At 40.1% G+C, this 72,089-nt stretch overlaps 1 protein-coding gene across 1 annotated transcript; it reads right to left on the reverse strand.

The window, feature by feature from the left end:
* Window positions 1-455: 455 nt before the first annotated feature.
* Window positions 456-44,440, reverse strand: EGFL6 (EGF like domain multiple 6). The gene is made up of 12 exons (XM_037378564.1): window positions 44,366-44,440; window positions 37,908-38,020; window positions 35,687-35,779; window positions 32,683-32,802; window positions 28,854-28,973; window positions 26,347-26,481; window positions 24,493-24,615; window positions 15,039-15,368; window positions 5,962-6,042; window positions 3,916-4,002; window positions 2,286-2,551; window positions 456-1,128 (listed from the first exon to the last, which is right to left on the reverse strand). The coding sequence occupies exons 1-12, from the start codon at window positions 44,431-44,433 to the stop codon at window positions 1,033-1,035; spliced, it is 1,632 nt and encodes a 543-aa protein (XP_037234461.1). The 5' UTR covers window positions 44,434-44,440; the 3' UTR covers window positions 456-1,032.
* Between the last annotated feature and the right edge of the window lie 27,649 nt (window positions 44,441-72,089).

Genomic DNA, 72,089 nt, shown 5'->3' on the forward strand with positions numbered 1-72,089 from the left:
TGTCTGTGCGTGTGTACATATATGTGTGTGTGTGCATGGGCAAGTGTGGTGGGGATGGCAGCTCCTAGTTTGTGGGAGAAGGTTCTGATCACTTCCTGCTCCTGTGGATGGTGGAGTCTCCATCTCTTTTGCTGAAGTTTGAAGGGAGATGAAGGAACTTATGACAAAGATGTTTTTCCAGTTGTGTAAGAAGAAGCCTTATTGTGTGGTCACTAGGTTGTACTGTCTACTGGAAAATGAAAACCATTCTTTCACACCCCTGTGGGGTAAGGTAGGCCTGCAATCCAGCAGGAACCAATTTGTTCCTGGAAGTCACTACATAATGTGAAGCTTCTTAAGTACTAATAATGGGGCATTCTTTTTGTTCTTTTTTTCAGTGCCAGTTAATGGTGAACATTAAATGCTTATAAAGCTATAAAGGGATCATTTCTAAACAGTGATTTGTGTAACTCAAAGATACTGATGACAAACAAGGTATTTCACATACTTTATTAGTAATGAAAATATCCCTCAAACACATGACTTCACTTACAATTTGCTTAGCTTCGTCAAGAAGGAAATAAAGCTCCCCTTTCTTCTTACTTGTTGAACAGATTGAATATCTACACACTAAGTAAGAAGTTAAAATGACGTCACCAGAAGTAGTAACATTCTCTTGAATACTGCTTTATGCTCTTGTGGAGTACAAGATAGGAAATAGAAGACTTAAGAACAGCTGTGAAAATAACTTCAAGGAATAAAAGCATGTAGAAATTGTAAAAAAGCTAGACAAATAATACTTTAGAAACCCTGACCTTGAATTATAAAATACAGTAGTGCTACACTCAAAGCATGTATTAGAATTAGAATAACTCATTAAAAAGTGTACTCTGCATCTTGCATGTCAGTTTTTCTGTTTGCATTGCTGCATTAATTTCAAGGCACAGTTTTTATGGTTTTGTTCTTTTTATAAAGAAAATCATATAAAAATACACTACTAGTAAGGCAAATATTAAAACCAGGATTAAATCTAGTATACTCAAATATCCATTATCAGGTATCTTCTGGACACAGACCAGAAATTAGTATAACGTTGTCCACTCCAATTTCTCCAGTTTTGCCTTTCCCACGTTCCGATTCGAAAGTGACCTGGCATAAGAAAAGAGATGTATTAACAGTGAAGATGTAGTTTATCCAACCATTTAGCAACCCTTAATTAGTTATAATGCTATATGTGAAGAATGTTTTATCACAATACAGGATTTAATGACTTAAATCCTTGTGATTTTTAGAGTTTCTGTGTATTATTTGAAATAAACTTATAATCCTCTGCACAGATTTAAAATACCAAATGGATTCCTTTAATAAGATTACTTATTTTCATTGTACAAAAAAAAATGCAAATTGAGTGAAATCCTATTACAAGAATGTAGTTTCATCACAGTATGTGATGTTAGTGCACTTCTGTTCAATCTATTTGGATCCTTAGGTTTTGGGTGGATATAATATGTATCTATTTACTCTCTGTTTTATATAGTATGTATATATACAGTATAGTATGTATACTATATAGAGAGAGTAGGTTCATTTTTATGAATAGGATGCCTGGCTTTTTATAATCTGATTCTCACTTACGTAAGGGCTTTTCTACATCATTCCAGCAGTGCAAAGAACCTTGAAAAGGGCTTGCATTTCATCTATACTCAGAGCGTTCAGCAGAAGCCTTTACATAGCACTGAAAATGTTCAGTCACATAAATGTAAGTCAGAATTTCATGGGGAAACTTGATGAAGTCCTGATTGGGGCAGTTTCCAGGCATACATCAGTGTAGTGTTCCCTGTTGGCTAGTATGTCCTGCTCCTAAGGTGATTGCCCGCGGTTGATTATACATGACATTTCCTTTTGCTCTCATGGTCTGGTTTAGTGTGGTTTGAGAGCATGCTCTTCTATGAAACAGAAAATTTCCATTTTTCCAGGCATGTATATATGCTTCTGTTGCATGAGATATTTATTAAGGAGAGATTTTGACTGCTTGTGTTGATTTATGATCTGATGCAGTTTTTTACATAATGACAAGATTACTGTCATCAGTGTCCTAACCAACTGGGACAACTCAGTTCTGAAATTACAGCTAGATAGTAACTTTTCTGCCTCCTAAAGTGTGTGTTCCTGTTGCCCATTTCAGATATGCCTTTCAGTTGCCAGTAAGTGATGCCTCTAAAACAGCTGGTGGAACACTTAAGGATTAGGAAATTAAGCTGTTGTGATGGTTATGGTAGTTGGCTTATAAATTGAATTATACTTACACTGTTGGTTGTTTCAGCCCCCTGAAATATCTCTATTTTTCCAGTTCTCCACCTTTCATCTTTTCCTTTGTTCTGCTCCCAGACAGGAGCATGCTTTTTGCCTGTCAGAAACACTCGGAGTTTCCCCACTCTCTCACCAGCAAGCCGATAACTGAAAATCAAGCAGTAGCTGCTCTTTGGCTTGAGGTCAGTGAGGAGAAGTTTTAGACGCCCCGTATCCTTCTTGTGCCCCACAAAAGCTGGAACTGCCATGTAGTACCCATCACCTCGTAACAAAAAAAAAGGAAAATGCATTTGTAATCGACGTGTGGTATATATTAGCAAACTGAATACATATTTGCAAAGAAAATACATGGAAGCTGTGTTACTTGAGAAATTTAAAAGACTGGAGAAAAGCAGCAGGGAGTGTACTTTGCAAGGAAAAAGCTTGTACTGTTGGAAGTCAGATCAGTTTACAGAGGACAGGAGTTCATATTTCACTAGCAATCACAGTCATTCTTCCTTGCACTGTCTTTCAAAGGCAAAACCATCTTGGTTTTTCAAATGCAACAGCCTGAAACATGCTGCTGTGCCTCTGTGATCAGACCATTTCCAGTACTTGAGCTAACTCAATACTCTCTCCAATGTCCTCTGCAGTGGTGACAAACTCATAAAGGAACTGATAGCTTATTCCCCAAATCCTGAAGAGCCAATGAAATGACATAGACAGACAAAGTGATAAAGGGATAAAACATCTGGGCCTATAAATGAAGTCATAATCAGCAGGTGTAAGTTTGGGGAGATGGGGTAAAGTCAGGGTAAGTTCTTCCTGGAAGTGACAGCACAGAGAAGGGACTTGGGGATTTGGAGCAGGAGAGGAAGGATTAGTGAAGAAAGACTGAGATGGAAAGACTGTGAGGGAAGAGGGAGAGAATGTGTGTGTAGGAATTGGTGCAAGTGGCCTGTAGGATCCGCAGGATCCACTGGTCCCTACTGCAGCAACTTCTGCAACATTTCCTGTCTCACAGGGAAGAGATACCGTGTCAAACAAGTTTCTTCAGCAACACTTTTTTATGTACACCTGCACAGAGGCTGCACATTGCAGTTGTGGAGCTCTTTCTCGTGTTTTAGGAGGCCTGCTATTGGTACCAGGTCAGGTATTGGTTGTCCTTGAATAGCCCCTGCCTTTGGCTCATTCTGAGGAATGCTGTCACTAGTTTGGTGTTGCAGAGCTTGAGATTTCTGACCAGTTATGACAGCGCTGTCTAAGCCATTTTCAGTGACTGCACTGCCACATCCATCTAAATGGCAGATGTGTGGTTAAATGCTCCAGCAGTCTTGCAGAGACACAATGTGTAACTAATAAAGCTTCCATTGCTTTGTACCTTGCAGTTCTGAACAGTTATATTCTAATAATTTTTCTCATCTTTTGATTTGTGTGTGTTGAAATACGTTCTTGATTACCAGTTGCCACTGGGTATTTCAAAGAAACAATTTCCACTCCCAGCATTCTTTACCTCCTTTTTTCTTTTATAAAGATAACCGACTAATAGGAAAGCTATCTTGATTCTGGTTTTCCCTCCATCCCTCTTTTTTTTGCAGGGGGTGAGCCATCAAATCAAAGCATAGCAGAGGACAGATATTTAAATACCTCTATCTCGATCAGCAGGATTCCAGTCAAAGTCATCATCAGTGTCTTGTTTCCAGTCGCAAACCCCTCGACTGAAGCTGCAATCAACTGGAAAAAAAAATGGCAATGGAGACTCAGAGATAAAAGGAGCACTGTATTATAAGTACTGATAAAAATAATTTGCTCTTTATTCACCCAGTTATTAATGTATAGGCCATTCTAAAATTACCTACAATCTAAGTTCAGATAGTATTGACCTAGATTAAATTGCAAAAAACGAAAACATCAGAATTTATGTAGCAATTCTTTCTTTTAACTCACAGAAAAATCTGTTGTGTCTTTTTACTGCTAATCTCCTATCTGCACATGAGTTTATATGCTGTGACTTCTGTATAGTGAGCATGTGCTGACTGCCAGGTATAGTTGGAGGCATTAGTTTTGAACTCTACCATCATAAATCATTTGAGATCTGCCAGCTTTAGAGCTTTCCTCTCTCCATTTGTTACACTGCTGTAGTTGTAATCAGCTGAGATGCGCAAGCTCCAGCTCTATCCATCGAAACTGAGAAGATGGCCTTCCATGACAGGACTCCTTTGCATCAGTAGTTGATACTCATAATAGCCCAAACCAGTTGACATTTAGAGCACATGAAAAAGGGTGTCACCCAGAGCACACCACAGCCTTCCTGACTGTGCAGATTAAAAGCATTATGTACACAAAGAAAAAAACACTGTGCAATGCAAGCATTACAGATCAGATTAAGAATAATACATCAGCCATCTGAATTTCCGCAGAAAGAAGCATCCTTAATATTTTCATGTATTATATCATGAGACAGAGAAGTGCAGTACATGGCATTTAGAGAGCTTTACTGTATAAATCCATTGTTTCCGAGACTACTGCTTCCTGAATTGGAAAAACTCCAGTATCTTATCCTTAACATCAGACAGCACATCTGTCTATTCTGTTTTCTTTAAGTTTTGGAAGCATTTGTGGATTGGTTTTGGGTGAAACCTACCTTGTTCTAAAAATAATCTCAGCTACAGACAATCCCAGCATTTCAGCCCTTGCCTACTTGGCTGGTAACTCCCCAGGAGGATGCTGCTGCCCTGTAAATGCATCAGCTCAGTATGATCCCTCAGTCCCCTCCTTTTGATTTCTGCTTTTTTCTGTGGTTCTCATAAGCAGGTCCTTATAGTCAGCTTCATGATTCTGCCCATCACAGGCAAACTGTTTCTCACCAGGAGAGAGGGAGTGCTCTTTGACCTGCCTTTATATTCTGCTTTGATGAGAGCCACCCTACAGCCTGTTACAGTTCCAAACAGGCAGTGAAGTTTTCTGTTTGAAAGTGTGTGAAGCAGTTTCCTAAGGCACGGCAGAAGCTTAAGTTGTGTACATAAATGGACAAGTCTTGGACCTTATACGCTCTCCTGACTGATTTTGTAACAATTCTTTAACATGAGAAAGAGCAGATTTATCTTACTCTGATATCCACAGGACTTACTGGTATGAATTGGGAACCATAATAAATTCACAGCCAGGCTATTTAAGATTCAGGGTAAATACTTCAGTCTTGTTCAGGGGAGATTCCTATTGACTTCTGACAGAGGACCAGGAGAAAAACCAAGAGAATATCGCTGAAGGACATTGGCATATTGTTACATACTATGCAACACTCTTCTAATCATGGTTTCATTTTATAGACAACAGAAATTATTTTTTCATGACTGTGAAATAAATCAAGTGAAATTCAATTGCAAGTCAATTTTCAATGTGGTGGAACTTTCTATACATTGTTATAAACTTGTATTTAATTTTTAATTAAATTAATTAAATTTTAATTGATTTTTTTTAATGTTTTGAATGTATGTTCTGAATAGGACATAAGACTGGCTTCTTACATTGGAACTGGCAGAATGGTTTGGCCAGATACTGTCTCTAACACGCTCATCAAACCTTTGTTTTATGTTAAAGGCTTTTAAACTGGTTCTGCCTTAGCTAATATAGGTTGTCATGAAAACACATAATACACAGGAAAATGAATACTGTGGAATAAAAATAATCTACCTTCTTGCTCTGGTCTTGACACTGGAACCTTCCTCTGTGCCAAAAGAGGGCTGAAAGCAGCTGCTTCTTTCACCTTGGGAACTAGGGAAAACAACTTGTCAAGTTGCTGAGTCATCACAGGAACAGAAAATGGAACTTTATCCCTTTATACCAAGGAAGTATCATAATTTGCCATCGTTTATTTAAATAACTCAACGTATGTGTTTTCCACCCCACCACCAAATTCGCATTCCTAACCCCAGTTAGATACTAACTCTGAATTTTAAAACTTTATTTAAACTGCTGTTTTGCACAGCACTGTGCCTTCTAAGCTGTGGGCAATGGAGTTACAAGATTCACAAGGTCATAAAATGTGGAACATGATCTTTCTTTGGCGTGGTGATCTACTTTCTTGCTACAAAACTTCAACTAATGATCAAAGTACTTGAACTCTACCAGACAGTGAAGTCAACAACTCAGTGGCTTGGCAGCACTTTGCCAACAGCAGCCTCAAAAATTGGGTAATGTCAGAGACTTTGTAAATGTCATAAACATTGGGGGATCAAAGGCCTGCAGCTCTGTATTCAGGTGAGTGATACCTGGTGCTACTGTAACAGAATTCCCAGGAAATTATTTTTCTGAAGCTGTACTCTGCTGGGGTACATGCTGTCCTGCAAACCTGGTAAACTCTGATGCCTGTTGGGAAGGAAGGGCACAGTGACTGCTCTACCTCTTCCTCACCCTCCCTGCAACAGCTGGCAAGCACAGCCTGATGTTTTGATAACCAGTCCTGGTGGAAACCCCTGAATAAGTTCCTTTGTAAAAAACTGGTTGATGTGTCTTGTGCCAAACTGGAAGAGTCAGTGTAGCAGTACAGTCAATGTGCATTCTCTACGATACTGACCTAAAGGAGTTACTCAAGAAGCACTATTTTTCAGCAGCAGATGCAAGAGACCAAGGCAAAACCTCCCTTGTCTGATAAGCTACGAAGATACAGAAGCTTGCAAACTCTTACTTACTCTAAAATACTCTAAGTATTTTAAAAATTCTATGACTGAGCTTCTTTTGTACTATTTTAAGTGATTAATAGAGAAGTGCACTCGATAATCTCGACTTCTTTGTGCAGAGCCTGTGTAGGTAACTAATCCCACATGAGATAAAGGGAAAGGCTGCTTTCACTGGCAGAGGATTCTATCCTTTGCAAACACATATGCAGATGATACCTATGATATATGCATACAAACCTATGAAAACAGCTTAAATGTGCCATTTTACAGGAGGAGTGAGGGAGGATCCTTTGGATTACTGCTTACAAAAGGTGTTAGTGGAAGGCCTGGCAGACTGAAGTTCACTTTTCAGCCACATCATGTGGGCAGCAGTGCTAAGGAAAGCTCAGGCTTCCTCAGCACTGCCAGATGATTGGAATAGTGCCAGCTATGGAAACAGAAATTACTTTTCCCTACTCCGCACTGTATCAACATACATGCTATCAGAAAGTCACAAATGCCAAATATTTTAAAGTCATTACTTTCACGTGCACGCACATTTATTTGTTCAGAGGGGAGTTTGCTCCCATGAGTTCCACTGAGCTAGGGCTTTCCACTGAAATGCTCCAGCATATTCGCAGTCATAAACACATACTCAATTTTAAGAATATACTTAAAACCCACTACAATCCAGAGCCTCCTAGCACTATAAAAACTATGCCATCTACTTAACCTTTCCTCTTCTTCAAAACTGTCAAAAATTGCTGTGTGTACACCAGAGAAAACATACTAATGAAGAGGCCCTGGAGGCACTTCCTGAGGTGCTGAATTAAGCTGAGAAAGGAGACTCATGCAATCTTACGAGCTTTCTGATGAATTGCCAGGAGCGTGTCCCCTCTTGTTGCCCTTGCAGCCTTCCCCTCACCCAGACCATTGCTTAGATCACCTGGATAATATTCTTACTTAAGGCAAGGACTGATGTATCTTTCTCCAAATTAATATATGTCTACATACACACATTTAGGAACAGGCACATAGAGATTAGGTGTTAAGTTTACTGTCATGCCATAAACTTGGCCTCACGCTTAGTGAAAGAGGCTGAGGCTGTGAAAACTCTTGCCAAAACGAAGAGAGCTATTAAAATATGATCAGTTCTGGAAAGAGTGGAGTGATTTAACAGAACACAGCAGCTGCCAGAATGATTTATTTATTGAGTTATTGAATTACACTTGAATTCTTTTGAGGGATATACATGCAGGTGTAGCTGAGTGCTGCAGATGCTTCAAGTGAAGAACTGTCATGCACATAAAAAGAGCCAAATTTTGTATCCAAATCTATTTTTGTTTTCAGTGTTAGGCATTACACTCAGGTTCTCCACTTACTGGAAGATACCAGCTGTGTATTATAAGAAACCGTAAGCTACAGCTTACAGAAAGGTTTCCAAGAAACCTTACTTCTTGGAATGTGCCTGCCTTTTACATCAGACCATCACTGGACATAGCCAGGATCCAGAGTCTACCCCCTCCTAAGTACTAGGCAGGAGGCAGGATTTCTCTTTTCAGCTCTTCTGCTGTCAAGTGGTACTTGCAGAAAGGCAGGCCTTGTCTTACATTCCCTAAGAACATACTCGAAGAAAAACAAAAGCTCACATAACATCCTACTTTAGGCACAGCTGAGTCTATCCTTCCTCCTGGACTGCTGGTGCCCACCCATGTACTTATCTGCAGCACTATCTACTATATAATCTCTGCATATAAAACTCTTCATATCATGGTGCCATACATTTTTAACTGTTGATGTCACCATGATACTCTTATATGGTAAGATGGGTTGATATTAAGAGCAGGAATTAGTGGCAGAGAGAACTAATGCCCTGGTCTTCAGAGTTACCTTCAGAGGTAACTAACTACCACCGATTTCCATACGAGTTGTGTCTATGAATGTCTGCGATGAGCTGGCCATAAATAAATTGGTGATGTTCTGGTCCTGAGAACAGCCACCTTACTGCTGACACAGGTTCTTACATCTGCAAGAAATTCAGTGTTGCTACCTGCAACATGTATCTAAGTATTTCCCCTGTTCTGAGGAGTAAGAACCTCTGAGACATGTTAGATGTGGTTTGTCAGTTGTATTATATTATCAAGAACTGCCGCAAGGAAAGAGACCTTCTGCAAAACAGAACAGCCCCAGCCAGCTCTATCTGGCTGGAAGTACTTCCCTAAAAAATAACAGGACTCATAAAGCAACTCTGAAACTACTGGGGATGTATGCAATCGTGGAAATGCTTCTTAACAATAACCTCAGAAAATGAGAAAGTAGTGCTGAAAAGAAGCATTGAGACACTGTTCTAGTATAAATGTGCCTAAATAAAGTGCCACGAAGGGGATCTAGAAACAAATTTATACATGAAACTAGAATTCCACTTTAAAAACACCAGGCTTACAAGGAGTGCTGCGCATAATGACATAGATGAGATTTGAGAGCCCCTTGTCTGGGGACCTTTAGATAGCGAAGTAAAGGAGGATAGTGGACTGCTACTACAAGATATAGCAAAACAGTTAGTTAGGTTCAAGCATATCCTTTCATACAGTGCACAGCAGTGTCCTCCTAGAAATGCAGGCAGACACCAGTTCACTCTGCCTGCCAAACAGGTTTGTTAGCACTGGTCTGCCAGTTGCACCAACTCTTGACTATGTAACTTCTTGTTTGGAGCTGGCTTGCACCTGGCTTGCTTGGAGCACAACTGGAGCAAGCTTAGGTCCGCCTGAAAAGTACCAGGCAGACAGACCCTCAACTTGGTCTGTAAGTCAAAATAAGGGCCAATGAGCTCGTGAAAGCAATAGGAAGCTTCAGGAGCACATCTGGAAAAGTGCTGTTTGGACTAAACTGCAACATTAAAAGGTTCAAAGTAAAAAAAGCAAAAAAACCCAGCTAAACCCCCAAACCTAACAAGCAGAAGCTCAGTAGAATAGGTCTGTGGAACACTGTTTTATGGGCACCCTTCAGAAAGAGTACAAAAGCACTGGTAAGCAACTGCTAAGTGGCTGTGGTGCTAATGGAGCTTACTGAAACACTGATAAATTCTCCTTTATATGCACTTGGTTTCACCTCTCTGCTTTCCCAACAGCTGTATATAAAATTATTTATACTGCATTTGGAAATGACATTTTTGTCTGAAAAACATGGCTTGGTTTATAGCTTGGAAGTAACCTTCTATTTATCTGCAGTAATGCATGTGCTATCCTTAAAGCTTTAATTCCTTTTTTTTCCCTGTTAGTGGGACTGTGTTTCTAATAAATCATCTATGGCATCACATTGAGCTCTTGCTGAGGCAGCTATATTGGAGGAACAGTTATATAGCAGAATACAAGCACGTATGTATTTAAGTGTGTTAGTTGTGGGCAACAGAATTTCTGAAGTGCCTGAAACTGCAGCATGTGGGGACTCTCACAAAAATGGTACTCACTGTCTTTCTAACACTGCTCTCTGATGTTCAAAGCCCATAAAAAAACCCCAGAAAACCAGAGTGGGCACTGTAAAAAAATCAAGCAGAATATAAGAGGTAGTAAAATGAAGACTAGCTTCTCATATATGCAGTATATCACTATGTCAGACTCAAAGGAATATGCCACATCTGTGCTACCACATCCTCCTCTGAAAGAATTACATTTGCCAGATGTCTGACATCTTTTGAGACTTTTATCTATAGCTGTGGACTGAGCTGTCTGAACATTATTTACTCACACAGTGGTCTAATTATCAGAAAAGAATAAGATTAAGAGCAAATATCCTCATTATCTGAGAGAGTGCTCTTGTTCAGAATTAAGAGCCTAGAACCTGTAAGGGAAACAGTCCACTTTTACTACTGCCAAATAATAATCCAAAACCTTTTTCTCATTCTTGGTGCTATCAAAGGAAGAGGCTCTGTAATGAACACAGCTGGCTACATGATACTATAGGAGTGTTTTAAGCACGATATGAGTTTCATAAACTGATAAGAGTACAGAATATGGAATTTAGTTCCAGTTAGCAATACCATTCTGGATTACAAATGGTACATGAAAAGCACTGAAATGTTAGAAAATGACAGGGTTCACCTCTAGCTTGAGTCTGGAGACATCTGTACAGTCACTGCCTATATAACCAAGCACTTTGTTCCACCTCTCTGTGTCTCCTTCCCTGTATAGAAAGGACATTTCTCACACAGTAAGCAGCTTTCCAATACTTTGGTTTACTCTTATTTTCTATACATCTGCAATTTTTGCCATCAATAGGACACAGAGTCCTACTTTTTAAACTGCACCTTTCACAGCAGGACAGGTCCTTCCTTCACACTGAACAAGGTAGGGATCCCATGGAAAACAGTCATTTAAAGTCATTACAGGCAGTATCATAAGGTATAACAATATAAGAAGAAAAATATGTTTTCACAGATTAATTTTTGACATTTCTTAAATGCTGGGGGCTTCACTGTCTTTAATATTCTGTTTTTAAAAAACCCTGTGAGTAATAGTTTTCACAAAGGTCCTTTATTTTGATAGTTGGTCTATTTTAATAAATTCCCTTTCCATATAATAATTCCCTTTTTCTCTACAGTATTTTTCTGTGGCTCCTTATGTATTTATTATGTAGTAAAACTACTATGATAAAATAATACATGAATTTAAAAATACTAATTAACATCTCTAAAAAGTGTGATCTACCCATTTTCCTAATTAAGTACTCTCCCTGGAAGAAAAACAATATCAATATTAATAACAAAACACAGATACTATGTGAACTGAGAGGATTATATGGAGGAACTTAATGGGTTAGTAACGGAATCACTGCTGAATAGACGTCAGCAGAGGGGGCAAAAAGCCAATGTGTAAATTTACAAGCTGTACGTCTGAGTTAAAGATGTACTCCAAAAGATCACTCAGTATCATTAAAAATTAAAGTGTTTTTAAAGCCAAATGTTCAAGCAATTAAGTGCCTCAATCGTGACTGAATTTTTATAATAACAAGGATCAAGTATAGCATATGAAAATTTTAAAGGAAAGGAAACACAATTAATATATGCAACCTATCCTGAAAGAAAAATGTGAATGACACAATGCCTTAAGTCCTCTACATAGTTGGTATCAAACAAGAACGCCATAAATAATACAGAATTCACATACTTAATGAAAGTACATCTGGGGCATACTGGTATCCCTGTATCACGAAGCACACCAACCTTCTGCCAGTATCCCCTGGCAAAATAAAATCTCTCTAGCATGTTCATCATATAAATCCCTTATACCAATAATGGAAAATTCAGACAAATGTGACTGGAACAATGACAGTGCAGGCAAAAATATAGATAAAACACAGTGCTTTAGTATTTTCAAGCAATAATATTAATTGTCACTGCTGTCAGTTGCAGTGGAAATTTTGTAAAGACAAGAATAGAAATGTGTGTGAAACAGAATTCTCTAATCGTTAAAGTATGAGCCTGGCCATCAGAAGACCTGGATTTTATTGCTTCTTGTGAGAGAACTGTGGCAAGTCACTTAATGCTTTGGTCTGAGACTCTCAAATGCATTTGGCAGTACCAGCATGGTAATGCTGAACTGCAAGGGTAGCTTGCCATCCAGTGAAAACTTCAACCCTAATTTGGCTTCAGCTTTTGCACCTGCTACTTCTTTTAGGTAAGAGATATATGAAAGGATCCTTAGAAGATGGCAGGAAGTGTCATAAGCTTGTCAGGAGTGAAAGGCTGAGTAAAGAGATAGGCTGAGGTAATGAATTCAGTGTGGCTGGCCAGAGGGAGAGTAGCATCCTGAGCACAGGATCCTCAACTTTGGAGGCATGGCACCGTTAGCCAGAAACTTTTCACCACTTGGTCCAGTTAAAAGCTGACCTGCAGAAGTATATTTTTGCATGTGGCTAGGTGGCAGCTGTTTTGACATTTTGGAAATGTCACCGATTCCTGAATTGTGAGCTTACATGCTTATGGTACCAAAGAGGCATCTAAGTGTCTTCCAGGATGCAGGTCTACACACACTGGATACCACCACTTTCTAAACTGCTTTGAAATGCTCAGCTGAAATTGTAGAATGAATCACAGAATCATGTGGGTTGGAAGGGACATCTGTAGGTCATTAGTATGATCAAGAGGTTGCTCAAAGCCCAGCTCAGTCATATTATGAATATCTCCAAAGATGGATATTTCACAACCTCTCCGCATACCTGTACAAATTTTTGTCCACTTTCATGTTAAAATATTATTTTCACAATATCTAATCAGAATTTTTTTGGTTCCAACTTATATTCATTACTTCTTGTCCTATTACTGTATATTTTCAAGAAGAATCTGTGTCTCCCTATAACCTTCCATTAGATAGCTGAAGACAGCTATAAAATCTCCCCTTAGCTTCTCTTAAGGCTAAATAAAAGTTTTACTCTCAGCCTCTCCTCATACACTGTGTTCTCCAGGCCCCTGACCTTGGTAGAGCACTGCTAGACTCATGCCAGTATGTCCTCATCTGTCTTGTAATGGAGAGCCCCAAAATGGACACGGCACCTCAGATGTGGTCTCACAAGTGCCAAATGGAGGGGAAGGATCACTTCCCTTTTTCCACAAAGCTTCTTCCTAAGCAGTCATCCCATGTCTGTAATGTTGCACAAGGCTTTTCTCTCCCTTTGCATTTGGTTTTGTTGAACTGGATAACGTTCCTGTCAGCTCGTTTCCACAGCCTGGCCAGGTCCCTCCTAATAGCAGCGCTGCCCTTCAGCCTATGGGTCGCTCTCCCTAGTTTGGTATTGTCAGCAAACTCGAAGTATGCCATAAGCACTCACTGTTAATATTTGCAGGGAAAGAGGAGGCTGGTGAACAAAGACCTGACTTCACTCTGTTTATCAGCTTGCTAGCATAATTTGGGGAAGCAATGTTAATATACATCCTTAGCCTGAACTGAAACAGGCCAATTACCACTGAAAACTGAAAAAAAAAATACTTTTAGGATAAGCATACCTTTGGCAAAGAAGCTTGTATTCTCAAATGTATTTAGGTGAATAATCACATTTTTTCTTGGCTTTCTTACAGTAGTAATATTACAGATAATTTTTTCCAGATGACTTTAAAACTATCTTTCCTTTTAAAAAATTATGTGTCTTCAAATCAAATAGAAATGATTTGAATTCTAACTTATTTTGTGTTCATTTTTATCATTATGAAATATGGTGCAGAATTGCAGTTACTGTTTTCATTATTTTTCTATACATTGGAAAAGAGAAAGTATAATGAATGAGTATAATAAATCAGGGTGTATTTTTCATATTACGTGGTTTTGCCTCTACCTTGAAGAGGGTTTGAACCAGATGTACTAAAAACCAATTAAAGTGCATCTGAAAACTTTAAAAAGCACAGCAAGGAATTGCATGGCATACAAGATAATAGTTGGAAGGAAACACCTGAAAGCAGACTATGTCATTCTTCCTGATAAACGACTAATGTCAGATATTAAGCAAGACTCCAGCTCAAATACCATCAAATACTTTAAATTTGAGTGTGTCCATTCAGATAAACTCTCACATTTAAAAAAACCCAAACACTCTGTGATTCATGTAGTTATTTTTCTGTTGGGAACGACATGAACAAAATATGGTTGATATGATTTGAAACACAAGGACACCACAGTCTATGTTTTTCCTCTGAACCATGCACACTACTTACGATGACCAGTATCCCTGCCACAAGTCAAAGCTAATTATTCTTACTTGTAATGAAGCAGCACAGTATCCTGTTTTGCTAGGGCTTCTGTGAAGAAAATGGGGATAAACTATGTGCTATGCCTAAGCTGCTCTGAAAGCACAGCCTGCAGAGCGCCCGTCAGGATGATGCACTCCCTCTCTGCTCATATTGACAACAGACAGATTCCCCTAACAGGGACATTCCGTGCCTTTAGTCTCACCAGTCAGTATGTTAGGTTAATCTTCTGTAAATAAATAAATAAATAATGTAAATCAATTCTGATTAAAATGGCTATAATGTTTTGTGATTATTTTGTTAGTGTTTATATATATTTTTATATATACGCTTATATATTTTACATTGAATCCAGATTTTTTAAAAATTAAGAAACTTACAAAAGACATCTCCTCTAAGGCTTTGCTCATGGTCAATTTGATTCTCAAAATCTTCCTTCTCTTCTTCATCTGACTCTTCTGCCTCCTCTTCTGCAGTAGCTTCACCTTCTTTCTCTTCCTCCCTGTAGCTCTTACCAAGATCAATACCACCTTCATAGTCCAGTAACTGCAAGTGGGTCTTAGAAGATGGTGTCACAGCTGCTTCTGGGATCGCATTCTTAATTGTTTCATGCTTTTTCACGCTGTTTTTATGTGTGAGAAGTTTCTTAATTGTGTCCTTAGTTGTCCCAGGGATTCTTGCAATTTCCTTCACTGACTTTTCAGGGATAACTAGAACCAAGAAGAAAGTATTAAATATTCATCTAAGGAATCATTCAGCAATGACATTTATAAATGGGAGCCAAATGCTCTACCGTAAGTTCAGTCCGCACAGAACCGAATACGCATGCACATGTTTAGCTCTGTTGTATAGCCACCCCCCTGTTTGAGTTACAGTGAAAAGACCAAAGCGACCCTCCGTCATAACCTCATTTGGATTCCTGTGTAACTTCTCTGGTCTAACTTTCCTTGCATGACAGGCTGAAAGCCACTGAAATGGAGTGTATTTTGAGAGAAGATACATCAAGCTGCTCCGTCATATTTCATTTAGCTCTAAGGGATATTCAATTCTAAGGTGTAAACCGCACAAATTCAGAGGCATCCGAGAATGCCAAATGATTAGATTTTTACTATTTTATTACTCCTCTTGGATACAAAATACTAAAAAGATAACCAGTTTTGTAGGATCTTGCAACTTTGGATTCTGCTCAGAAACACAAAGGCTGCCAGAAGATAAAAACTTAATAGTGGGGTAAAAATCAATTGAGATTGTTCAAATCTGTAAAACAAAAGAAAAAAACTCTAAATTTGGGGGTTTCCCTTCTATGAGGTATAATGAAGTCAAATACCCTCTACAGCCAGGCAAAAACTTCAAAACGTTCATTGGTAAGAGGACATTTTTACATTTACATATCAACCTGGATTTTCAAGTCATGTTTTCCTTGTCAGTGTATTAAGTTCCAAGACACAAGCTTTTTATTTCTTTTAAAACTCAGTTTTTCTCTCTCTACAATCATCAGATTGTGTTTGGATGCTTGAACGAGGGACATTTGTCACAGGAAACCATTTGAAGATGCATTTCTAGGGATGTGGGGAGGCAGGATTGGTTGTCCACCAGTGGCGGGACCCAGTAGCAGCACAAAGTGCTCCTTTGAGACAGTATGTTGGCCAGGTGTTCTCCATGTTCTCTTAAGATGGGAAAATTATCAGTTTACATGAAATGAGGAGAGATTTTAGTTACATATTATGAAAAACTTACTACTCTTGCTATAGGGTAGTAAAACACAGGAGCAAGCCACTTAGATTATTTGATTATTAGATTATATCACTAGAAGTTTTAAAAAATAGTTAGGCTACAATCTGTCATTAATATACTGGATATGATCTGCCTCAGATTAAAAAACCAGGCTAACTGATCTTTTTTAGTCCCTTCCAGATGTACTCTTCTGTCATCTGACAAAGACTGATGGTTCTTTGTGCTGATGGCCAAATCATAACTGAGGGTCAAAGCCAGGACTACTTGGGATCAGTTTGCTCAAGGTATGTGTACAAAGCAAATTCAAAGGAGAAATTACAGCAATACTGCTGGTGTTGCTTTTTATCAGCAACACGAGTTGCTGCTGAACGTCAGTCAAGGAAAACCACTGTGCCAAAACTAGGTCTGGAAGGGTTTGTGTAACAAATACGCATGTTTTAGGGAAGACATAAATCTGAGGAGTTCTAGTTTATGAGGTGATCAGATCCCACCATAAGGATTCCACTAGAATTCTCCAAGTCCCTACCTGTCATAGTACCAGAGCTACTGAGGAAAGGAGCGTCTTTGGGGTTTAAAATCCATGGCAATGGACTTTGAGGCTTGAGGCAATGAGGCTTTTGAATCAACTCAGGATTTCATGACTGTTATGATGTGACTGGTCAGTATACAATTATGTACTCAGTCCTCTCGTGCTGGCCACAGCCTGAATCTTTGTGGGTGGGGAAGAAGGACTGGCAGGTAGGATAGCACAACCATGTTATAAGCTGCCGACAGCGACATACCTAGGAAATAACGAGGGCTGAGCAGTTCCAGTGTGCTGTACAAAAGCTCTTCTGTAGATGGAGACTATTTCCACCAGTGGGTCAGAATAGCCTTGTATATTGCTTCCTATTTTTGAGTCTTGATCAGTATTGATGCCACAGTGCCTACAGACTTTTTAGACTGCAAATGGTGAAATCAGCAATTTTTATTTCCCTCTGTTTTCTGTCTAGTGATTGCATTATCAGGGCAAGAATATGTTCCTATTTTGCTCCTCACTTTGCAATAATATAAATTTTATAGTAGTACTTTGGGACAGATGGACTGGACTTGTAACCTGGTAGTGCTTCTTTCTGGGTGTTTCTTTTCACAGTAATATAGCAGAAGAAAAAACATTGGTTAATAAAACAGAACCATAGTCTAGTAGGAAAAGGGGAAATTTCCCTGAATTTATATTCACTCCTGGAAAATACGATCTTGTCACTGTCAATCTGTCACATTTTATTTATGGCAAATGCAACTACATGCTACTTAGTATCCCAGGAGCAGAATCAGACTGTCTTGGTGTGCTCACTGGAGCATTCAGGGTTTTTGAGGCTGCAGTTGGAATAGTAAAGTAAACAGATGCCAATTAAAAAATTAAATCAAAATTGAAGATACTGATTTTCTTTTCCTTTGCATAAAACAAGCCTTGCTTGTCAGATACTTGCAAGTAAACTCTTCATTAATAGTCCCCTAAGTGAGCCTTTCCTCTGGAGGGTGATACCATGAAAGATGTAAGGTTCTCTGTGTCTAAACTCAGAATGCAGCAATAAAATTTAACAGGAAAGTGTCATTCCAATTTCCCTCTTGACAATCAGTAACAAGAAACTTCAGGCTGCTAATAAAGAGGCTGTGGAGATTTTCAAGCCAGGACTGACTGCTCAGCAAACCTGAACATCTGCTTGTAGTTTCTGCTTTGAAGTCTTCCTAGTGAAATGAAAAATTCTTAGAGCTCAACATAATAACCTCTGTGGTGTTAAAATACCAATCTCCTTGTACGTGCAGAGGTAAGCTGAAAATCAACTGACAGAAGTGACAAAAAATAGGGGGGTGAAAGTGTATAAATCCTCAAGTGCTTGCAGACTCCAGTTTGCTGCTGCAATATGAAAATCTGCATGCTCATGGGTTCACAGAGGGACTAGACACCAAGCGTATTTTAGAATATACCACTAGTATCCTTCTAATCTGCATTCAGCTTTAGAATAGCTGGAGGTGTACATTTGAGGCTTTTTATGTCTACCCATAAATTGCAGGAGGAATAAACCAGCACAAGGACAGACCACCTTAAACTCTGTTCTGTTGAATCCACTGCCTGTGGACTTGCCTGAATGAACAGCTCCCCTTCTCTGGCAACATGGGGTGCTACAGCTGAGGCAGTGATTTTTCAGGACCCTTTGCCCCAAGACATGCATATAAATGCACAGGTGTTGCTCACAAACATTTGTGCATTTATCTGTCCACGCGACTACATAGAGAATTTTGGAAAGTGAAATGTAGTGCATTTCATCCCAGCTCTTCTTTACATACCTTCCATCAGAAAACAGATTAATTCCTCCTGCTCTTCTACAGCTTGTGTTTATTGCCCTATTATGAAAATAACTTTGCTTTGAATTAGAGAGAATTAAAGCATGAGTTGGAAAAACAAAGGCAGGTGAGGGCTAGAAGTAAGTCTTTTCTGTCATCAGTTGCTGTACAAGATTGTAAGATCACAGAAACAACTTGGTGTAGGATGTCTAATGACCAAACTGTGAAAGTTGAGTTAGAAAAAACAGAGAGTGCAGATGCCAACCCCCTGTCTTGTGCTGCATTGTGTAAAGGCAAATACTCAGGGGATGATACAGGACAGGGACAGACAGTGATCCGTTCTCCTCCCACACATCCTGGACTGCAGCCAGTGCCGGCTGGGGCTCTGAACATAAGTGGGTTGCAGTAGGAGATAGCTTGCTCTGCACTCCAGCAGGCACTGTGCTGCTTCCACCTTCACACCTAGCAATACATTTAAAAACCTGGTGAGAGACAAGCCTAGGAGACTGGCTTTAAAATCCTTTTGTAGCTCTTTGTACCTTCTGTCTATAAAAGCTGGGGAGGAGATGAGGGATACAGACAACCATTTATCACATTTAGGGGGAGTCTGCAGATGTGAGTAAAAATAGATAAGCAGGAAATAGTTTAAAAAAATCATTCTGTAAGTTATCAACCTCTTTTAGATAGTCTTAAGAGAGTCTGAAAGCTTTCATAGATAGGTTAAAACACAGGTTCTACCTATTATTCTCTTCTAAGCACCACTGAATATCACCTACCAATGATGTTTGGTAGATGTCCCAGCCTGTTTCATTTCTAAAATTCTTACCATCTTACACAGGGAAGGATGTTTTGAGAAATCTGTGCAAGTTCATTATGCCAGACTGTGCTTAATACATGACTACACCAGCCAGCAATGCTTCCAGTAGGAAATGTGAGCTGACCAAAGCCTAAGTGCTGTTCGTTAAAGGATGACAACAGTATTTGGCTCCATACTGATTTGAATTGTAAGAATCTCACCAGTGATATGACCAGAATCACTTCTTAAGCTTTGAAATTTTATTATGTCAAACCCAACTTTTCTCAGGACTGGCAAGTTAAAAAGAAAGCAAAATTATATATGCGTCTTAGGGGTTCCTCTTTGAGCAAAAAAGGAACATGAATAATACAAGAGGCACAGAGAGAGTTGGCATGACTTTGCATTGCCATTTCGATATTCAGCAAAGCATAAAGAAGAATTGTAACCTCTGCCTCCAGCCAGGCAATAACAAAAGTGTCATTGTTGAGTTCCTTAGTGACACCTGAAGGTTGTAGGCTTTAAGTTAGTACTGATTTTTCCTGATATTTTGTAGTTTCCTAACAAAAAAGTGAATCAAAAATAGGTTAATTTTCCCCACAGGAATCTTAATTGCTTATGGAACCTTGTGAGACTCTATTCTTAAATAAAAGCTGAAATATGCATAAGAAACATGTGGTGAGGGAAATGTGGTTTTTCAATGCACAATAGGAAATCAGGAAACACATGAACCTGAGAACAGCAACAGATTGCAGCAAGACAGAGGCCAGATGTGGAAATGGCTAGGACCCTTTTAGGGAGCATTTGAAAGATTACATCTCTATGAATTCTCAAATGAAATGTGTGCTAGAGACAGTTTAGGAACAGCCTCCAATGTTTCATAGAATCATTTAGGTTGGAAAAGATCTTTGAGATCATCAAGTCCAACCGTTAACCCAGGACTGCCAAGTCCACCACTAAACTATGTCGCCAAGCACATGGTGACTTTTTTAAATACCTCCAGGGATGTTGACTCAATCACTTCCCTGGGAAGCCTGTTCCAATGCTTCACCATCCTCTCAGTGAAAAACATTTCCCTAACATTCAATCTAAACCTCCCCTGGTATAGCCTAAAGCCATTTCCTCTTGTCCTGTCGCTAATTATCTGGGAGAAGAGACCTACTCCCACCTGCCTGAAACCTCCTCTCAGGTAGTTGTAGAGAGTGAGATCCCCCCTGAACCTCCTCTTCTCCAGACTAAACAACCCCAGTTCCCTCAGCTGCTCCTCACAGGACTTGTTCTCTAGACCCTCCACCAGGTTTGTTGCTCTTCACTGGACACGCTCCAGCAACCTCCACATCCCTCTTGCAGTGAGGGGCCCAAAACTGAATACAGTGTTTGAGGTGCGGCCTCACCAGTGCCAAGTACAGGAGGGCAACCCCTTCCCTAGTCCTGCTGGCCATACTGTTTGTGGTACAAGCCAGGATGCTGTTGGCCATCTTGGCCACCTGGGCACACTGCTGGCTCATGTTCAGCCGGCGTCAGCCAGCACCCCCAGGGCCTTTCCCACCAGGCACTTCCCCGCCGCTCTGCCCCAGGCCTGTAGCGTTGTGTGGGGCTGGTGTGACCCAAGTGCAGGACCCAGCACTGAGCCTTGTTGAACCTCACACAACTGGCCTATGCCCCTCAGTCCATCCTGTCCAGATCCCTCTGCAGAGATTTCCTACCCTCAAGCAGATCAACACTCCCCTGCAACTTTGTGTCATCTGCAAACTTCTGAGGGTGCACTCGATCCCCTCATCCAGATCGTTGATAAAGACATTAAACAGAACTGGCCCCAGTATTGAGCCCTGGGGAACATCACTTGTGGCCAGTTGCCTGCTGGATGTAACTCCATTTGCCACCACTCTTTGGGCTCAGCTCTCCAGCCAGCTTTTAACACAGCGAAGAGTACACCTGTCCAAGCCATGAGCAGCCAGTTTCTCCAGGGGAATGCTGTAGGAGATGGTGTCAAAGGCTTTACTAAGGTCTAGGTAGACAACATCCACAGACTTTCCCTCATCCACTAGGTCATCTTGTTGTAGAAGGAGATTAGGTTTGTCGAGCAGGACCTGCCTTTCATAATCCCCTGCTGGCTGGGCCTAATCCCCCAGTTGTCCTGCACGTGCCATGTGATGGCACTGAGGATGACCTGCTCTGTAACCTTCCCTGGCATCGAGGTCAGGCTGACAGCCCTGTAGTTTCATGCATATAGGAGTGTTAAATGGCCAAAGGCTGAACAATCACAGGTCATACGCATACAAGCAGCACTGTTTGCAGCCTGATGCTCCAGCAGCTTTCTCCTAAGTTAGTATATTGACATACAAATTAAATTAAAGTATTTCCCCCACCTTCTGTGCAAAGGTGAATTTTACATTATTTCACTTATTAGGTTATTTGGCAGCATGAGGAGATGTAGCCATAGAAGTTTCATCGTAAACAATGTGCTTAGTTACTTGCATTTCATACTCTGAAACCAAAGCTATCTATTACAACGTTTTCCATTTATTATAAAAAGCTAATACTGCTGCCATGGTAGCCAGTTTGTTATGTACTAGAGACAATTGCTATAAAGAAATAATGCTTCCCTGTGAAAATGGAATTCCCACCCTATGGGAATAATTATCTGGAGTACTGAGAACATACTTAAGAAGCATTTAGTTTAGCTGCAGCCTAACCCCAGGCCCATCTGCTGGGAGCTGAGATGGGCTGTAGGAGCTGCAGCTGCTGCCGCCAAAAGAAATGTGTAGCCACAGCCTCCAGCACCCAAATCCCCAGGATAGTGTTCCCATCATATTAAAACCAATAGCAAAACTTCCTTTGGCACAGCCTCCAGCACCCAAATTCCCAGGATAGCGTTCCCATCATATTACACCCAATAGCAAAACTTCCTTTGGCTTCAGTAAAGCCAAAGTTTTTCCACAATTTCCATATGACACAGAGAATACTTAGCGTTTCAGTTTAGGTTTGTATATGTAATCAGTGTTTGTGTTGCTGTCTGAAAAAACATTTGCCCCAATAGCAAAATGCATGTCCTGCCCACATCAGTTACATTGGTCAGACTTTTTTGAGGACTGCAGTAAAAATCAACTATTGAAACATTCAAGGTTGAAAGAACCTCCATCTGTTCCCTTTAAAAAAAAGATGTATGTGTGGGAATTACCACCAGAGACACCAGTCTCTTTTTAGCACCAGCACTTTTCAAGTTTTACCTACCACCTACTTGGCTCCCCCCACGCCCCCCTCCCCTTGCTGTATACACCTTTCTAGCTAGACCCTTGCCTTTTGACCTGCCTATGGCTCTGATTTCTCTCATTACTGTGTGTTATTCCTCTACCCTCTGTTGTATTAAATCTCTTTAATTTAGTGTGTTCTATTAAGTTTACGCATGCACAGGTCCTTCCTCTTCTAAACAAATAGTGGACTTTGGTAATTGGAAACATGACATGAGGAAATATGCATAAAGAGAGCAAAAAATTCAATAGAAACACCAGTGAGAAGATAGAAATCACCAGTCTTCAGCAATGAGTTTTTTACAGGACTAGGCATTAAAAATGTGTCATAGTCTCTCCACAACCTAAAATATTTCCTCTGTTCATATTCAAACAAACATTCCTGTTGAATTGTTTCTGCTTGAAGAAACAACATTTTATACACACATGTGGTCAAAAGATTTTCCTTTGAAATTTTCAGCTTCTCATTACAAATAAAAAAACAACAACAAAAAACCCAGATCTTTTTGTTTAGAGATGTATTTGTTTAACATTTCAGCTGTGGTACGTGTTGTTTTAACAGAACCATATCAAGATGTGCCATGTCAGTTTGCTTTGATATTCAGTCAGGTCTCAAACCCCACCACACCCTTCTAGTGCAGTAAGCTGCAGTGACGTATCACCAGGGATGTGGCCTAGCAAGGAAACTGGTTCATAATATTGAATCTGAGCATGAAGAACTTTCTAAACATCTCTGCCATGGCAGTCTGTGTCCAAATCAAACCTTTCTGTACCAGTCAGGTTTTTGTGTGTTTAGCTTTTATTGTCAAAAGTCAACATTTTTTACTGTAAGTATAAGCTTAATGAGGGTTTTAACTTACCAGTGTGATATTGGAGGTTTCAATTACTATTATAATGGGAGTAGAAACATGAAGACTTGGAACATCTGTGACCATGAGGTATAATCATAATACATATCTGATCAAGGGATACTTGAAAAAGACCCAGGAAAAAAAGGCTTATATATTATGTAGACTTCATCTGCTATAGACAAGGACTTTTAAAATGTTTTCACAATGTCTTTTACTCAAAAACTTTGAGCAGGAGCTCAGATGTCCTCCTGAGGAAAACATTTCTAATGACGTTGCAGGAGAAACCTCTGCTAGGTTTAATAAATGTATTAAATAAAAAGGTTAATTTCAAACATAAAGACAAGAACTGCCTTTCTTTCTTTCTTCTAGGAGGGTCACATTCAGTTAGAGCCAGGCAATGATATCTTTATAGGAGGTCTTCAGTATTCAATAGACAAACGATGGCAAAATGTAAATGAAAATATTTTAGCACAGAAGTCATGGCTTTCCTCCCACCTCTCACTTTTTGCTGTTATCTTGACACTCTTCTGACAGGGACTGCACAGCCCTCCAAGAGGCTAGCTGTAGGAGTTCAAGGAAAAGTTGACTTTTTAAAGCTATTTTCTCTGTTTCTTCAGGACAAATTCTCTTCTCTTTTCTGCTTGCGATACCTAGTGCTACTATGAGACTTAGGGACTCATAGGCAAAATGAATTTGAACAAATAATACCTGTATTAACTATACAATGACTCGTACAAGGAATACATTACTTTGTGGACAGGTCTTGCTTGGTTGGTATTGCAGTACTGTTCAGCGTAACATTTCCTAGAAAATGCCTTATAAGCACCAATTATGACAGAAAAAGAACATAGCACTATTCCTGTCATCCAGTGATACTCACCAGCACAATCAAATCCACTTCCTCGGTAGCCCTGCTTACATTTGCACTTGAATGATCCTTCCGTGTTGAGACATTGTGCATGGAGGTTACACCTGTGTGTATTTGTCACACATTCATTTACATCTAGAGAAAAATATAAATGCTTCAGTGAAAACTGTGTTGAAACTCAAGTTTCATGACAGCCTGTTTGTGCCAGCCGTCTGTTTCCAGGTATTGTAAGCACTAGTGTTAGACCAAGACGGTCCAGAGTCCATCGGAGGCAGAAGAATTCACACTAACAGAGAATGTTTAACATCAGCTCCAACTGCACAACTACTGGCATATGCATCCATGGAAAATGTAGAGCATCCCAGTAAAGGTAAAGTGAACACAGTGATTTTGTGACTAACAGGATTCAAACTGTAGGCTGTACACACTTTTCTATTAACAAAACGCAAAAGGCACCAAAAGAGTGTGTGACGTCAATTAAAAAAAAATATGCACTACATCTTTCTCATTCTTTTCTTTGTTCTACAACAAATGCAATGGAAAGTAACCCTGAGCATGCCAAGATATTGAGATTTTCTATTTAACATTCCAGCATACACGTGATACTGTACGAAAAAAGTATAATCAGGAAAAATTTGGTACAAAATACTATGTTCAACTGACAGCAAAATGAACAAGCATCAAGACTAGCTGATTTTGTTTTCCTTTCCCCACGTTTTGCCACATCACAAAGATGTTTCTGATTTCTCCCACATGAGGGAGCCAAGCTGGTGCACAAATTATTGCACCACTTGCATTTTACCCAGATTGCTTCTTTTTTAGCAGCTGACAGGTCCTCTCATGATGTAAGTCAGCTAGGAGACAAGTAGCAGGAAGACTGACTCGAAAATAGGGTGTCTGAGACTGAGATTCAGGTTTGAAGATAAAATTCTGACTACTGAGACCTCCCCAGTCTTTACCCACATATTGTATGAAAAATTATTTTTTCCACTTTAAGACTCTCAGGATTTGCATACAACAGGAAATGCAAACTTGAGTTTCCAATACCTGCCTTATACTCTCCCTCCCACCCCTAACTCCCAAGACCAAGCAAATATAAACAAATCCCATAAATTCTGTTTTGCATGCACTTCTTGTAGTAGTTCCAATCCTTCCAGGCCCTCATGTAGTCAACTGCTTGAATAATACTGCTGCAGTGCTTGCAGTAACTTACACTTTTCTGTATTTCCACCATTCAGCTAATGGATTGAAACAGGACTAAAGGTGTTTTGACATTTGTTTTAGCACCTGGGCATGCCAAGATAACTTTCTGCCTGTATTTATTTTTGTTTGTGAGAAACTTAGGCATGCAAGAGAGGTCTGAAAAGTAATTAAAACCTATTATTTTCATACTTTTTTGTTCTGTACTGTCCGGCCAAACAACTATTTTTACATTCATGAAGGCACTTGATTGGCATTCCTCATTAACGACACAACCCCCCCCACCCCAAAAAAAATAATTGTGGGACTACTTGTTCATTACAGGTTGAAAGCCAAGAGGACTAAACATGGCTCTTTAACTAAACCCAAAGTAGCACTTCTTTGTAGTCAGCTGTTGCTAATTTACTACAAGCCCTTGCACATCTTGTCTTGGTACGAGGCAATTTAATTTGCAAGTGCCAGTGATCAGGTTTTTCATAAGGTCACAGGGAAAACCCATAGAAAAATTCAAAGTGCTATCAAGAATATTCTTAGCGTGACATCTTTTATCCATTTCTGAGGCAGTATCCCAAGGCTAGGTCAACATGCTTCAGGCAATGACAGGAAAGATGCACAGTGTGGGAATGAAAAAGAATGAAGAAGGAAAATTCATGGGCTAAATCTTACCTACACAGTCATAACGGCCAGTGACGTATTTCAGTTCATAACCAAGCTGGCATTTGCAGTAGTAGCTTCCAAATGTGTTGACACATCTGCGGTTATAAGGGCAGGCAACTTTACCAGTGGAGCATTCATCAATGTCTAGAGCAGGAGAAGGGATGCTGGTCAGATCCACGAGAAAGTAAAATGGGAAAGCAAAAACTAGTTTGGATTTGCATGGGAATGGTTTGGTCTTGGTTATCACAAGGTGTTTAATAAATAAGTCCTATAATTTCCCACTGGGGGTGACTTTTGCATGTGCTTATATAAATGAAGCAGCAAATTGTGAACTTTATGGAAGATTTTGAGTCCTGGCATGGTAAAAGCTAGGGTAGACAGCAGTGGGGATTCTCCCCACTGGGGAAAATGATATGCCCTAAGGTCATGGAGCAGGGTCAGGAGGAACTCCACAAATTCCATGGTTTCCCTGAGAAAGGAAGTGTCGGAGAATACTTTTAAGAGAAAGCCGCAGAAACAGGAAACCACGGTTCTACTGAATCTCTGCACCTCTCCCTTGCTGGACTAAATCAAGATGTAGAGGAGAGGAAGTTTCCAGGCTGTGAGAGGTCTGCCCGGCAAGGTAGTGATGGGGTCAGACACCTTGCAGAGAGAAGGAGGAAGATTGGTATGGGAGGAGCCTAAGAACATTATTCTTAGGAGGATTAAACTAACAGCCAGGTAATGCTTACCTGTTTTTACTGATTCTATAACTAATACCAGAGTATTAGAGTATCTTACAATATATTAAGCACTTATGCTATACAGCAGGAAGATGCTATCTCATTTTAGAGATGGAGAACTGATGATATATGACAGGTCATGCAGAAAGAAGGGATCTGATTATTTCCAACCTCTGAAGTACCTTTTTGTCTATTTTACCTTCTATCATATGTATCAGCACTCTTCCAAATCCATTTGAGCAGGCAAGGTAAATAAGAATAAACTCAATCCAAAAGAATAAAAACAGTTGCCTGAATAATTCAGCAAGAGATTTAAGAGAACCACTCATCTATTGTATTTAAATACGTATGTCTACAATGTTCACACAGCTCTTAAATAATTTAAACAAATTTTAACTCTGACTAGCGGTAGTCCAAGAGCCTTGCTGATTACTCAAAGCAAGACAGTTCCAATTACGAAGTAATTTCATTTGAAAGAAGTAAGTATTGTTCTCATGTTGGAGTCTTTATAGTTTGGAAGTTGAACCAAGTATCCACATGGATTTATTCCATAGCCTCTAAAGGTGATACAGTAGTCCCAGGCCATACAACCTTTAGATGTGACTCGATAGTACAGTTGTGTGATAAAGAGAACAATTCATATAGTAACTGTCCTTCTACACAGCAGTGTCTCTTGGTTAATGCATTTATTTAATCTTGTGTTTGAAATGTTAAGTATAATATTGTTTTGTCCACTGAAGCTAAAATTAGTTTTTTAATGTTTGAACGTTAAACTTCCCAACATCTAAAACATTCTCTAAGCTGTAGAAATCATTCAACTAGTATGTATTGGTTCAGCAGCATCTGAAATGGCTTGGCTACTGTTATTCATTGCATGTAAGGTATCATGTCCAAGCTGCCCTTTATGATCAAAGGACTTGCACCATTGTGACAGAAAGAATGTAGAATATGTGAAATCATCAGTATTGTACGTATGTTACTAAAAACATTTTAGTAGACAGCACTTATTGCAAAAAGTTTTTTCACAGAATCACAGAATGGTTGAGATTGGAAGGGGCCTCTCGAGGTCATCTGGTCCAAACTCCCTGCTCAAGCAGGGACACCTACAGACAGTTGCCCTGCTCCTGCTACTCCCTGACATGCACTTCACTGTCCCTCCTTCTCTAGTTGTTGGAGTAGTCCCTGCTTTGGAAGCTTTGTTTCATGTCTGTTGGGTTTTGAAAGGAGCTCATTTAGCTTCACTATTAAAATGGGTATGATTTCAGCATTGGATTACAATGCTGTAGCACTGCTTTGTCAGATGACAATGTAAAATGGTATCACAGAACAGTGCCAAGTATTATAAGCAATGCTTTCTTCATCCCAGGAAACTCCCAGGTAAACTGATGTCAAGGCTTCCGGAGAAAAATATAGAAGTTTGCACCATGGGTCATCACAGTAAAAGAAAACCCTATCCAAACATAACTCTCAAATCCTATAATGCATTATGTCAGCGGGACAGCAGGCAGAGCATTGTATTTAATGGCCTCAAAGCAATAGGGAGAAACTAAATCTGTAAATGACTCCAAATCATGTCAAAATATTCAGTTATTTATTGGGGATGGGACTTGCCCAAAGAATTACACGGCCAGTATTACAAAAGCAGTTAAAAAACCCATGCAAACTTTACATCACACTGAGTAACAAGCAGCATTATTCAAGCCAGTGAGGAGAGCTAACGACTTCTTAACCTTTCCCCAGAATCTTTTTTGGATCCTATAGAAAAGCAGCTGAGAGTGAGCTTTCTAACCATACCAATGCATGTCCTTCCGTCTGGTCCCAATTGAAGGCCACCTGATGGACAAAGACATTGCACCTCCCCTTTGACTTCATCACATCCATACTGGCAATTCACCACGGCACATGACCTAGAACCTGAAAACAGTATTTAAAATAACAAGGGCAAAATTCTAGGCTGGGATCACACACTTAAAATGAAGTTTGATCTGGATAAAGGCAGAAAATTAATCAGAACAACAAAATTCCATTCATCATAAATCAAGCTGTTTATACATTAACACATTAACAATTCAGGTGTCCGTGAGATAGATCTGACACTCTCCTTCACTTTGTTCTTTTCTTACCTGCCCTTATTCCTCCTTCCAGCTCTGTGATTCTTAGTATTACCTTTTAGATTCAGACAGAACTGCTGAAAGTACAAAAAGGGTGTTTTTTACATTTTCCATTGAAAAAGATTTACCTTAAAGAAAACTGGTATTCAGTAGTGAATTGTTTTTATTGCTTACCATTAAATATGCTTCTAGTATAGAATTTGATTTTACAAACTATTTAGCCTGATGGACTTAGAAACCACCCTTTATTTTGACCCTTTACGGAACAGATATCTAACAAGGCACTAGCCAGAACACAAGTCTTGGTCGCCATAGGTTGGTTAGGAGTCTGAATTATTGGAGATTATTTTGATTAGTGTCTAAATAGAAATGTAGGGGTCTAGATTCTGTCTGACAGACCTATGCAAGACTAGAAAAGTAGGAAAAATGTATTAAGTATGCAGGGAGATTATTTCTAAAATCCCGACAAAATCCCAGAAGCATTAGTGCTATGATGCCAGAGAAAGAAGTAGCATTTGGAAGCGTTTACTGGAACAGTGTGTGCAAAGAAAGTATTTCCATTTACTTCACTGTGGTTGTGTTCAGAGAAACAGAATTGTATATAGGTTCTCTGTAAGTGGAAAACCTGGAACAGCTGTCAATTTATTAGACACACAAAGAAACTGAAAGAACTTTAAACTGTCTCACTGCTTAGGCAGGAAAAAAATATGAATTTTATTTTAAAAGTACCAGCACTTTCAGAATGGTAGATAATAACAGAGTGTATAGAAAATACAATGATATGGTCAGGTGCATATATAGCTACAGCCACACGATTTGTGATTTTAATATAAAATATAATGCGTATTAGTTCTGTGTGTTATGAAAATGAATCTGTTCAATCTGTGGTAAAATTATTTTTCTTAGGCTGGTTTGTTTAGAATCTGTGGCTAAGTGATGAACATTCAATGCCAAGAATTTACTGTATTTCCAAAAAGCATTTTACTTTTCTATGAATGAGAACATACAGGAGGTAAGAGTTAAAAGAAGACAGACTGTAAATCATAATACTTTGACACATTATCTATTTTCTAAGTGGGAATAAAGAAATTTACTAAACATTATTCTTCCCTAATTGATTATTTTCTCTTTTGTTTGAAGCTCCTATTCCTGGCTTTGGTTAGCTATAACATTGGCTTAGACAAACCACTAATCAGATCTAGTAGAATAATTCCTGCAGAGTTTGGATGATTTTATGTTAGTTACTAACCTACTATTTCAAGCAATGGTTCTCTGTGGCCCAAAGCCACATTCTTCTTCTGATACCCTTCTTCCAGCTCCATGGTCCGTTGGTGTGGCTGCAGACAAGCCTGACTGCTCAGACTAGGAGGAATCCATCTTGCTAAGGAGACTTACATCATGCTGAATTTGATTCAAAGGAGCAATAATATGCTCAAAATGCTTGTCTGAATAAAATGATGAGAATTATATAATTGGCTAAACAACCTAGAGTTTTATCTGAGCACAAGCTTTACGGCAGCATCAAGTGAAATGGGAGGCTACTAAACTTAACCAAGAGTAATTTCTATTCGAGCAAATAATTTACTGCCTCATTATATAATTGTAGTTTCTGCTTAAGAAAATCAAGGCCCTTCAGAACTGGAAGGTGGTAGATGGGTTGGGTTAATGAGGCACAAACTGGATGAACATTATTTTTCCTCCTTAACTAGAGCTGTGAAGAATGAAGACTTCCCTTCTATGGGAAACCTGGCTTTCCTCTTGAAATTCGGTTTGATTCTGTGTCAGGGTTTGTCAGGGTTCCGCTGAGAAATAATGTTTCCTGTCAAAGTCAAACACGAGCTTCAGGGCTCACAGTGGCTCAGGCAATTTTTTCATACATACTTGACATTGGCCACCATTGCCACTGAGAAATTCAGCATTTTGTATTGGCTTAAGCAAAGGATAGTGCAATTGCATATTTGGTACAAATGCAGAGTTTCTTAAATCAGGAAACAAATCCTGAACTAAGACCGGCTTAAAAGTAATGCAGCAGAAATCTTAAGTTACAGTCTGGATCTGGCTTTCTGACTTGGTTCAAAAGCGTGGCTGCAGCAAGCATTTGTGCTCAGGGGAGCAGGACTGAGGGATGGATGGGACAAATCTGCTGCTGGGCTCAAATGATTGTTTCTTTTGACTGTAGTCCTGCCTTCTGCCAACTTCAGCTGTCCGTAAGACAGTGGCCTTACTGAAAACTGCTCAGCATATGATGTCAGCAAATACACAAATTATCTTGTCTAATGGATGAAATGGAAGGAATATCTATCCATTTCTCAGGCATCTCACAGCCCTGCAGCTGTTGTCTGCTGGTGATACAGACCATGCTTAATAATACAGAAGCACAACCCTGAGCTGTGATGCAGGGAAGGGAAACCCTCCAAAAGCTCTGGCCCCAGGCACCTTTCGTGGCAATTTCAGTCTCCCTGCCATAAGAGAAAATAAAAGCTCTGGCCTTCCTACTTGCCCCACATCTGCAGATCCTACACTCCTGCAAGTGTTTGCCAAGCCTGGGTGTTTTTCCAATTATCCCAAGACTAACAGCAAACTTGCCACATGGGTGTTCTACCTGGTGAATGGTTGTCTTCAGGGTTTGGAGATCAAAGCCTTTCAGGGTTTATGGTCTTCTGTCATATCCATGGGAAAGATTGTGCTGCACACCACAGAGCTAGGTCCACTGGTTTAGGATAGATCTCTAAGCAGATTGTTCCACTGCTCAGACCAACCTCCTTGTCCAACTGATGCATCTGCTCCAGTCCAGTGGACTACATAAAGGGCTGCCACCATGCTACATAGGGTTTTGTGAAATTCCAAGCCAAAATACCCATATGGAACAACTCAGGTGAAGAAAAAAAAGTATTTTCTGCACACAAAAGTATCATTGGAAAATAAGAAGCTTCCTCAGGTCTGAAAAATCAGGTTGGCTAAGAAAGCAGAATGCTTTGCATTACATGCTGACTTAAAGACAAAATAGGTAGAAATACAGTTTAGATAAGCTTTAGTTCAATGAACAAATGTTTACAAAAAGCTGGCAGCAACTGTGAGAAACGTAAAATAAATTAGTCAAGGAGCATAGAAAGGTAAAGCAAGGAATAATGGCATGAAATTCACCACAGCAAAAAGTAGTCTATATTGGTGCTTTGCTTGGATAGATTCATTAATCCTTATTCAACAGATGAACTGGCAGGACTATGCACCAAGGTTATACTAGCTAGCCTTCATCTGAAATAATGCTATCAAAGATTTTTACTTCTAGCAGGACAAAAATTCCTCTGAACACCAAAACACAAGTATGACCTAGTTTACTTTGTCCAAGTACTGCCAAACAGAAAGCCTCTTTCAGCTGCTGACAGTACCAGCGTGCTAAGGCAAAGACCCTATCCTGAATAAGCTACAACCCATCACAAGAAAAAAATCTGCTGGGATGAAATGCGATTAGATGATTTTGGTATGCCTGTCCTATCAGCTCTATTACTTACTTGCACATGTGCCATCTGGCATAAGCATGTACCCGTTGAGACAATAGCACTTGTAGCTGCCATGTGTATTCATACATCTGTGTTCACAGGGACGTGGTTTCAGTCCACATTCATTCAGATCTGCAGAAGTCATTGGAATGAAGTAAGTGCTGGGTTTGTATACATATATTCATACATATAGGTGGATAACATTGCCTAATGCCTTGAATTCCCCACAGTAAAATCCCCTGGATTGAAAATGAGCCAGCCCCTTGCAAGATGGGAGTTTAGCAGACCATCTGCCTGAAAAGACTGCTAGCAAAACTAACATACACAGTCTTGACACCTGGAAAACTAATGCAAGCTCTGGACACATCTGGCAGCTAGTGAGGAAGTGGTGAAGGGGTAGGGAGAAAATTGCATAGTCTTTTCCGGGAGTTATTTTTCCAGATTTCTCTGGTTCTAGCTGGAGATTCTAGCCCTCCAGTTGACCTCTGTATTAGAAAGGCAAAAGCATGAGACTAAGAACAGCAAATCAGCTTGAGATAAAGCAAAACAGATATTTTTTTTTTCTAAACTACACATTGGCACCAAGGTTATCAGTAGCGGAAATGAAATGCGATATATGACACGAATTATTTGATTTCAAGAATAGAAGGACAAATCTCAAAAATCTCAAAATCCCAAGAATAAAAGCATCCTAAATCCTTCTCAAAATCCAGGATTTAAAGGCTTTTCTGAAACTAAATTAATTTCAAATTCCCAATAGATATCCTTCACAGGGAGAAAACTAGAATTCTAAAGTTTTATTTGTGTGATATAGGCAGAGAAGTGTTGACATTGGTATTGGTCCTACGACAAGGGGACAGTATCTGTGCTTGTGACTTCTGTGAACTGACACCTCTACTTCTAGTAATTTGAAATCTGATTAGTACGCAGACAGAACCCATTAACAGAATACACAGGCATATGCAGCCTGTTCAACATGTGTTTAAAGGCACATATGACCAGTAATATAGTTTCAGTAAAGATGCAACTCTCCAAGCAAACACTGAGCTTGTGCAGCTCCACTTCTAATGGGAGAAGCATCTGTTCTCATGTCTATGTGCCCTGTGGACCACAGAAAAAATTCCAGACCATTCAAAGCGTAACCTTTGGGGGGGTTATACATGTGCAGAAGTGCTTGTTACAGCTCAGCCCAGGGAAGAAAAAGAGGGTTTCATTCTATTATTAAACTTAGGGCCTGTTTGAAAAAGGACAACCTATCAGGCTGCAAATCACACGGGATTTTTGTGCTACTGTGGCTCCACTAAATAACCAAGACTCTCTTAACAAAGAAACTAGAGAGCAAACTAGGGAACAAGAGTTATTCCACTTAGACCATACATTTTCAAAAGTGCTTAGCTGCACATATCTTACACAATGCACAGTAATGCACAGATAGCATACACAGCTCTAAAAGAGAACCTATGAAGATAAGGCTAATTTAGCTCAGACTTGGTGGCAGACTAATACAGTCCCCTTATCTCTGTTATTTTAGTTAGCTCATGGTTGAGCTTGCTCAGCAGGGCATTCTGCTGTAAGGACAAACCAAGGCTATATCTGCCAGTAAGTTAAAAGTGGCTCTGAGCATTCCTGGCTGCTGGAACATGACCACCTATATGGCTATACTATTGAAATAGCTCTGGGACATTTGTGGCCTGTGCCAGCTACCACTTTGCTAAAAAATTCCTGGCCATGCTTCAGAAGGTAGAACAGCCCAGGGACCTAACAGGCAATTTGCATATGTAGGTTTGCCCGGTGCTTCCCCCAAGCCTCAGATGCTGAATCTATTGCATGTGCACAGAACTGATCTGCTTGCCTACAGAAGGCATATTGAATGCAGCTGCAGTTATTGCAAAGGAAACACCCAAAAGCTGGGGGCTTCTCTGTTGCCTTTTGGTAACTTTTAAGCTGCCAAATAATTTTTGAGCTTAAACTTCCAGGTTTAAAGGCTGGAGTTGTAAGTGATTCCTTCATATCTATTACACACAACCACGGCTGCTGTTTCACTTTCCTGTCTAGTCGTACTGAGGAATTGACTTCTTCCCCTGTGAGCAACATCAGAAGCGCGAAAGATAGTGTCCCAAAATACATAACACTATAGATTTATAGTACAGTCTGAAAGATATTGTATAACAAGTGGATTGTTTTGACTCTGAAAAATGTGTCTTTAGTATGTCGATGCAATGTTTTCAAGCAAAGGCTGCAGGTGCTTAGGAAGGTAGCAAGGATAGACTCATCCATTTGCATGGCCTTTATGTCATGCTTCCCTCACAGCACCTGCAGCTCACTCATCTGCACTGCAGTAGGATGGTCTCTCCACACACTGTGAACTGCTCCTTTCATCTGATCCAACACAGGGGTCTCATATATTGGAACAGGGGAAAAAAAAAAAGCTGAGTTGTCACCACTGTGTTAGCTGAAATATTTTCATATCTAATTGCAGTTTATGGAGGGAAAGTGGTGCATTCAAGGTTTCTGAATATGCAGTTCTAAAGATTCCCATGTCTGGTTCCCAGAATTACCAATCAGCATGTGCAAACAGATGGCATTGGCCCAGACAATTGAGAAATTACACATCTAGCACGTAACTGCATGTCCTTCTGATGTGAAGGTTAGTTAAGAAAGTAACATGGGCTGCTAGTTAGGAAAATAACATGGGTTCTGGATTTGACTTCCCTCTTTTCTAATAATTTCCTATATAATCTGTCGATGCCTTAATCCTCTGATTATAAACGTGTCAGTTTGCCCTTGTCATCAGCCCACAGGAGATGTTATACGTTCAAACTTCTGTATGCTGAAGAAGGCTTCGAGCTTGCCGGGGATGTTAGAGATCCAAAAGCCTTAAACTCTAACCTCTTCTATGTAAACGAGAAAATATTTTGGTTTACTATTTTGGAAGATGACACAATCCATAGTACAAGATAAGGAGACAGAATATCAACAGTCTGCTTTCTGGAGTAATATCCCCATGTGCACAAACCTTGATTACAGGTTTTCCCTGTAAATCCAGGGAAACATTTGCATTTGTTTGGTCCCACGCACTCGCCATACTTGCAGCCATGTCCACAGATTGCTGGCGGAGTCAGGCAGAGAAAGCAGAGAGAAAAAGAAAAAGTTAGAAATACTATAATTGAGAACTTTCGTCCTGCTTACTTGCCTAAAAACTTGTTGCACAAGTTCCACATTCTCTGTACCTCTCCCTCTAGTTTGGGAATGGTACCTACTGCTAAACACTTTAGTTCTGCTTAAAAAATGTGACACTAGCACAGATTACACGAGTGCGTGCTTTTCCAGGTTTGTAAAGACCTGAAAAAGAAGAGACTCCTTTTAGCTCTCTTCCTCATGTTTTTCTGCCACGCTTATGATTACATTTAGTTTCGTACTCTTGCCTTTTTCCTATTTTGAAGAAGCCTATGTGAGAAGCAGCTAACCAGAGCTTAACTTGCTATGCTTGGCATCTGGAGTAGGAAAGAGGCAACAGCACTCCTGCAGCCAAAGGAGACACACTACCATAGTTTTCCAGTCTTTATCTTCTCAGCTACAGCTGAGGAATGTGTCCATCTCATGGTGGAACATTCAGAGCACATCTGTCAAATGATCAGGCAACCTTCCTTCCCACATATCCCACTAGTATAATTACATCAGGTTTACAATGATTTGGGAGGGCTATACTTAGCATGGAGACATATTCTAACTCTCATCCCTCTGGATTATTAGTCAGAAATTAAATGCTGACTTTTATAAGGCTTACAGCTCCTAAAGTCAGTGTGATTGTCAACATGAGGGTTATTCAGGAAAGCAGATCAAACATGCATTTAGACCAGGACTAGCTGTGGAAAAACAGTGAAAGAGTATGCGCCAGGATGCGCATCTTGCTACCTTGTGTAATTAAAGCTGCTATGCAAACTACAGGAAATAGAAGTGTCACAGTGTTAGTAACTATATAGTAAAATTCAAAATTAAAATTCATACTTCTAAATTCAAGTATCTTCCATACATATAAAGATTGATTCAGATGAACTGATTCACCAGCTTTGCAGATTAAGGCATTTTTCAACACTACCTCTATCCCTGAATGCAGCGTGACATACTACAAGACCAGCTGAGTATTAGCACTGAAATAGGGAACACCACTGCATCTGAATTTACAGTGCAGAATTACATTATAGTTGGCTTAAAAAAATCTGCTAAAGATGAAACGTAGAAGTTAATGAAAACTGTACTTTAGTACAAAAGCAACCTATTGCTTTAAAACAAGACAACCTATTCCACTGGCTGATCAAAGTTACATATACCAGTTGTCCCTCCAGGCACTCATTTGCATCAAAAATAAGGTGCTATTAAGCAATGCGGAAATATTAATAAAGGCATTAATCACTTTTCCTTTTTTAAACTGATATGCTATATATACAGAACAGAGACATTTTGGCATCTTTCCCTTTTAGATACAAGTAGGTTGATTTTCAGCAATTAATAACCCTAATCCTCTACTCAAATTCACTGGATATACAATGCCAAACTCTCTGGGACAACAGGTGCAACATCTGAAAAAGATTCCTAGAACATCCATTTTATGATTTTGTTGTGTTTTGCCCAAGTACAGCTACAGAGAGATTCCACATCACCTTCTCCTTGGGATCTGTAGAGCTTTTGTAAATTCGAAGTGTCTTAAGAGGCATCGACTTTTCACTAAGCCAACCATCCACAGACCAGAATGCTGGCCAGCTACCTGAGCTCGTCAGGAGCACTTATTGCTTAAGTTTTATTTATATTTTTAGAAAGTTAAAACCTCCTGGTTCTCAGAGGCTGTGTACTCTGAAGATAAAGGATACCAACTGATAGAAAACCATTTTAGAGGTCCGTATGTAGCATTAGAAAACACTGCATTTTTGGCACTTACTTGACAGCTGTAACAATACAGGCACTGACCAGGGCTGTGCAGGAGGTTAGAACAGATGGTCCCTTCTGGACCTAAGAATTTTTGAATGTGTTTTTTATGGCTTGGTGTTATTTACCCAAAGGTCTGCTTTTTTGAGGAGATGGTCTCTCAAACATGTTTTAGTCACTCTCTCACAGAGTTAAGAGATTTCACTCCTCAGAAAGTTTATTTCTGTAACTTCTGGCAGACATATATGAAATCCCTTTATTAGTACCAAGTACACCGCCATGGAGAGGAAACAAGCATAAAGTGTTAATGTTACCTTCACAGTGGCCCTTGTTGTTCTTTTTCCAGCCATAACAGCAATCCAACCTAGAACCATAGCGACACACCCCAGGCTGTCTCACAGCCACCAGCTGCCCAGGAGCTCTTGAGCTGTGTAAGGAAGGATAAATACTAGCTCCAACAGGCAAACGCACTTTGCTTCGTATACTCCTTTGTACATTTCCCTTATGTTTTATCCACCGTCAGGCATTTTCCTTTCACTGAACCTAGGGAAGTGTTCCTAGACAGGGATGCAAAGTTGCATGTGGTTGGAGAAACAGGGAAGATGGGAAAGTTTCAGCTGCAATAAATTAACTGTGCAACATAAATCCTTTCTAATGAGAAACATGGCAAAGGCAAAAAATACAGCCAAGTCCCCTACTACAATGACTCATTTTTAGTATCAGTTAAGTCAATGGGGCTGCTCCAGCTTGTGTCACTTGAAGAATCTGGATGGAATATATGATGCCATACCTGACAGAAGTACTGCTTTGGATGATGAAATACCGATTCTACAGAAAAGCAGCTTTCTGAACACCAGTCAGCCCCATAAAAGCTAGTGACTTACACAATCAATTTGCATGTATGAGCCTGCAAGTCCTACGCATTCTGGTTGTACTGGTCTCCCTGACCATACAAATTAACATTAAGTCTGCCAATAAGCCCAGGGGGTTCAAAGTCACTGTGCAGATCAGTAGCTGCAAGAGTTGGAAAACCTGAAATGTTAGTTGCCAAAACTATAAATATGATGGAAATCCACAACTGTGTAAGTCTTCTAGACCTACTCTATGCTGCAACGGGTGCTGTGACTCTAGTTCTCTTCTCCCTCTGTTTGCTGTTACTTAAAATCTTCATTACCACATGTCTGTCCCCTTTATGAAATTCTCTTCTTTATCAAAAATCCTCTGTCCTCACTGCTTTTCCAGGCCATAATTTAAAATACACTTTCTTCAAAGAGTCAAAAGTGGTGTTTCTGACACAGAAAATACCTTATCTGTGAGAGCTCTGTAGTGAGTGATTCGGGGTATTGAGGAGGGCAATAAGCAACAACAAACATCCCCCTGGTGGCGGGAAAAAAAAAAATGGAAAAAATGTCAACAGCCCAGGCACTTTCACATTTTTTAGTCTGATGCACAATAAAGGCATTGCTTTATCACCTTACAGCAGTGCTTCACACATATGCTCCCATGCTTATCTGTAAGGGTTGCACTCATACTGGAACAGTTACCGCAAACATCACTAAGGCAAAGTAGTAAAATAAGTATGCGCATACACTTCAAAGATACAAGATGTTCCTTCAGAGTTTTCTTCAGTAGCAGAACCATTGGAAAGAGAAGAGAGTTCACAAGGAACACATAAGCTCATCTATCTGAGATACCCTGAACGAAGAGATGGTTCTTATGTCACCTGGCAAGTAAAAAAGACTTCAGTGTTGAAATAAATTTTTCTGAAGTCACTCAGCCTTTCTCATTTACCCAGTGATGCAGTTTACAGAAGTACAAATACCCTGTCTTCAGGCAGCAGAAAAAGCGTATTGAACAGCTATGATTTCTGTATGTGCGTCTATTAGAAATCAGCATCCTCCCTCTGGGTTTATACACAGTAAAACAACCTTTTTCTGTTTTGTTCATTCAAATGCTCTTGGTTTCCATCACCTGCAAGTATACAAATTAAAGAACATGTTCTGCTTGCATGCTAGGAAGTGCCCTTGAATTCACCTTGATAGTAAATGTATATTCTGCTTACATCCCAGAAAGTCCCCTTGAACACAGCTGGATAGTGCTATGACTCCCCTTGAAGGTTAAAATGCCTAAAGCTTGGAGGAAGCAGGATCTCATTACTTTCCAGAAGGTGCTCAATTTCACAGGAAGACAAACTCATTCAGTGATGTTTTATTTAATAATTCACTTCAAAATCAAATGAAAATGTCTTTACAAATTATATAATATCTCACAAGATTTCAGTACAAACATCTTAAAACATTATTGAAATGTTCCATAAAACTGCAAATAAAATGAACATAGCTGAACTTTTTAGATATTGTTCTGACTTCCACAACAAGCACCAAGTGAAAGTCTGTCTTCGGCAGTGGGAAAGCTCAACTAGGTCATTGAGAGTCCTCCTTGATCCCAAAATCTGGGAGGAAAACCAGTTTTACCAGGCTAGTCCCTCCGAACCATGAAGAACCACCAGCCACCAGCTCAGTTATTGCTGTCAGGAGTTCAGCATTTTGTGCAAAAGAAAGAACTTTAGAAAAAGATCCTTTCAGGCAGATTCTTTCTGGGTGAATGTCACAAGGACCCTCTTGGACACTGGGGGAGAAGTAATGCAGACCAGAGGCACAGGATGCTTTTGATCTCTCCCTATATGATATTCATGTAGGATTTCACAGCAAGTACCTAGAGGCCTAAGTGAGATTGCTGTGCTTGTGACTGCCTGCTCAGAGTGCAAAAAATTCCTGGCCTTGAAGGACCTGCAGCCTAAATATGTGACTGAAGAAGAAAGGCAAGAGAAGATAGACTGTGCAGGTCAGTGGCAAAAGTGGTCTCTACATTTCTAGTGAAGAACTCTGTCCTCTGAGGGTCAGCAGCTTACAGCACTGCTGCCAAAGGCACCAAGTGGCAGACTGAGCCATCCAGGGTGCACAGGCAGGAGAGAAATAACCAACTTCATGTGGCTGTGACATTGCTAACACCAGCAGGATGGCATTTAGCAAAAAACATTGAAGACGTTCTTTGATGAAGACGAAGAACAAGAACTTCTACAGTAAGCTGAGGCTGCCTTACTTGATGAAACAGAATGAAAGAGCTGGCTGTATTGGCTGTCACAACACCACTGTGAGCCACTAACACCATTATAAAGTAAGTGGGACTCCCGGGTGTTTCAGGTAAAATTCCAGGAAAGCTGTATTGCTGCTTTATCAGGCTGTATTGTGTACAGTTCTTAACGTCCATGGCAAAGAAATATGAAATATGTATTGTATCTATGATGATAAAACATATGAAGAATGACCTGTTTTGCAGAGGATGAGAAGAACTTGGCTTCACTTGAACAAACCAAAAGCTGAGAGGGGATCTGATTGCTTCCTACTGCACGTCAGGCAACTCCAAAAGAGAGAAAGAAGAACTTGTTAAAAGAAAGGCCAATTTATATCCATTTGCTCTTGCACTACTTACTGTCCATTAATAGTCTGAGGGGGATACGAGAGTATGAACGCAGTAAGAGGTCTTGAAGAGCATTGAAGAACCAGAAGAACAACTCCTACCTAATTTTAAGATACACTGTCTCTTTTGCAAGTTGAGAAGGATCTAATGTTTCCTGCAATGATAGAAACATAGGCATTAATGAAGTTATGTCCCATTTATTCACCTGCTGCTGAAAAAACTTGTTCCTCTCTGGAGTAACATGAATTATGAATTCTATCCCAAAAGAAGTTGGACCATTTCACAGCAAAACATTCAGATACTGGCCAGGACCAGGTACGTATATGACTGTACCTACACTGGCATAAGCAGCAGACAAAATAAATTGGGAGTGTCATGTGAGGACAGACTTGAACTACTACATGCAGTACCTTTGACTTCTTGCAGTTTGATATCTTAAAAGAAAGCATGTATTTACAGTAAAACATTTAGAAAGTTCACCTGCTCCACTGACCAACTGACTAGGTAGACTTCAGCGAAGCGAGGTTGACTGATAGGGTAGGACTGATATCCCCAATAGCTTAAATACACAAAAAACGGCAAAGGAAAATATTACAAGTATAGTATAACAGGTGATAGAGGGGGAATAAAGCACACCTGAATGTTGGAACTTGCTTGTCCAGGAGAATCTCCCTGCCACCCCCTACCCCTCCTTCTTCTTGTTTCATTCTATAAAATAAGGAAACAGGTTTACATTGCATAATTTTCTCAAAATTAGTTCATGACATAGGCCAAATCCAACTACTAAAAATATCTGTATACCAATGGGCAGTCAAAAATTTTGAATATAGTAACTGAGCTGATAGCTGTGCTGGACTGTAATCCTCACTAGCAGCCATTTTACCAATAATGGTTAAAATAAAAGAAGGAAGAATCCCAGAGGTGAAAAAAGTTACTTGTCATGTTCTAATCAGTGAGCACGAGCAGCATAAGCCCTGCTTGAACTGAGTTATGTGACAGCAGCAGCTGCAGAGGATGACTAAGAAAGTCTTCAAAAGCCTGATTTAACCAGGTAGATAACAAAGTCAGGTATGGTTTGAGTTAATACATCTGTTTATTTTCAGATCCCATTAATATTCTGTATTTTACCAAGGTTTTCTTTGGGAAGGAACATTTATGAGCTTTTACTTTTTTTTTTTCCTTCAGGATACAGCTGCTAAATAGATTTGGTGCACTGTTTCCACAAGATCTCTACAGGACACTTTTGGTCTGCTCTTGCACATACAATAGCTGCCTGCTCTTGGGGGTGGGACAGAGGGGGGAAGATCTGTTATATTATTAGCAGCTTCCAGTTAACTTCAAAGGCAGGATATTATCTTTCTTTAATTTCCCTCTAAAAATTTTCTGGACATTGCTACTAGCAAAAACCAGCTAGCACCAAACCTAAAATTTTGATCAACTGGTATATTCAGAAGGACAAAAAGCTGGTTTCTCACAACTTAGCAATTTGAAAGAAATACAGTAAAATTTTTTTTTAATGTGTCATGCAGGGATCCGTTTACCACTTTGCCAAACGAAAGCAAGGGTTTTTGTTGGTGGTGGTGGTTGGTGTTTTTGGTTTTGTTTGGTTTTACAGAAGTTTATTTGAAGAGTGACTTCTTTCTACAGGAAAGTTCACCTATAGTCATATTAAATAAAACCAGAAATGTGTCACCTGTTATCTTTTAATAACTTTGCCTTAGCTATCCCTTCAGCCAGTTTCAGGCAACAGGCAACGTAACAACAGCCCTGCTCCACCCTCTCTCAATCCTCCCAAAACACCAAATGACGTTTAGCTTGGACTTGCAAAAGTTCCTCTGTAAGGCTTCATGTGCCCACCAGACTCCTTAAAGGAAGTGCTCAGAGCAGAAAGGTTACATGTCTAGGTATGAAAGCTACACTTCTAAGAGATAAAGTTAACCATAATTAATTCAGTCTTTCAAAACTGATTCCAATTTTTACTATTTCCTGTTCCTTCTCCCCGGCTAATTAGAGCAGATAGTATTTCTTTGTCCTCTTTGAGTCCCTTGCCATCTAACACTTCCAACACGATGTTTGAAAATCTCTTCTTTCCCCATCCTCCCAACGGACAAGGCAGAGTAACGATCTTGGTAGAAAAGAGGGATACCACCACCGTCATCCAACACCACCTTGGACAAGCTAGGCTGCAGAGCAATCAGACTTAGGTATGCTGTAGGTTTCCCATCGCTTTCCCGACTTCCTGGGAAATGTCATTTTTACTGAACACGCCACTCTCAGCTTCAGCTAACTCCAGGCTGTACTTTCTTCTGGAGAGAGATAACGCTCTTATTTTGTGGCTTTACACCTTTCAAAGTCTTTGAAGGGCAAATACACAACATCAAGAAAACTAACATCAGCATTCAAGCAGAGCTCTGCTTTAAGAGCAGATGTATTTTCTGCAGGAGCAGGTCTGGAGTCCATTAACTCCTCCCGAGGACCTGTCCGCTGGCCAGCCCGCGTGCACGGGCACAGCACGCCGCCGCTTGCTGGGGATACAAACATTCCCGTTCACAAATCTGCTACTAAACAAATAAGCCACACGCCACCTTGAAGGCTTCATCCCCAGTTGCTGCAAAGTCTCCTGCCAGCTACTCCCTCGCCGCAGCGCTGGCGGCGTTCCGTTTGCTTCTGGAGAACTGGGAAGGGGAAGGCTGGGGTGCCTTGGTCCGGAGCAAGTGGCTTTATTTACCCTCTCTCGAAATCTCGTTCCGTTTCTGGGGCGAACCTGTCTCTGCAGAACCGCGCAGGCACGGCGGGCTGACGACAAAGCCTCTGTCTATACAAACAAGGCAGAGACAGCGCAGCTCACGCCGTTCCGTACGCGGCGCGGCTGTTCTCACCGCCGGGATCGGCCCCGCTGCGCTGAGGGGACCGCTGCTCCCCGAGTAAGGCAGCCCCGCAGCTTCCGCGTGCCTACGTGAGGGGAAGCGGCGGGCGAGCCCCCGGCGAGCGGCGCTCGGCACGGCGGGGCCGGGCGCCCGCAGCCGCCTCACACGGCGCTGCGCCGAGCGGCACCGGGGCCCCGCCGCCGCCGCCGCCGGGGCGAGCTCAGCGGAGGGACTCGCCGACACCCGCACCTGCGGGCGAGCACGGCAGCCCCCGGCACGGCGGGGAGCGCACGCCGCTGCCCGGCCCGGCCACCCGCGGAGCCGCCGGCCGAGGATCGGGACCCAGCCCCGGCCCCGGCCGGACCCCGCGCCGCAGCGGGGCTGCGGTCCCCGGGCACCCTCCCCGCCCCGCCGTCCCCGCTCACCTGCCCGCGGCGGCCAGCGCGGCGGCGAGGAGGGCGGCGAGGAGGGCGGCCCCGGACGCCGGCACCATCGCCCGGCCGCGGGGAGGGGGGCCCGGCCCGGCCCCGCGGCGGTGAGGCGACGGCTGGCGGGCCCGCGGCGGCGGGCGGGCGGTGCGTAGGGCGGGCGGGCGGCGGGACGGGGCCGTATAACCGGGAGGGGTGGGGCAGGGAGGGGTGGGGCAGGGCGGGGCGGGGCGGGGCGGGTCCGCCTCCAGCCGCGCGCGCTGTGCGCGTCCCGCGCTCTGGGGACGGGACGGGGCGGGCAGCGACCCCCGGCGGGGCAGGCGGCTTCGCGGGACGGGGCGGCGGAGGGGAAGGGGCGCCCCGCGGATGCGGGCATGGAGCCTCGGCGGTGCCCCCCGGGGAAAGCCATCCCGGCGAGCGGTGCGGCCCCCCAGCCCCTCCCCAGAGCAGGCGCGGCCGCTGCTTTCGGCTTATTCCCTGCATCTGCCGGTGCCGCCCCGCGGGCTCTGCCTCCGCCAGCACCCGCACCCCCACCCGCACCCGCCGTGGCACCTCTGCGGTGGGTTCCATCACGGGGAAATAACGCCTGCACTGGAAGATGTTCAGGTTTTGCCGTTCAGCTGCAGGACCTTCCGTGGCCGCGGTTTGTTTAAGCTGCTGCCCGGGTGCCAGGGTTTTGAGCTGCTGATGCTCCTCGGTAACGTTATCGCTTCCCGGCGAGGCCTTCGGCTCTGCTGTTGCTGCCACAGTCTGTGAGCTGCCTCACCCCCTGGCGCGTCCTCCTAGGATAGTGCTTGCACTTCGGGAGTGCTGGGGTTTGTATAGGATTTTGGCGGGTTTTTTTCCAAGATTAAGAACGCTGTCTTTTTGCAGTGATGGAGAAATTTGATTAAGGTTTGACTGTTGTTTGCCAGCGAATGAAAAACTTTGCAGTGCAATACTATTAAGCTATGTTCAGCCTCTGTTGTATCCCTCGCCTTCCTCATACGATAAAAGCACCCAGTGAGAGAAGGATATGTCTTCTTTTTTTTTATGCCAATGCTCATACTAGCCTACTTGCTAAACATTTTTTGGCAATAAAGGATATCGTGTGAAAAAGCACTAACTCTGTTCCCAATTTCCAGATCCTACTATGAACAATTTTCACAGTCCCAAGCTCTGGAATGCTGCTGTATTGAGTATATGGAGAAGGCACCCAGAATCAGCAAAGAGAGCATAGCACCTGTAAAAAGCAGGGGCTATTTATTCAGATTTAGTGTTCTTATCAAAATATCTCAACACTGGAGTCTAAGCCCATTGATAGCTGGACACATCCATAGTTAGACCAGGGAGTGCAAAGAGCAGCTGTTACAAAGGCCGACGTGATGGAAGGTTACAAGTAATCACAAGGAAGTAGTAATTCATACTTAAAAATCCCAAGTGCTGACAATATACATTCAATGTAATATTCAAAGTCAAGGAGTTGATTCAGAAAGCAGAAATATTTATAAAAGTAGTGTTGAAACAAATTTGGATATTCAAGTTGAGAGAATTCTGACCTACAACAATAATTCTGGAGTAAAACAACCAACATTGTCTGCTGGGTAAATTTCTTAAGAAATACCTACAATAGCTCTGATTGCAGTGATAAGATATCTAACACAAAATAAAATAGGGAAAGCTTTTATCACTCTTGACTGTTTGTATTTGATTCACGCCACCCACTCAGTCATCTCACAGACCCTTGTGAGCATGGTGTCAGTCCTGGAACGTTGCTGGGAGGGAGCCTGAAGGGACTAGTTTTCCTTTTGTGACGGAAGAGAAAGCTGAGGAATAAGTGACTTACCTGGGATCACCCAGGAAGTCTGTGGTAAAGGCAGGAAAAGCAAATAGAACTTCCCGCAGTCACCTGCCATGGGTCACCCCGTGCGTGCGGTTCGGTAGGTGTCATCAAGCGTGCCTCAGCAGGTTGGGCTGGGCTGGCTGGCAGTGCTGCTGGCTGTCTGCAGCCCCCAGGGACTGCCAGGAATGCTGCTGGACAGCGTTTGTATGCAGGCATACTGAACTCAGCATTTTAAGCACAAGCCTTTGGCCAGCTTTTTCTTCTGTCATCTTTGCCGTGGGAATGGGAATGTCCAGGAAACCTGGGATAGCAGTCATGTTAGTCACTCCAGCTTAATCCTCTGCTGAGCAATAGCAACATCTACACTCAAGAGAGGTATCTGAAGCAGCAGTTCCTGTCTGGGTCAGTCTGAAATCTCTGCAGGGTTTTCCAGGAGTTTCTACAATGTTTGTATCAAAACATTTTGAATAAGGTGAATTTTCCAATGGTCCTAAAACAATCAGATGTTTTCCTTGTGTTGCCTGTCTGCTCTTGGTTTTGAGCCTGTGCCAGGCTGTCATCTGCTGCTGATTTCTTCAGGCTCCTGAAAAAACAGATATCCCCCCAAATAGGCTTAAGTCACCTTGGAGAGTGGAGCAGTATGAAGTCAGAGCTATCAAAAGGCAGCAAATTTAGTCTGAGGATTCAAATGCTGTCTAATTAAAAAAAAAAACAAAAAACAACCAAACCCCAAACCAGAAAACTTGCTTATTATGTGCTGTACAGGACGGTAAAGAGAGGGTGGTTTTTTCCTGACTGCTGGACACAAAAATCATTGCTTTTGGTTTGCAGCTGTTCTGCTGTCTTTCTGAAATGCAGTAGTACCTCGAGACTCTCCAGCTCTCTTCATTAGGCTTGTCTTCCTGTACGGGAGGAGTACTCTTTCAATTTTAGTTAAACCAGCATCATGTAGAAAGCATTCCAATTACTTAAATCTGTATTCAAAAATGCATGGTTTTCATTATGGACATTTATTCTAACAAATAGATATGAATGTATCATTTAATGCTGGACTTGCCATTAAAATATTGATTAGTGTTCAAAACAAGTTTTAATGGTGAGAAGAGAATTTGGTTCTGAACTGTAGTGTATGTAGTCTGTTATCCGTTATAATTATTTCCTTAAGAATCTTTCTTTTTTCTGAAGAATGACTTGTAGATAGATAATAAAATGATTACCTGAAACTCTGCCCTTCATTTAGAACAGTAAGTAGAGAAACAAGAGCAATGGATTTCGTAGAGCATGGTTATTTTTGCTAGGATATTAATATTTGCATTCTTTGACCTTCTAACCTGCAAGATACCAACCTTTCCTGAGATCCCCTGTCATGGAGTTTTGCTGTAAGATTCCCAAAGTGAGAAATTCTCAGGTCTTGGGTCTTTTGCCAAGAAAAGTCCCTTCCAACCTGGTATTCTATGATTCCATGATACGCACAAAATGCTGTCAGTAAAATTACCTGGTCAATAATAACATAATGGAAAAACTTGCTTTCATTTGGTTTACTGTTCAAAAAGATGGCAATTATTTACAGTAAAAATGCTAAGCTAAATAATCATAGAATCATAGAATGGTTTAGATTGGAAAGGACCTTAAAGATGCCATTTTATCTTAATCTGAAATAATACAGTAAAATAGGCACAACGTTTATGGCTGTGAGTTTAAGTGTTACTGATGTTGCTCTCAGTAATCAATGAGCTTCAATTTTAGGTCATTCACACAGTTGTTACAAGTAAGGTTGAGTAAGTTTGAGCCCTGATGTATAGATCAGATTAGCTACTAGAGAAAGTCATAGTTCTTTTATAGTTCATCATCATTAGCTATCATCATCAATATCAGTGGCTACCCCTGCTAAACTGGGACTGAGCTGGTATAGAGAAGCATTTTCAGAATCTACAGAAAGGTATGCCTGGGATTCAAGAACTCAAGATTTCCTAGGATACAAATTTCAACCATACTTTTTGAAAATGCCCGTTAAGTGATTTTTAAAGGCACAAGTGAAACACAGATGCTTTCCTTTTACTAAAATCTAGGGGGGAATGTCTGTTTCCTGCTTACGGTGGCAACTCAGTTGCTTTGGTGGAGGTTTGCAAAGGCCCTTACTGACCACTCTTGCTCGAAACTGGTCAGGTTTTTAGTGGACAAAGAACCACTTTTTTTGCAGATCTTGCCCTCTTGGATTTCATGTTAAATGTGTTTCATGGCTCCAGGTGAACGGTAATGACAACAAACAAACAGAAAGAAAACATAAAAAGGGAAAACACAATTAAAATGTAAGCTGTTAGTTTTTAACAAGTTAAATTATTTTTTAAAGCCTTTCATGTTTGTCAGTATTCCTGCTTTTTTTTTTTTCACCAGGTTTTAAAAGTTAGCTATGCTATAAAGTAGTTATGGTAATTATGAGAAAGCCTGTGTCTCTCACATGACTGATTCCTTCTCTATAATCTTTGAATCCAGATTGTGGGTGGAAAAGTTATTTCTTCAGCTTGACATATTCATGCAATTAAGACCTTAAAGACTCCTCATGGTGTATTTTGCAAAGTGCTGGGAAATCCACCAAATTTGTATTTGCTTAGGTTTTCCCTGCTTTTCCTACTTGCTACTTCCCCTCTGAAAGTTACCACGGAACTGCTCTGTAGGCCCGTCTCCCATGCAGGGGAGGAGATGAGGTCTCCACAGCATGCAGAAGGCACAAGAAGTACAGGCACTGGTGTGACTGGCTATACTGTGATTTACTATGCTTTTTCCTCTGAGGCAGTAGTGCTTATACTCAAAGGGATGGAAGATGGCTTACTGAGGCTATGGAAAAGCTGAGCTAGGTTTGCTCCTTTCTTTCCCATGCTTCAAGTATCCCTTCCAACAGAAAGGAAGGAGTTCTAGTTTCAAACTAAATGTTGAATTCTGAAAAGTGCTGCAAGTCCTGTGTGAAGAACCCAACACCAAGTTTCTAATACATAATGCCTCCCATGTAAGTCCTTGTTTCCTACCTGGCCTATTTTAATTGATACCTACACAATCCATGTATGTATCAGGGATTGCCATTTCCAACAGCTTTATGAGTGAATTCAATAAGAGATCACTATTTGATTTTTACAAAGGAATTTTATAACTTTCTGGGTTTTGACATGATTTGCTTTAGTTTCAGGTCTCCTTCCAAAAAGATTTAGACTTTTTTTTTCTTGTATTATTTCTTTACATACTAAAGCACAAATCTTTTGCTGCTTGACTACATTAGCCGGTAACAAAAACAATTCAGTCACTGTTGATTCTCTTACACATAACTCTTTCCATATGGTAGTCCAATAACATAGTACCTCTGTCTTAGTAGTTTTTTTCTGACAGAAAAACCCCAGTGATTTTAAGGTTTACTCAGTAATACTACATTAAAAATTTGAAAAGGTCATGTAAGGTATACCTTTATTTTGTCATTTAATAGGAGTTAAATGTTAATTGACTGTACTGTAACTCAGTGCTCTGGAACTTTAAACTAACAGTTTGTCCTTTTTATTTGCATCACCAAAATGTAACAGTTCAGCATCTGGCAAAAGAATGGAAAAAAAGTCAGGATTAAACCAAATAGGGCCAGACAGAACTTACCATGGGTCCATAGCTGCTGCTTTTCAGCTTTTGCTGATTTGCTGCTGCCTTTTGAGATTACTGTATAGAGAATGGAAGCACATTTCTGTTACCTTGGATTCTCAGGATGCATCCTCGTTTGTTCCCCTTGAGCATCTCAGTACTGCCTGCTCAGTAACAATGCAAAAATCTTAGCTTAGTGGGGCAGCACAGACCCTCCCCCATCTAATAGTTGTGACTTTTTAGAACTAATAGAGGAAGGAGACTGTAGCAATCTGAAATTCATAGGTCTGACATTTTATCTGATTTTTAAAAACTCCAAGCACTTTCAAATTAAATTAAACAGTTGTAGAGATATTCTTGAAAGACTATAGTGACACAACCCTGTTAGGATTGTTATTACTGTTACTCTAATGGTTGTTATCATTTAACATGCGTTGCAGTACTGCTTAAAACCCACAGCCATCTGTAAGATGTTTTATAAACTCTACCATAGAAAGTACTCTTTACCCTAATCATACCAATTTAAAAATCTAAACTACAAGACAGGCTTAAAATAAGTAATGAATCTTTTCTTTTTCTCTTAGGGTTTTTAGAATGAAATCTTCTCTTCAGATAAGAGGTACGGAAAAATCTTTTAAAAATTACAGCTACATCTTTTCATAATCACCTGACATTTTAGAGAAACTGTCAGTGGTCATGAGGCACCCAGGATGACAGGAGTGAAAAGAATTGGGCAGCTGGTCTCTGCATTTAAAAGAAGAAGCCAAGGGTCTAAAGACTCTTCTCTGCCTGTGTTTTTCTAAATGACCGTGTTTATCTTGAGAGCAGTTGTATTTGTGTGAGCCAGGATGCAGAGCTGCTTTGCTGAATTCATCAGGCTCCCTCTGCATGTTAAAGTACTCAGTTCCTAGAACAGATATTTTCTCATATTGCAGCTGAAGTTACTTGTAGCCTGAATGAAGTTTTATATCTGTCAAAACAGTGAAATCTCTTTAGTCCATTGAGATAATTAAGTTATGCATGAAGGGCATCTGCTATTTGTATGGCCATTTAAATAGCTTTGGACAGAAAGCTTTCTCTATAGCAGGGTAAGTCCAGTTTGACAGTGGCCAGAGACTGATTTCCCCACGCAAAGGTGTATTGTTGTTTTTGAAGATCTTCATGGTTTCACATCACAAAGGCATTTGGTCCTGTATTTTCAGTTGACAGACTGTTGTAGTTACAATGCTGACTGCCAAGTCTACACTTCTATTATCATTTGAGTTGCAGGTTCTCTCTGTGTCTTATTACTGGGAGTAGGTGTCGGTTTAAGAATCTGATGTTTCTGACGCTGGAAACATCAATTATCTAATCTCTAATTAGGAGGCACAAAGGACTGAAGAAGTTGAAATAGAAATACTTTTAGCTAAGTCATTTACATTAAGCTTTGGATAGATTGAAAAACAGCTCAGAGCATTAAGGACTGAAATATTGCTATAATAGCAATCCTGACTATGTCCCTTTTTTTAGGTAACTGAAGTTTCCGTTTGTATTGCCAAATAGTTTCAGGTCAAGTTATAGAGTTTTCTTGCAGCAGAATAAACAGAGGAATAAAAGCAAACCATTCATTTCCTATTCCCATGAATCATCCTATCATCTTTAATAGACGACGTCAAAACACTGAAAATTCATGAATGGAACTTCTGAACTGGGTTAGAATCATGATTATAAAAAGAATTGTGCTTATTTTTTGTTTTGGCTGGTTGAGTCTCAGAAATCATTCATTTAGTATTGCTTCAGGCTATCTTAAGAAACAAAATTAAATTCCAAGTTGAAATTCTTGCAGCTATTTAACTATGATCTGAGGCTTTAGGAATACTATCAAATATCCAGAGATTTATGAGACCTGCTAATATTGCTTCACTGAGACTATGCACATGAGGAAAAGTTGGCAGACTAGATTGCTAAAGGTAAATGCAGCAGTATTAACAAATCTCTGCCACTAGGAAAATTTAGTTGGAACCTCAGCCTTCTTTTCTAGCTGAAATTATGAAGTACCCTCCAAAGTGCATTGTTTGTATCCTTCAATATTTGATAATATTTTTCAGATTGCTACCACAGTTAAACTCACCCCTGTAGTCCATGGGGCAGTGCCTGCTGTCTTCTGTGCAGCAGAGGGTATGAATCCATTGACATCATCACCATGGATCCCAGACACTCCTAAGAAGGGATCAGTACATCTAACCAAATTCTGGTTTCTATGAGGGAATCCTTATTTCTGGCCAAAATAATGGCAAGCATAAAAGCTCAGGGTTTAGGAAATGCTTTGCTTTGTATTTTATTATATTTAAATAATTAAAAATAATGAATTCAAGATGGTGGGTGGCCTACCACAATATTAACAAGACCCTGTTAAAATTATACTATCAGGCAGTAGTTCTCTTTTCTAAACATATAAGTAAGATGATTTACATGTTAGGTTTATATTCCACAGTCTGGATTTCCAGGTTGGGTTGTAAAGTTATTTAGTACCAGTGACTGAGCTGCAGGATAGAAATGCGTATGTGATGACTTGTTCAGGAGAACACAAAGAAGAACTCAGTGAAAGCTGATGAAGTTTAGTTTGTCAGCTAAGAAAAAGGTCATTAAATGAAAGAAAATATGGAACTAAGGAAAAATATGAGGGGATTGTGGATAAAAGTATGCATGGAAATGTCTAGTTAAGGTTTTCTTTGCTGGTTCTGTGGCATGAATGTTCATTACTGGTTCAGTTGCACCAGGTATGCTGTTGGAGCGCATCTTAAGGTTTCAGCTAAAATCCATGAAGTCCATTTCACAAGGTCTGTGTGAACCTAAGTGTGTTAAACAGAGTCAATCACAAGATTTACTTTAAAAGTGCAATTCTGCTTTGAACTAAAATGCAGGTGTTGACACACCATCTGTGTCTGCATTATGGACCGTACTGGTACTATAATAAAGAAATACTTGGTTTTTTGAAAAAATTTCTAAAGGGACTCCTTCAGACCCTCAATTTTTTTATCTCGCTGTCTACTCTTATCTTTATGTGACTTCTTTCATAAGCTCTTTCCTCTTCACTAGACCTTAATTTTCGTTGCTTTAAAATGCAGCTATATAATTTTTCTGAAAGTAGTCCCCTTCCTGATCTCTGCTCCTAACAGAACCATCTTGTCACATACATGGGTAGAAAGTTTTTTTTACTTCTCGATATTCTGTAGGTGAACATTTTGGTCTGTTTTCACTCTTTGCCACAAAACAGAATGTACACAGTGCCTTTCTCTGGATGACAAATGAGTTCTTGCTTTGGTTGCTTTTCTTGTTGGCTGAAATAATCTTGATATGGCTTTTATTGTTAGCGATCAATCTGTTCTTAGTGGAAACTGGCATCTCCATCAGTGTGTATCCTTTATATTTCTGATCATTTTATATGTCTATAGCCTTGTCTAGAATAGGATGTTTCATTCTGTTTTTTTTTTTCCTTCCAGGATTTCTAGTTTCTTTGAAGCCACCCTCCTACACCAGTTTCACCCACTGTCTCTCTGTTCTTCAGACCCCCTGATACACCTCTAGAAACTTCACTTGTGATATTAATCTTTCACTTCTGTAGTCAGACTCTTGTAATTTGTTCCTTACTTTTTGCTGATATTACTGGGGTCATCTCAAACATCAGGCCAGAACAAGAAGTGTCTGTGAGATGGTTCTGGAGCATTACTCTGATAGGTGCCCAACTCTTTATTCATATGTATTGTGAGCAGAACAGAAACCATTGATTAATATTTTGCATGCTTTCTCCTTCTGGTTTGGCTCAGAATTTAAATTAAAAAAGAGTGGGGGGGGGCGGGGAGGGGCAAAACAAGGCAAAAGAAATTGTATCTCCTAAGTTTCTGGGCTCCTAGGAACTCCTGCAAAAATATGTCTCAGCCCCCGAGTATGCAATGACTTTCTAGTACAACATACTTTATAATCCTTCTCGTGGCATCTTCCGATACTTATAAAGCTGGCTATAAACTCACCAAACATTCATGCACCATCTATAAATTATGAGATAGAAAAAGACAAAAGGCATGCAAACACTCTCTGATTAAAATTGTACTTGGAAAGCAAGAGCCTCACAGAGATTTTATTGCTTTAATGCTCTACTCACTGCGTAACAGCCATGCAGGAATCACTCAGGAGTCTGGAGTCCAGTTGAGTAAGATACTGAAATGTCAAATGAGAGTTTTGAGGGAGATGTTCTTACTCTTCAGCTGAACTTTCTGAATTCCCTCAACATTTGATCAGTATCCTTTACCTCCTTTTCTCATAAATGGGGGGGACGGACACACATATGCCCTCATACAAATCTTAACAGAATCCAGAGAAGATCCAATAGAAATAGAAGCAATGAAGAATTAAGCCAAATGAAAACCTGTCTAAATATGCAATTTTATAAAACTTTGTATTTCAGTAATGACTGTTCACATAATCATTCAGTTGATACAGTTTCATATTTGTAAGTACACACAGTTCATTCTTCGTTGTATCAGTGCTTTTGAAACTTATCATTGGCTTTGGTCCCAGTCTGAGATCCAGGTAGAAGATCTCTGAGTTGTGTTTCATGCAGAATCAGGACTGTCCTCTTGAAGTTGATCTGCTATCTTGTTCCTAGGGCTAGAAATCTTTGCAGGCTCTTGGAGTTCAAAACTATTAATTTCCTTAGGTAGTAGATACATCTTTCACCACTCAGCACTTTTGTACCCTGTCACTCTCTCTTCCAGACTGGCACTTAATCTTATTGCTGTATTTGCATTGCTGAGTACACATCTATCTGTTTGGTCTTAACCACCCCATCTTGGAACTTTTTCCTCCAGCACGTATTCTTCTTTAAATTTTGCATGTGAGCCAGCTATTTCTTAAGTTTATATGTGGAGGTGTATTATTATGAGTATTTTTACAACAAACATCTGTTTAACATCTATCTGTTGATAATATGAACAATGTAAAGCTAAATGTATGGCTTAGGTCCCTCCTGGAAAACATTTTTGCTGCTTTTTTTTTTTTTTTAAAATTCTCAGCTGTGTACATGTTGTAAATAATTTTTGTACTCTGAAGCCATAGTGTTTATGTCCAACTGCCTTTCTCCCTCATCCATCCCTGCTCTCCTTTCCTTGAAGATGCCTGTTCAGAAACATCTGCTTTCTATTACTCTGTGTCGAACAGAAAATAATCACAGTGCTCATTAAGAAGTTTCCATGTTTAACCTTTGCATGGCAACTTTCAGAGAAAGAACATCTCCCAGCATTTTTCTTTAAGAGCTTTGTTATTTTCTCACCATAAACTCTCAAGAAGGCTTTTGACATCTCTTCCATGATGCTTGGTTGCTTGTGTGGAAGCTCAATGTCCTGAAATATCCCATTCTTACACTCTTCAGTCTTCAAGTCACACTGGGTGATGTGCTTACCACAGTAACTGGAAAATGACTGCTGTTTGAATAATAGCTGTTGTTTTAAAACTTATGCAGTATTTCAGAACCTCCTTGTACATACCACCAACAAGGAGTTTGTCCCCATGAATGCATAGCATGGTTCTAAAATAACCCACCCAGCTGATGAAAGCTTGAAAGCAATCAGTGTTTCAGCCTGCTTGGTAGGTGTTTCATTTCACCTGCTGTTACTTGTGGTCTGGGTTCAGAAAGATGGAAAACCTCTGCTCTTTCCCATTGTCCAAGAAATGCTGAGGAATGCATGTTATAAGAGAAAGTCCTTAACGGAAAATGAAGTTAATAACATTGTAGTGATGAATATTAATTTCTAGATGACTTTATTATCTGATATAAAGGCTTCTGAACACTTTTAAATCTCTATAGGACAGGGACTGTACAGTGTTAGCATAGACGTTATACAGAGAAACTTGATGATAAGTGATGTAGCAAAACAGATCAGGTCTAAAAGGAAGAGAAAGGTGAAAGTTACTTGCAAAAGCTCCGAGTAAGATGGTTTTACTTACACTCATTCTCTCACTGTCTTCATTTACCCTCTTACTTCCACTTACTTGCAAGGACCAAGTGTGTCAAACTGGTCTGGCACTGTGTGTGACACAAAGGACCAGGGACGCTGGCTACTGAGTCCTTGTCACTGCTCTGGGGTTCTTCATGATTGGCAGTAATGAACTAGTTTTTGGACAAATATTTCATGTGCATTTAGGAATAGTGTTTTGCTATTATCCTCCTGTTGTTATAACAGGAGGGAATGGTGTATGTGATATTCTTCAGCCTTGCTGACATTCATTCTCCTGTTCTCAGAGCATCTTCCATTAATGAGTTATTTCTGCTATGGTCTTATCACACTGCGTGTTGTCTGGGGTTGACACATTCCTCAGTGTGATTGACTGGGAAGCACCTTCTTCATTATATAATTTTTTTAACCCTTGTTCTGCTGTTTCTTCACGTGCTTTCTCTCACACACATTTCCATTCATATTTGATTCTTACCAATCTCAATACTTCTGTTATAAGTCTTTACATCCTGGTTACAGTTCTAGGAAAAACTTGTAATAAGCGCCGTGTGACTTAGGCACTGTGAATAAACTAGCGCTCTCCCCATACCACAGAAAGACAAGAGCTGTATGTGGTTCATTATGATAAGATATTATGGCAAACACCGCAAGTCAGAAAGCTGCATACTCTAAAGCTTATAGGAAAGCAGAATACAACCCAAACCCATACCTGTCCTTACTAGCAGCCACATACAAAAAAAAGAGTACTAGTGTGAATGCAGTATTTGACAGGGACAGGCCATCTCTCTGTCCCATTCAAATACTACCAGGTCATGTGTGATAATGCTAAGACTGGGAAAGCTTTTAACCTCCAGCCTGAGGAGTAACTTTCTTTTGAGGAGAGAAAGAATGATATCATTATCCCTTGAGTAGAATGATTTAATTTATTTATATTTTTTTACATTTTCAGCACTGGCCTGCTTCACAATTCTTATTCTGTGAAAAAAAATAGTTTTTCAACTGACTAGGTCCTTCCTCTGTGGCCTTATTTATATCCCCTTGCAATAAACTGTGGTATTTTGATGCCATTGTGTTTGAGGAAGCAGTGACCTCATAACAAAGACTTGAAAATAAGCATTGTAGACTAACAGTTGGAGACAATACTAAGTGATGGTAGGATTGAGTAGACAGCTGTATACCTGCTGGGTTTTTTTTTTAGTGTTATAACCCACTAGTATCTGCTATGCTTAAACATGTAAGAGTGCTCAGTTTTTATCTTCCTGCTGTGGACTGGATTCCCTGCTTCTCTAAATGGCAGTTGTTCCATTTTGAAATCCAAAGTACTTCTTCATTGCACAGTGTTTAATATTATTTTTTTTGTAATTCAGTGCAGATGGATTTACTTGCTGTCTGGCTTTTTTTTGTTTGTTTTTTCCATTGCTGATTCGTCTAAGCAGACAGGTGGAGGTGGATAAGTATACATTCAGGCTGAATGAATGCCAGATATAGGAGCAATCTGTATGAAGCAATCTGCAGAGATCAACAGTGCCAGTGACAAAACCAGAATCATAGCCCTTATATCAGGAGTTACAGTTGCCCCATTGTCATGTTACTGGGCACCATGTGTTTTGAATATCATCATTCTTGACCATGCATAGTAACTTCAGATGGTTTGTAAGAATGAGTAATGGCTAATCCTGCCCTGTTAAAGAAAAATCCATTTCGGGTTGGGTGGAATTTGCAGACTTTTTGTCGCTACTCTGTAATTGCATTTGGCTGTCATATTGCCCTGTACTGTGTAATCACAGTTCTCCTGGAAGTGACTACCATGTGGGACTGGACACTTGGGATGTTCTGCAGTGAACAGATGCATACAAACATCTTGGATCCAATGCAGCTAAAATCCTAGTGCAAGATGAGTCTCACTGTAACAAGAGTTTTCTAATGCTACCTCCTGCATGCTGATAATGCAAAGTTTCTAAGCAGATGAAGTGCACAGATTTTAGAAGCTTTCAAGATGAAACTGAGGATTGGCAATGTTTATTGACCTCTGCTTTCTCTGTGCTTCTTACAGCATGAATTCTCCTTTCCCACTAAGGTCCTGTGAATATGTGAAGGGGAAATCTGAAATATGTTTATATGGCATTTCTAGGTAATTCAGTCCTTCATGACAGTGGTTCCCAACATTTCTACACCTTTAACTCCACCTGAGAGGAGTGAGTCTTCTGCACCTTGTGGTGCACTAAGGAACCCAAACAGGAGAGCAAAGCCTGTTAGTTTGACCGTCTTATTGTGTGCCATCTATAGTGTGCTTCACTAGCACCTCACCAGTACTACCCAAGTCTCCAGCTGGAAACTGCTGCATGAAAGCCTGATGCAAATTTCATAGATTACACCTGCAATTTCAGTGGTTCCCTTAATTCACACACCCTCCCCTTCTGTTAGCAGCTTGGTGTTGTACATTAATTACCAAAACTGGATCACTACAGGAAAAGTACTTTAGTTTTCTGTATGAACAGCATTATTTGTTTTTCTAAAGCAGAAATGCAAGAGATCTTTTCAAAGGCTTCATTCACGTCAAGGTCTTTAGAGCTAGCTCTTCATGCTTTTGGAATGACACTACAGTAAGAAGCAGTGCTGTAGCAAAGCACAGGTGGAGAACTAGTTACTGTTTGAGTCTTATCCTTTTGAAAGATACTTGCCTTTTTCAAGGCCAGCTCTGTCTGTCTTTTCTTGCTGGATTTTACTTTTTCACATAATCACCATTTTCTGGAAAAAATCCCAAAAAGGGGAGGTGGTTCGTTGTCCATTGATCATATCTTGAAAAAAATGTTCTGATAGGTGATAGAAAAGGAAAACTGCTCCTTTCCAGAAAGCTGTATCAATCATCTAGCTTTCTCAGTAATTTGGGATTTAATTTCTTTATCATTAATTTCAATCAGCACATTGAAGAAATTGGGTATCTTCTTGCTAGAAGAAGCAGAAACTAAAATTCCATGGTTGGGAACTGCACTAGCAGCTAGCGAATCCTTCTGTGTCCATATGATTCTGAGGCCAGCAGGAAGCTGTCTAACCTTTTGCAGCACCCCTCCATTTCCAATACCATGATCTGTAAAACAGGCATGTTTGTTCAATTTAAATATAAATCACATGATATGCAGTTTGTTAAAAAGGAGAGTCTGGCCTATGGGAGGCATCCAGTGCATTGGTGGGGTAATAGTGGGCTCTGGTGACAAGGGAAGCTGTGCAGACTCTGTGGACTATGCAACCAGGAGGATGCATGGAGAGGAGGAATAAAGGGAAAAAGTTGTGTTGTGATCCAGAATTTCTGAGTACCCAGGGTAGGGCTGGCATCTTGCTCAGAAGAAGGAAGGAATAAGTAAAGGCTTGAGTGTGAGAAATGTTTTGGTTCATTGTTGGAAGTGGGCTTTGTCACTGACCTGTATGTAGGAGGTAGGGTTTTCTGTTCTTGGAATTAATGCTGTTTACAACGTAAGTCGGAGCAGTTAATAATGTGCAGAGAGGCAACTTTGTGCTTCCATCTCTTGGAATCAGAAACCAATGTGCAGTACCCTGCTTCTCCTTGGAAATCTGTTTAAGAGAGTTAAATTAGATCTCCTGTCTTGAACAAGAGTGGTCTCTGGAGAAAATCTCTAGAAACAGAACTGCATGGCTTTGCATCACAGAGTGTTCACTGGTTTCTGCAGGAGGTGTTATAATACTGAATAAATGCTGGTGTTTGTCTGGGGTTTAATGTGCATATTTGTACTGATTCTTTTCATTTAATTGAACACTTATTTCACAGGTGTGCTGCTAATTGATAAAAGAGCCTCATGTGAGAAAGAATGACAGGAAATATAAAGTGGAGAAATCCCAGCCATCTCACAGCAAAACCTGTGCTCTTTTGTGCTGTGCATGTATTGCATTATTTTTTTATATTTCATAACTTGTGGATAACTGACTAGCTGAAAAGGGTCACATAGACATAGTCCAGCTGGCTGGACAAAAATGCACATTGCTCTCAGCTTATCTGAAGTAAAGCAAAAATAACTGTCTTTGGCTGTTCTTGTTACACAATAACAGGAAGATTTTGGTGGGAAAAGAATGTTGCAGGTGGGAACAGATAACTACAGAAGAGAAACTAGGGGCGGGCTTGGTATTTAGGCAACTAACCAATAATGAGCTTAACTTTTGTAATATGTATGAGCTAATTATAACAAGGCATAAAAGGTGACTGTAAGGGACAATAAACGAAGTCTGCTGATCACTCATATTGAGCGACTGCGTCTTCCCTCCGTCGCAACAATAACTCTCTGTGTTTTATTTGCCTAGGATGCAGCTCTTGATTTAGAAGTGAATAGGTTGGTTCCTATGTTTTGGGGGCATTCCTGACAAACTTCAACCTCTGAGCCCTGTTCTGTGACAGGAACTAAATAGCTGAGTATGATTTTGTGACTCAGGTCCGTGTTGGAATGTTACACTAAATTTCTTGAACAACTAATTCACTGAAGAGGTCACTGATCAGAAAATTTCAGTTTTCCTAGTTTCTCACAATTTTTTCTTTTTGTTGCTTTCTTTTTAAGGACTATATTAACCTGTACTTCTGGCTGAGGAGGATTTGTGCAGGGAATGAGAACGCGCAGTCCTCCTTGTCTCTTCTAACAAGCCTCAACAAAAAACAAAATTAAATCACTGATAAATTATGCAGTACAAACTCAGTTTTGAAAACTCATATTTAGAGAGTATGTACTGCCAGTCTACCAGCTGTTCTGGGTGTAAATATGATGCAGCAATCAAAGTGGTAACAAGTTGGCAGAGAGTTAAGAAGACACCCTTAAGATATCATTTGCTGGAGCAATCACAGCATCTGAAGGTTTCTTCAGGAAGGCCAACAGCAGAAGTCCCACCATGACCATTACTCAGTCATAACAGTTTGCTGCTTGCACCAGTCTGGAATTTGACATGTGAAAATGTGGCAGCACCATCAGACCAAGGAGAATCTACAATAACGAACAAATAAACAGCCAGAACTTTGGAAACGCACAGCTTTTTTTTTTATGATGATACATAGTTTATGCATAGGCTGGATTCCTCTCTTGGGGTGGTACTGCCTGATAATGGTGATTAGATACTCAGGGTTGGGATGGCAGCATAAACCAGCAGATGTAGTCTGTACTAGCTTCTAATCTATTTCTGAGAAAAGGCACTGATTTTTACTTACAGGTTGTGATCACAGACACATCAAAGATAATTGGGCAGTGGTCCATTGCCTTCGGTAGGCAATTTAACCCAAAGTTTATAGTCATGATGACACCAAACCATCTCTCTCTATCACAAAGATTAATGACATTCCTTACTTAAATATGAAGAGATTGGGTTGCAGGTTTTCTTTAATTTGGTGCCTTAATGTTACTGTTCCTTTTCTCTAACCTCTCTGATCTAACATCACCTGTCTTGGTGATTTTTCCATATGATTCTGCAAATACTTCCAGTCTTTTCCTGCCAGGACAGTGTCATTGTTATTAGTGACCTGAGAAGAAGAGGAAATAAGTTTTGGTAACTTGGGGAAATTCTCCTCTGGACATCAAAACATTTTTTTTTAATTTTTGAGTGTATTTTTCTTGAAAGACAGCACAGCACATAGAAAAATGAATAAATACCTTAAACAAACTGGTAAAAAAAGCAATGCATAGAAATTACTTGTAACAAAGAAATTACATATCCCCTATTTGGCACTCCACAATTCAGAAGGGTATCTTCTCTTACTGTGTGTTTCAGAATCACCAAATAGGCCACCCTGAAGACTATCTCCTTTTCCATGGGTATGAATGCTCTGGGTTATTATTTCTCGTCTCACTCTTTTTACAAGAAGCACAGCAATAAAACTCACTAATCTGTCTTCCCACAACACTCTGCTAATGAGGTCTGTAAATCACAGATGATTCCTTTCAATTACAGTAAAATTTTTTGAGGGAAAGAAGGAAAAGACAAATTAAAATGGGAACCTAGGGAACAACTTAATATCCCTTTTGCATGTCTTCAGAGATAATTTTTATTACTAGTGCTAATAATAACCTCCAGCTTGCATTCTGGAAGAAACCTACCTCTTCTCACTCCATCCATCCTCAGATCTTGGATATAGGTTGTGTGTGTGGGTGTGTATCAATAGTTAAACAAATAGATAGATCAACCGATCACTTGATCTGCTAAATCATAAATTAAAGTTAGGTTGGGAGGGACCTCTGGAGGTCATCTATTCCACTCTCCTGCTCAAAGCTGCTCTAATTACATGAGATCACTGAGGGCTGCACCCTGTCAAGTCTTGAACACCTCCAAGGATGGATATCCCACAGACTTCTTGGACACCTATTCCAATATTTGACCCCTCTATTGAAAAGAAAAAAATCCTTACATCTAATTGGAATTTCCCACATCCCAAATTGCATTCATTGTTTCTTGTGTTATTCCAGTGTACCTCTGAGGAGAAGCCAGGCTTCATCTTCTCTATATGCTCCAGTCAGGTATTTTTAAGTCATGAACAAGGTCTCCCTTTAACATTTTCCTGTTAAAGCTGGATAAACTCAGTTCTCTCAGCCTTTTCACATATGCCATGTGCTTCAGCCCCCTGAGCAGCTTGGTGGCCCTCCACTGAATTTGTTCCAGTATGTCAATGTCTGTTTTGTACTATGGTCTCACAAGCGCTGAATAGATACAAATTATGACCTCCTTTGACCTACTGGCACACTCTTGGCTAATGCAGTCAAGGATGCAGTTGGCCTTCTTTGGTGCCAGGACACACTACTGTCTCTTGCCAGCTTGTTTCTCACTGAGACAGCCAGGTCCTTCTGCAGAGCTGCTTCCCAGTCTTCCCCAAACCTTTATGGCTGCATTGTGGTGTGCCATCCCAGATGCAAGAACTTGCATTTGCTTTTATTGAACTTCATGAGGTTCTTCTCAACCCATCTCTTCACGTTGTTCAGGACCTTTTAAATAGCAAACCTGCCCTCTAGCATATTGTGCACTCATCCTAGTTAAGTGTCATTTCTAAGCTTGCTGAGAATGAACTCTGTCCTGACATCGATGTTAAGCAGCATGGACCTCAGTATGTATACCTAAGGGATGCAAATTGTTACTGGCTGCCAGCTGGACTTTGCTGCCACAAACTCCTTGAGCCACCAATCCATCCAATTTTCTATCTGCCTTATTGAACACTAATGATAAGGGGACTGTGGCAAAAGCTGTGCTTTGACTAGCCATCAAGGTTAGACACCTTTTCACAGAAAACAGTAAGATTGGTTCAGTGTGTTTTTTCTCTGCTGTTTTGTCACTTGTCCCAAGACAAACCTCCATGCACTCAAGCCACTCCTTTACATAAATCTATGGATATAAATAGTATAGACACACATAAGTGCTTGTATTTGGTGTGCCATATCAGTGGTTTTAAGAGAAAGAGGGCACTAAGTCACAGTTCATTCCTAGACCATAAGAAATCTAGTGTATTCAGACCTGGAAAAACTTCTTCCTCTCCAAATTTTATCAGTCAAATGCTTTTCTTAAAGCATGGGGAAAACCAAAGCTTTCAAGAAGTTGGCAAGATTTTAGATTTTGGATTTTAGTTCACTAAATCAGGGAAACACCAGAGGCAGGTCATATTATTTTTCCAATTTGCTTGCCTTCATGCTGTAGGACTTCAGAACACCCCAATTCCTGGCCATAGCCACTTCAGGCTTATAGAAGGCTTCTAAATTTTGGAGCACTTTTAGAGAGTAATTTGAGGAGCTTTTTCTGTCAGAAGGTTTGAGTTGAACATTTTCCATCTCCATCTGCTTATTTTTTGTCTTTAGAGCCACTCTGTTGTGCTCCTATAGTTGTTTTGCAAATATCTGACTGCTTTTTTCCCCTATGAGATACTGATATGGAGAGAAAGATGTCACAGCACTCTCCAAACTATCAAGCTGCAACAAAACCTTTTATCATTTCATACCAACATACTCCTCATGCCAGACCCTCTGGTGCCTTCTCCTCATCTCATCCAGGGCCCACTCTCTCTTCTCTTGCTTCTCCCTCAGCTGCTCTCCCTTCATTGGCTCTCCACCACTGAACAGCACCAGCCACAGCTGCACCTTATCTACATCAGCCAACCCGTCCCTGAAGCCAGCCCACAGTTGTATATTATCAGTGCTAATTAATACAGCTTCATTCCTCTACTGAAAGAGACTTTGGTCTCAGTTAGAGAGATTAATGAGTTAGCTGCTCAAAGATGTTTATATGCAATGTTTTGCTTTGTTTATTTTAAATTGGGACTCCTTCCACTTCATTACTAAATGATGCAAGGAAAACTGCCAGAAGTGTAAGGAAAACCTATGTACTCTTATGCTTCCGTAGTACCAATATGGGGGAGAAAAATCTCATGGTATAGGAAAACACAAAGCCTTACTTGACTATTCCTACAACTTCTTTTTTTTTTTTTCCTGTGGCCTGCTTAATGAGCTACATGGTATATGCATCTGTATTTTTGTAAATATACTAGCTTCACTTTCGTGGTTTTGATAGACTTTAAATAGATATCTTTTTCATTAACTTCATTTTGGAGAGATGCTGGAGGTAGCTAATGGACTGATAAAAGGTGGAAAACTATTTTCCCTTTGTTACTAGAGGGGGAAATATTATCTAATTTCTTCCACATCACTCTAAAAAATGCATTTTTAGGGTTTTCTTAAAGGTGCCAGCTGTAGCAAAATACACTTGGAATGTGAGAGATACTAAGGTAAATACATACTTTTTTTATTTTTTAATCCTCTGTTCAAATTAACCATAAAAAGAATAAACAGCATTGTTCCCTCAGCTTTGAAAACTACCGCTAAATCTGTCAAGAGGATTATTATAACTACAAAGCAATCACTTGCAAAATGAGTTTGTACAGTAAATGTTGCCTTTGTAGAATTGGAGGCATTTCATAATGTCAAAGTTATAATATAAATATTGTCAAACTGAGGTAATATTTCTATTAAATTAGGATATTACATATTGAATATATACTCTACATTTTCACAGTATGTGTGTAAACCTGCTTCTACATTATTGCTTATCTCTGTGTGGATTATTTCTAGAAAGGCCTATAGGGCTGAAAGAAGGAAACAAAGGGTGGAAACAGATTTTATAGCTCAGCAGGCTATCTTCCAGATTCGTGGGGAGACCTTAAAATTAGCTTTTTCTTCATATTAGAATTATCTGAGAGCGTATGCTATCATGCTATGAACAAAAATAAAAATCAGATTTTCTGACTTGTTTATAAAAATGGACGTTGAATCTGCTCTACATTCAGAGTGAAGGGATGTTCAGGACCATATCTAGTTTAGTAAAAGGAGGCACTTTGCTAAAGCTCTTGGACTGAAATTTGGAAAATTTTGGGGTTTAGAAGCTGGCTGTAGCATTTGTTTCCAGTATGATGCTGGGTAAAGCACATGAGAAAATTAACCCTTGTAGGTCACAAAAGTTCATTCTTTGGTGCAAGAGTTGATAACGGCATGGTTGCATAAATTCTATTTCATTACGTCTAAAACTCTGTACAGACTGATGTTTACATTATTTTATTCTTTTCACAGCTCTAAAATAATGTTATCTCTGCCTTTTTTGAATTTAAACCAACTTGTGTGTTCTAAGATCTGCTCTTATAGTGTCTCCAGAAAGACTTTATGGGATAGCTTCCAACAAAAAAAGAGCTTGGAGAGTCTAGTTACAATGAATAAAAAATCAATAACAATGTCATGGTCAGAATCACTGTCATTCTTAGCATCCAAAGTATTTTACAGTAAGAATATACTAAAGTTAGGAAATAGTGAATCATACCTGACAATTTCAAAAACTAAGATTATGTCGAGCTTTAGATTCCTTTTCCTGTCTGAACAAGGAGAGCAGATGATCTAATTTTTTAAAAAAAAATTCGTCAATAAAACAATGTGTTTGTGTATGATTGTTCTAAAGTCTACAAAGCTGTTAGTCTTCTTCTCCAGTCAAAACCTAGCAAATACTCTTACTACCTTTCCTTCAGGATACACAGTGACAGTGTGTCCACAGCACAGCGGAAACATACTGCAGATGAGCTAAACGAGGACCCCGTATCTTATTCTCTGCTTGGCTGGATGGTGGATGTTTGGCCCAGTGCCTGTGTGTTATCAGTTGAGTGACACATTTCAGGCTGAATCTGATGCTAGTCCTGTTAGTTGTTAGCTGTAGACAGAATTGCTTTACACACACTGAGCTTTCTGAGGAGAATGCCACTGTGAAACCGTGTGCAGTGATATACTTAAAATTGGATATACAGCTGTGTCAGTTCTTGCTTCTACCTGCTCTGTTGGGCCACACTAACTCTCACAGTCAGGGCTTGCCAGAGCTTTTAATAGGTCTCATGAACGTAGTCTTTAAACAGAGGGCTATGCTGCTTTCCTCAGCTACAAGAAAACCATGTTTCATGGTAATTTTGAACACATGAGCACATTATTTAATATCACAAACGTCTATGTTTCTGTGTCTCTGTAGTAAAATACAAGTCTCAAGATACCATTTACCCTCTCTGAAGCACCAGAACAGGAAGGAGTGTGTTCACAGTATTATTGGATTGGGGATATACAAACTAATGGAGAATAGTCCAAATACATTCATACTTTTGTACAGTGCCCATTTCTTACGATATTATGATGCTGGTTAAAGGTGTCTGTGCATTTGTATTTTTGTGCACTTGCTTCACCAAATTAGGGGTTAATTTGTAGCAAACTTTTAAAGTAAGAGAAATGAAACATTATCATTGAAATACATTAATTCCCCACAAATCTGGCATGTAAATAGGAAACTTTGACAACTAGTATAGGGTGTTCCAGTTCTAGTCCACCCATTAATAGCCACCAGGAGACCAGAGAACAGAAAAGGATCAGATCCTAGTCTAGGATGTATTATGGTTTGTCTTCTCCATGAAACTAAGTATGTGCATCTAAGGGAGGAACTTGGCCTTGCAGCAAAGTTTTTCAGACCTGGCTGTATGACCAGCCTCCTGAGAGGAAAACATAAACTACATTGTGCCTGTTGTGGGACTACAGTTCTTGGGAAAAAGCCAAACCAAAACATGTTTCTCACCCCTATTCTCATCTGTGCAATCATCTGTTCTCCAACTTAGTAAAAAGGGGTTTGAGACATTTCTTTGTCTCTTCTGTGTCTATTGCTTTTTTGTCTCCATAGTGGTTAGATGTCTTCTGAAACATAAAACTGTATTTCATTTAGCTCTTGAAAGTTCCTGAATATTTGCCTTCTATATGTTGCCAGGCCTTGTTTCGGTGTCCCAGAAATGTTAATGGGACTTGCATACTCAAAAGGCTGTTGAAGGAACCTAACAGACAGTTCTTTCTTCCTTAGACATCTGGGTTTAGCTATATCATGCACACCAGTTACACTGGTTGAAAGAACTTGTATAGAGGTACCCCATTACTATGGCAAAGCTGTTGTACAAGGGGACCATTCTGTAATATTTAGAAGTTTTTCTGGAACAAGCTGACTGAAAGTTGCTACCTGATACTTGGTTTTATCTACATGTGGTGGGATGCGGGTTTGACTCTGTAAGATTTGTGTTAACTTATAGCATTTAGCTGCAGCTTAATACCTAGAAAAGAAGTTGGAGTAAGTCAATGTGATTGCTGCTGGGTGTCTTCTGCTAAAATCATAGCTCTAAATTCATTAAGCATTTTCTTGGAAATAATTGGAAGCAAATATTTGCAGCATTGAAGTTTCTCTGCCTCAAATCCTGCAATACTTCATCAGAATCTGTCTTGAGCTTTAGTTCTTTGGACAAAGAGAAAAGGTACTATGTCGTAAATGGAGTAAGTCTGTGAGATACTGTACCAAATCTACTGCCAAAGAAAGGGAGCTGAAGCTTCTTATTCACCATAGGTGGTGTAGGTCTTACCCTTAGTTTTGGTGATAAACATTTACTTGCCTAGTGAGTTTCTGTTGTTGAAAAATTCCACTTATGTAAAATGGAGGAGCAGTACAGGAATGACTTTCTTCTGTTGGAATGCAAAATAAGGAATAAATAATGAGCTTTACATTCATATTACTTTGTCTTTGAGGTTAAATTGCTAGTAGCTTATACATGGTTATACATTCAACAAACATCAAGACAGGATTATTAAGTCAGCAATGGGATAACTGAAGGAAATCACTGCATAGGTCCACTGTGTAATAAAGGTTGTAAGTAAAGATGCATGGTCTGAAGATCATTGAATTTGCTTATACTGTAATAAGAAGGATCCTGTCAGAAAGAGACCTCCTGAGCACCTATTACTCAAGTATTTAGAAGGCTTCTGACTAAGGTAACTGCTGAGTGATTAGATAATCATTTGGATAATCACCTGGCATTAGTTGTTGAGCTCCTACACATGTTCCGTTAGATAACCCCCTACCTCTGACTGATGGGTGGTGGTTTGACTCTTAGAAAGTTTTATGGAAACGTATAATTTGGGGTAAAAGTGGGGTTCACCTTACCTAACTCTGACCAATCTTAGGTTGGGACATCTCTGAAGGCGATGATGTCCTTGCTGTAAAGTGAACCAAGGATGACTTCCTTTTGCATAGGCTTTTAGAGACCCCAACTAGGGCAGATAACTCTCAGCTACAACTCTCCTTCATTGTACTTAGAAACTGATTCAAATCACCTCCTTACATGTACCAGTTAACTCTAATTTTCTGGTAGACCGAAATCATCATAATCTCAATAACCAGATCATGCACATTATTAGATGAAATAGATAGTCTCAAGTGGCCCTTTGGGCAATATCTATCCAAAGATCACAGAAGAAAGGGAGGCTTCTAGCATATTTTCGGATATACCTTCTCTGATAAAATCCAACAAACTTAAACTGATGAAGAACTACTGGCTCCCCACAGAACAGCAGTATTCCAGGCACCAGACATTTGCATCTAGTTTGTGATAGAGCTATTTAGGATTTTCAGTGGCTTAACATGCAGCTTGTATCCTTTTTTTCTTAAAACAAGATGTAAATGAAATTGAATACTATGAATACACAAAATAGTCCTTGAGGATGATGTCAGTATTTTCTTATTTCTCTGAAAGAAATGTCTTCACTGATGGCACCATTTTCCCTCATGCATAAATGGCTGTAGGTGTACTCTGTGTGTTTTGATTAGATTATAGTGAAAGGCTCACTGTTGTGGTTTAGCCCCGGCTGGCAGCCAAGTACCACACAGCCAGTTGCTCACTCCCCTCTCACCCAGAGGGATAGGGAGGAGAATCGGAAAGGAATGTAAAACTCGAGGGTTGACATAAGAACAATTTAATAGGTAAAGCAAAAGCTGCACATGCAAGCAAAACAAAACAAAAAAGGAATTCATTCACCACTTCCCATCAGCAGGCTGGTGTTTAGCCATCCCCAGGAAAGCCGGGCTCCATCACACATAACAGTTACTTGGGAAGGCAGACACCATAATGCCAGATGTTTCTTCCTTCCTTCTTCTTCCCCCAGTTTACACACTCAGCATGACGTCATTTGGTATGGAATACCTCCTTGGCTAGCTTGGGTCACCTGTCCTGGCTGTGTCCCCTCCCAACTTCCCGTGCCACCCCAGCCCTCTGGCTGGCAGGGCCCAAGGAACTGAAAAGCCCTTGATTTACTATAAACATCACTCAGCAACAACTAAAACCATCAGTGTCCTATCAACATTGTTCTCACATCAGAGCCAAAACACAGCACTATAGTAGCTACCAAGAAGAAAACTAACTCTGTCCCAGCTGAAACCAGGACACTCACAAATTCTAAATTTGGCATGCATCCGGCATTTCATTTACTCTTCATGTCAGCCATGTGAACTGCTGTGGATGCCTTTTTTTTCACTATAGTGGACCTGCAGGAAATTCCTTAGAAAAGGTGGTCTTGGGGGGGACACATGAGGGAAACCTGATTGAACTTTGTTTAGGGAACCATTAAATAGTTGCAGCAACCTCTGCAATAGAAGGAGATGGTGAAAAGCTGAGAGGGAATTTCTGGATTTAAGCTGGCTTGTGGAAGAGTAAAAACAGTTCTTTGAACTGTAGTACTATATGGTCTCATAACTAGAGAAATTAATGTCTTGTCAATGCAATGCACTTTTGGTGGCTGCAAGAACAAGTCTTAGTTTTAAAATTTCCTCACTTCTTACTTCTCAGCTAAGGAATGTTAATATTTCTACCAAAGCTTTCACATGTAATTCATATGCCACTGAAAAGTACTTTGACACCATAACTTTATGAGAAAAATAGATTAAAAAGAAGACTTCAGACCATTTTGCAACACGATATCTGAGGATATTTGTGAAGTGTTCTCCAGATAAGAAACTCTCCTGTCTGTACAGAGTCAATTATTCTTTCCTGCTGGCTGCTAGGCATGCTAAATGTCATGAAATTGTAACAACAAATAGATTTTTTGGAACCAAGAAGTATCAAGAACCTCAGAATGACCTGCAATTGTATGCCTTCAGCTTATTACTTCTGCAGCATCAACATTTTGTTAAAGATTGTATGTGACCATTGCCTTTCTCTTAATGTACGTTCAGGAAAATTTAAGCTCATTTATAAGATATGTGAAGTAATATCCTTAATAGCAAACACAGACATGAATGTATAGCACACTGGGGGACAGTGAGTGAGTCCAGGTTAACTTGTAAGTAAAAGCTTGTGAAAGGGAAGCAGGAAAATCAAAGCAGTAAAAGAAGAAGAAAAAAAACCTGCCCAAAACAGTCTGAAAAAGCATTTTGTTTAGGAGAATGATAAAGAATAGAAAGAACATTTGCGCTAACAACTGTCAGGAAAAGCTGTTTGGAACCATCAGCAAAGCCTGATCTTTGTAGAGTTTGGGAAACCAGAACTTTTGAAATTATTTGCAAATACTTTTACAGCATTGCATGGGAGTAACATCTGCCTCTTAGCAGTCTGTTTCTACCTACAAGACCATGATTGTGTGGTTTTTTTGGCAAGGTGGCTTGTCTAAAAGTGGCTTGGGCTTGTGGGAAATTGTCAGCTGAATTTACCAGTGATAAATAATTCCAACTAAAACATTTGAAAGACAGATTTTTACTAAGTGTGCAAAATTTTATAAAAAAGCATGTTATAGTAATTAAAATCAAATGCTTTGAGAAGAGTTCAGTAGTGCTGAACATTTTTAACAAAGAAAATGTCATGTTTTGTGTTGTAGGAGTCTGGCTATGATAAAAAGTACCTGTGAAGCACAGAGAATACATTTCCAGCACTGTACTTGGCAGAAGGCTTCAGCTGTGAACTATATCAATCTGTGAAATGCATCTTTGATCCAGCTTAGCATTTTTTGCAAATAAAATATTGATAAAACATTTTTTCCCAGTTGATAAAACAGCTGGCAATACTTTGAGGCTCCCTCACTGGTGTGAAATATTTGTAAACATCTGTACATCTCTTCTGAACTGAAATACTTTCATCCTTCCCCTTCCCATTTGCCTTTCCCACTAGCTTGCTAAGCTAGTGCACACATGAATACTGTCAAGAATTATTCATTTTGGGGCCTGTTTCCAGTTTAAGTGCAGTGGCCTGATTTCAGTCACCTAGTGAGACTGAATACATTTTCTGTTTTACAGCTATAGGCACCTGACCAGCTGTTAGAGAGAACTGTATTTTAAAACATGTATTCTCTTACTGTGGAACTATATAAGAAAACAGAAATATTGCAAAATAATTGGGATGAGGTTTTATTATCAGTCTTTCTTATTATGGTGGTGCATGCAGACCCACCAAGATTGGGACTCAGTTCTGTGCAAACACACAAAACGGAATATTTTGCACTTCTTGTATCTTGGACCAGTTGACTGTCATCAGGCCTGGACAGCTGAATTTTATGTTTTTTAAAAGATTGTTCTTAACCCAAAGCTCTTTAAAGTCAGTAGAATGACTCCTATATAAATTTAGTTGATTTTGACTTAAGCTTATGATGAAACTGTAACTTTGCTATTCATTCTCTGAGTTGAAAGCAGTACACATCTTCATAGCACTGAATGTCTTCTCCCAGCCTCTTCCACATTGCTGTGCCTTGGCTTTCGGGCACTACAGAAAGTTCACAGGTCATGGGACCTGAGGACACAGAAGTGGTGATTTGGGAACTACCAAATACTGACCTCTGTGACACACAAACCATCTGCTGCTTAGTTATTTTTGCAAGCTACCTTGGTGGTCTGTTCGGTCAGAGTCATGCATAGAGGTATGGATACCAATGACCCATGCGATGCTACTGACACTATCGTTGGCATC

Source organism: Falco rusticolus, chromosome 2 (genome assembly GCF_015220075.1).
Source record: "Falco rusticolus isolate bFalRus1 chromosome 2, bFalRus1.pri, whole genome shotgun sequence".
In the NCBI taxonomy this organism is placed as follows: domain Eukaryota; kingdom Metazoa; phylum Chordata; class Aves; order Falconiformes; family Falconidae; genus Falco; species Falco rusticolus.

Coding starts and splice junctions, on each gene's coding strand:
- EGFL6 (XM_037378564.1), bottom strand. CDS start 44,433: ATGGTGCCGGCGTCCGGGGCCGCCCTCCTCGCCGCCCTCCTCGCCGCC. Junction 4,003..5,961: donor GTCAAGACCAGAGCAAGAAG/GTAGATTATTTT, acceptor TTTTTTTTCCAG/TTGATTGCAGCTTCAGTCGA. Junction 2,552..3,915: donor TCCTGCTGATCGAGATAGAG/GTATTTAAATAT, acceptor TTTTGTTACGAG/GTGATGGGTACTACATGGCA.